The sequence below is a fragment of the Podarcis filfolensis genome (assembly GCF_964270895.1).
Source record: "Podarcis filfolensis genome assembly, chromosome: 9".
Lineage (NCBI taxonomy): Eukaryota > Metazoa > Chordata > Lepidosauria > Squamata > Lacertidae > Podarcis > Podarcis filfolensis.
In genome coordinates, this window is record NC_139610.1 from 30,766,078 (window position 1) to 30,827,025 (window position 60,948).

General features: G+C 40.3%; 1 protein-coding gene and 1 long non-coding RNA gene across 3 annotated transcripts; one reads left to right on the plus strand and one right to left on the minus strand.

Moving 5' to 3' along the window:
* The first annotated feature begins 7,628 nt into the window (after positions 1-7,628).
* VEGFC (vascular endothelial growth factor C) lies at positions 7,629-47,862 on the plus strand. Of its 2 annotated transcripts, none has more exons than XM_083631288.1 (7): positions 7,629-8,582; positions 32,218-32,440; positions 37,425-37,615; positions 39,770-39,921; positions 41,880-41,989; positions 42,236-42,569; positions 47,341-47,862. In XM_083631288.1, exons 1-7 carry the CDS (start codon positions 8,436-8,438, stop codon positions 47,453-47,455), a joined length of 1,272 nt encoding a protein of 423 aa, XP_083487414.1. In that variant the 5' UTR covers positions 7,629-8,435; the 3' UTR covers positions 47,456-47,862. The 2 variants fall into 2 exon arrangements, with proteins under 2 accessions (XP_083487414.1, XP_083487415.1); XM_083631289.1 differs by having other exon boundaries at positions 32,221-32,440.
* Positions 25,385-47,344, minus strand: LOC310770539. Its single transcript, XR_014552248.1, has 3 exons — positions 46,710-47,344; positions 44,244-44,350; positions 25,385-26,482 (listed from the first exon to the last, which is right to left on the minus strand). It is a non-coding gene; the product is annotated as an uncharacterized lncRNA (long non-coding RNA).
* Positions 47,863-60,948: the final 13,086 nt, after the last annotated feature.

The following is a 60,948-nucleotide window of genomic DNA, read 5'->3' on the forward strand; positions in this document are numbered from 1 at the left end:
CTCTTACAAACTTGCCTGGGTTCTGAGATGTTTGGAAGAAGACCTTCTCTTGGTCCCGCCACCCTCACAGCCATGCTAAGTAGGGACACAGGAGAGGGCCTTCTCATTGGCTGCTCCCAGACTTTAGAACTCCCTCACTAGAGAAGTTCAACTGGCTCCCTCCTTGTTGTCCTTCTTGTTCCAGCCGCTTATGGGAACTGGCTGCTTTTAAAGAAAGGGCTGGTGGCGTGCTGTTTTCATTATCATGATCTGCATGTTTTTAATAGATTTCAGATAACTAGGAAATTGGAATCCGTTTGGTATTGCAGAAGATACTTAGGATTTCCAGATGCAAAAGAGTACTATGTTTGCTCAGAGTACATCCGTTGAAATGAGTGAATTTGACTAAGTTAGGTCTATTAATGCTAATGGGTCTACTCTGGGTAAAACTTTGCTGAATACCTCCCATGGTTCCAACATCTATTATAGTTGTGTAGAAAAGGGGGTTTCAACAGATCTTGCTTGCATGACAAGCTATACCTGCTGAATTCCCCTCATCTACATACCTATGAAAAGTGGGAGAGCACTGTCCCCTCTTGCATCAGGCCACCCTAGAACTATATTGGTGAACTGGAGAAAAATATTAAACCCATCCCAATTCTCCATTTTCGCAGTAAGCCTCCTTCTCTGTTTCTGTTAACAACTATGCCCTCTTCTCTCCAAGAAAGTCAAAGGTTAAATATCTTCTTAGATTTTTTTTATTGCTTCTTCATTGTTTTACTACTGCTTTTTAAAAGCTATTAAGCTGATATCAGTAAAATTACAACAGTTTAGTTTAGCACTTCAGGGCAGAGAAAAGGAATCTCATATAAGGTCAAGTTATCAAGCCAACCTGAAAGAAGTAACAGTGTTTTTCATAAACGCAACACTGCATACATCAAACAAAACAGCTCAGGGGCTATGGATTTTTTCCCTCTAGTGTTGAATTCGGCAGTAAGTGGACAGACAAGGAATACATTTATTAAAAAAGAAAAAGAAAAAAACCCATGGTATTTCATTCACAGTTCTGTCTGACCTTGAAATGTGGAGCAAAGTCGTTAAGGTTTTCCTCCCCTCTACTACCCAGTAGGACTACTAAATATAATCTACTATTACCATACATGGTGTAATGAAAAAGCAAAATGTATTTCCATTTTAGGCCACATCCCTTGTCATTTTATGCCTTCTTCATGTAGCTCCATATACCGGTACATCAATAAAAAACACTTTCATATGCCTTCAGTGTTTTCTTACAGCAGTATTTTTTCCCTAATCTCAAGCCCCTTTAAAATTAAGTCTGCTGTAAACAGATGCAGTTCAGCTTTGTATTTTTGAAGGGACTAGAATCTTAAAAGGGACAGTTACTCACAATAACGTGAAATTGACAGGAGCAGCACTGAATTGAAAGACGGAGAACAGTGCTCCACCACATTATATAGAATGCCATGCCCCTTTAATTCATATTCTATACGCTGTTCTCTGCCAAAATTTACACAAACACAAATATTTCTCAGTCCAAACAAACCTCCTAAACAATACCCAGTCCAAGAGTCTGTTCAGCATGCCCAACTTTTGAAGCTGGAGTCAGTGAGGGCCCCACACTCCCCGGCCAGGTGGAGAATGGCCTGCAAGGTCTTCCGAGACTCACAACCACGAGCTTGTACTTAAAGAACCAGTCACACACATATGGCATCCCAGTTTGGTGTGGACTCTACGCTCCAGCATACTTAAGCCTATTGACTATTCCCACTATGCATTTGACATTACAATTTACCTCTAACTGATTTGTTCACATTAAGTGAACAATAAGCTCAAGCATGGAAAAAGGATTTAGGAAATGTTAAATAGGGTCAAATTTTTCTTCTAAGAATCTAAACACTATATTAACCAATATTGACAATAGTCATGTAGGCGATGACATAATCTGCTCAGCCGCTTTGGCACAGACTGTATAAGATTTCATGTTTTCGTTTGCAGAACGGTTAGCTTATTTCCTGCCATTCCTTTTGTATTTCGTCCGTGAACCACAGAACAGGAGTCAGAGTATTAGCTCATTACATTTTTATGAAGCCTAAGGTGTGGGATCATTAGTGATCTGTGCAGACTTGCTTCTTTTAAAAGAATAAATACATCCCTGAAATAAATTAATTCTATAAACTGAGCTTGAATCTTGGTAAGATGGAGGCTCTGGGGATAAGGAGTCCCCAGGTCTAGCACACAGGTCAGTTGCATGTTCTGCATGGAGTTGCACTTTCTCTGAAGCAGTAGGTAGGTACGTAGCTTAGGGTTGCTCCTGCATCCATATTTCTGACTGTAGGCCCAAGTGGCTTCAGTGGCTACAACTGCCTTCTGCTAGCTGGTGTGACAGTTATGGCTGCTCCTGGTTCAGGATAGCATTGGCTTGCCAGGCATTGATAGCCTCCCAGTTGAATGACTGCAATGTGCTCTATATGGAGATTCCCTTCAGTTTGGTTCAGAAGCCGCAGCTAGTGCAGAATGAAACAGCAAGGCTACTGAAAGAATGTACCAACTATGCTGAAAAAGCTGTATTGAAGGCCATGTTTAAGATCTTGCTATTGGCATACAAATCCCTGAACAACTTGGATTCAGGTTACCATCAGGAACACCATAGATTATGTATCCTTGGTGCTAACTTCAGTCCTTGGGAAAGGCACTCTCAGTAGCACTGTATGCTCCCAAAGTTCATCTTATATTTCTAAGTCTAGGGCCTTTAGTGTGGTGGCATCTTCAGTCTGAAATGCATTTCTAATGAACATCAGACATGCAGCTAAATTTTGTCATTTAGGTATCTGCTTAAAACTCATCCGTTCATCCAGACTTTCCCTGAGGGGTGATCCTGCTCTTGCAGAGGAAAATTACTGTTCAATGTTGAATGTTGCTTATCTTTCTGTGAACTACAGAAAAGATAACAGAAAGAAGAACTCCAGTTGTGCACAGGGTTTATTGTTATCATTTATTATTTCAAATTTATTGCCTGCCCTTCCTCCACACTGAAAGTCCAGGGCAGCTCACAATAATAAAAACATTCTTTCATGGACATACATCCTTGTCTTTACATTTCACCTACTGTTACTCCCATTGTCCAGGAGACAATACAGCACTTACCGGTAGTTTTTGATGTGGCTGGTCTCTTTTGAGTGCGGCTGTAGACAAAACTGCAATCAAAACTCCAGTTGTGCTCATGTTTCATTCTATGAATACATGTTCTGGCTTTGGATTCCAGTTTTACTTTCCTTGATAGTCTTGACCCAAAAAGTGAACCAATGTGAAATGAATCTTATGGATAGTGAGAAATGCAAATAAATCTAGATTTCAATACCACCAAACAACATAATATAGTTTATAAAGTGGAAAGGGAATGAGAAAAGTGAAAAATAACTGCTGTAATCTCCTGACCTAAGGTTTGGATTTAGCACAATGCTTAGTAATTAAGCAGATATTCTAAAGGTATTTGTGCTTGATGTCCTGTTTTTCCAATATTAGAAGTGCTAGCGGGGGTGGGGAGTTTCAAGTCAGTAATTTGTATGTTTGAAGAACAGCATGGCAAGAGTTATAAAATGTTATAGGAGATGTGTTGTTATATTGACTTCAAATATTTTCTCTGTGGAATCTGGAGCTATTTATATCACTGTATGGTTCTGATTATACATGACAGAGATTGTACACGTCCTTTCAGTAAAAAGAGGTACACATCAAGCTTTTGTTTTATTGCATTTATCCAGGAGTTCTGATTCTATACTGTAGCACTATGTTAAAAAAAAAAAAAGCAAAAAGCCGGCTTTCAGGAAATTAAACCAACTTTTCAAGAAGCATACTGAAATGTGTGCAATGCTTGCATCTCTAAGGAAAACCCCTTATTTGCAGGCATTTCCATATTGGCAAGTAACAAGGTTTTAGCCTGCTCTGTGATAGAAAAATCAGGATCAGTTGCCTGCAACTCATTACAAACAATGCAAAATTGGATCAGATAGTGTCCTCTTCTGTCCTCAGCTGGCCTAGATATTTCTAATTGCTGAGTGCCTAACACACACAAACCTGTGGAGCCTGCTTATAGTGGTACTGTTGAAGGCCACTCTGAAAAGACATTTTAAAAGCAGAGGTGGGCAACTTGTTTTGTACAAGGTAAGGTATTTTTTATTTTACTTTTTTAAAAAAGGTAAAGGACCCCTGGACGGTTAAGTTCAGTCAAAGGCAACTATGGGGTTGTGGCACTCATCTTATTTTCAGGCTGAGGGAGCCGGTGTTTGTCCACAGACAGCTTTCTGGTATTTTATTGCACTTTTAAATATGTAAACTAAGCCTTGAAAACTCTTTATGTATGTAACTGCAAGTAAGGGATAAAGAGGATAAAAATAATTTAAGCCTTCTTTGTACTTCCCTTTTTGCATAAGGTGCTTTTGAAGGAATGGGGTTCTAATAAGGCTACACTTTGAAATTGTGATGTCAAAAATTGTTAAATTTTTGAGCGATGATGTCTAAAAACACATTTTTAAAAAGTAAAAGATGGAATTCCACCAAGAACTTGCAGCCCACATAAAATTACCTCGGGGGCTATATGTTGCCTGTTTCTGCTTTAAAGTTTTCAAATGGAACCTTTAAAAACCTTGGCTTACCCAGATGATTAGCACTCTGTGTAGTAAACCTCAAGAAGAGTGCTACTTTTCAAAAAGTTACAAAAGAATGTTTCCAAGTGGCAATTTCTTCAGCTAGCAACAATGTAGGAAACTGCCTTAAAGAATAATGATCCGTGTTGGGGCGGAGAAGGTTAAATTTGCCATAGATGTTCATATATTGTGCCATCTGCAGCAGCAGTCAACTTGAGAACACATTAATGCTGGATGTCAGGCATTCTGAATTAACCCAACTTACTCTCAGGATCCCCTATCTAGATTCTGGATCCTGAAAATGGCATGGTGGGTCAAATGGGAATAAGGCCTAATAAGTTTGGCCTGCAGGCTGGAGATTTCCTGCCTGTGATCTAGAAGTACCTTAACAGTATTTCCCACTTAGGGAACAACTTTAGGAAACTTTTAAAATTGTCCCCTAAGGGGCAATACAATCAAAACAGTCAACGAGAATATCCTAGTCATTGTAGTACAATGTAAGCATGCTGTCTTATCTGGATTAGGATATCATTATGAAACTCAAATGAGACTCTAGCATTATTGTGTGTAACAAAAGTAAAATAACACCAACTGCTTCTTCTTTAAGACTTCTATACTTTCAGTAGTTGGTCTCATGTGTTTTGCAGTGGGAAGTCAAGGAGCACAGTACTAATTGAGCCACTAAGGTCGATAAATTTCTTCATATCCCACCCCTGCCCTTCAAGCTCATGTTTCCTTATTTCTTTGCCCATCTGACATATCCTATCATTGATGTATGCTGCTTCTGAAATGGCCTTGTGTTTCAACAACCATTTTCTGTCTTTATGCATTTGTGCAAAATGTGGCCATATCAGGTATGTCTAGACAGCACAGAGGAATGTGCTTGACAGATGTACCTTGTACGAAACACATCAATTAAAAGGCTTGGATTTTAGTAGCAGTACTTAAAGATTCTATTGACAGAACTCTTGAAAATGTTCTATTTAGGACTCACTTGTGCTAAGTGTAGTTATCACAGCATATGCAATGCTTTTTAGAAATGTGCTTATCTGGTTTTAGCAACCACAGAGCCTGTGTATTGCTGAATCCCACTTGCATTCTTAAAATAAGTTTATGCAGACCTTGCAGTGGCCTTGTGAACTATGTTGAGCACAATCATAAACTAATGTACAGTGCAGTTGCCTTTAGAGATAGGCAACATATTTTGTCCTAGCTGTAGTCGCCGAATTATTTTCAAGGGCAGCCCTACGTAGGGTGCATTGCAATGCTCAGCTTGGAGCTAAACAAAACATGAGTGAACAAACCCTTATAATCAATGAAGGTTAGTAGCTTTTATATCAGATCTAATAGTCTGCTTTCCAAATCTTTTGGCTCATAGATAAGGTGAGTTAAGAGTATATAATTATGAAGTTTGAGACATGTTGCCCTGCTAGTGTTTTCCAGCAAATTAAGATGCTTGGTTAAGTACAGCACATAGAATTTTTTCCCCAAGCATTTCAGTAAATTGTGATTTAGGTTGTAATTTTCATGCACAGGAACAAAGCTGTTTCTAGTGTGTGTGTACAGTGCCATGTATTGTAATGAGATGTTTTGAGAGCTTCATCCTTCTGGAGTATTACAGTAAATAACAGATTGATGGTGTTTGTTTGCTTTTTGATTCTACTATAGATTCAAGGCTAATTGCATTGGAGTTCTCCTAGGGACTGAGTGGTCTTCAGCTCCCCCCCCCATAAAATATTTGAGTGGGCCAGGGGCCCCCAAACTTGATGGACATCGCCATTCAAATGGTGTGCGTGCACCGCATTATGTGGGTAGGACTTACCTGACCCCTCTCCAATATTTTATTTAAGTTGGCACCCCTGCCTTTACCTCTTAAGAAAGTCAGACTGGCCTTGTTGTCCTTCAGATGACAGGTGAAATTATTATGCTGGCAGGCTTTTGGGAACGGACTCCTTTCAACGAAAGGGCTCTTAATAGTGTGTTGCGTGCTGTTCTCTTTTTTTTTTTTAACTATACAATTTTTTTTTACCTTTTAATTCCATAAATAGCTCAATTACTTTTTCACAATAACCTTTTATATGTTTTTAGCTCTGCCTGTTTAATCTGTATTTGTTGCCATTTTTGTGAGCCGCCTTGATTGGGGCGGGCGGGGGGGAAGGCGGGATATAAACAAAGAATAGCCCACAAGCAAGACATGAGCTGAATAGCGCTCCGTATTTGTGGTCCCCAGCTAGTGGCAATTCAGAGGTAGCTTAGGCCATGATGCTTAGCAGCCAGTTGCGCCTAGAGATGGAAAAATTTGAAGGACAAGTTTTGATGGGAGACCAAGGAAATACAGTACAGTGGTACCTCGGGTTAAGAACTAAATTCGTTCTGGAGGTCTGTTCTTAACCTGAAACTGTTCTTAACCTGAAGCACCACTTTAGCTAATGGGGCCTCCTGCTGCTGCTGCACCGCTGTGCGATTTCTGTTCAAATCCTGAAGCAAAGTTCTTAAACCAAGGTAATATTTCTGGGTTAGCAGAGTCTGTAACCTGAAGCGTATGTAACCTGAGGTACCACTGTATTTAGGCTTCTCTCTGGACGGTAAGCGGGTAACTGCTGGCGCGTTTTCTCCTATAGGCAGCGCCTTGAGTACCATTCTCCAACCATTTCTCCCACAGGGTGGGTGGAAGGAAAGTATGCATTGAGCCACCTCGGCTCGTCTGCTTATCATTTCTGCAAAAAGCCTTCCACGGCATCATGCGTGGAAGAAGGCACCGCAGACCCCACAGCCAGCCCTGCGCTCACCCGCCGCTCTGCGAAAGCGCGGGAAAGCGAGGCAACAGGTCTGGATTCTCCGGCAGCGCCGCGCGAGGCGCAGTTGCTCGAACGAAGCGCGCGCGCGCCTCCGGCTTTCCGGCAGGCTTTCCCGAGGGGGGCCAGCAGTGCGCGCGCGCGCGCCTCCCCTCTCACATTTCCCCCACGTCTTCTTTCTTGGAAAGGGCTTTTGCGAGGCGAGCGGCTACTTGTGGAAAAATGTAACCGAGGGGGAGGAAGGAGAAGAGCTGAGCAGGCGGTGACGGGCTGTGTGTGTGGAGGAAAAGGAGGGACACACACACACACACACACACACACACACACGTACGTCCCGGGCGCCCTCCGTCCTTTCCTTCCTTCCCTCCCTTTCCTTCCTTCGCCAGCCACTCAGTCTCTCCAAGGTACAGGCAGAGGGCGCTTTAGCCATGCCCGCCCCCTGCGGTTGCTGCTGCTGCTGCTGCCGCTCCAGCTCCGCTCCACGCGCTGAGGAGGCTCCCGCTCCCCGGCCCCTGCTGCTGCTGCCGCTGCCACTGACAGACGCCCGGGGAAGCGGCGAGGAGACGGAGCCGCGCCGCTGCCCCTCACCGCCTTCGTCCCTCCTTGGCATATAGCCCCCGGGGGGGCTGGTGGCTGCAGAGGAAACCTCTTCCCCCCCCTCCCCTTACTACCCTCAACTGGCCCGGGAACTCCTTCGACCTCCTCGCGCTCCTGAGGGAGCCCGCTTCGGATGTCCGGTTTCCTGGTGCCTTTTTTTTAATTATTATTTTAACCTGACCAACTCCGAGTAACTCGTCGGAGAAGGAGCGAGCGAGCGAGCGAGCGAGCGCCTGGGCCGGCGAAGGGGAGGGGGGCTCCTGCGCACCTTTCCTCTCTCCATCCTGGGGAAGTTGCCGCTTCGCTGCTGCCTCGGAGAGAGCCGCCGGGACTGGCTCGGAGCCGCGCGGCGTTGCCCACGCGCTGCCTTCACGGCTCCCGCCTCGCCGCCCTCTGCACAATGCACTTGCTGGGATTCTTCTCTCTGGGTTGCTATCTGGCTGCTGGCGCGGTGGTGCTGCTGGGAGCTCGGGAGCCCGCGACGGCCGCTGCCTATGAATCCGGGCAGGGCTACTATGAAGAGGAGCCCGACGTGGGGGATGCCAAGGTAAGCAGGGGTGGGGGGCGCAAGCCCGGCCCGGCCCCGCCGCAGACCGCCGGGACTTCGCTCAGGCTCCCCGAGCGTCATGTGACCCGAGCGCTTGGTTGGTGCAGATGCAGCGCCCCTCGAGAAGTGCATGCATACCAGCCGCTCATAAAACCAGGGTGCTCGAAACAGAGAGGGAAAGGTGCATTCCCACCTCCCTCCACCCCTCTTCCAATGCAAGGCGGGTGGGAAGCGGTATTTCTGTCCCACCATAGGTATTTTTAGGCTGGTCAGAAATTCTCCAGATTAACATGCAATACACTGTGTGTTTATCACTTGTCTGGGATTGGTTGTTGCATTTAGGCAGAACGCTTAAGGATTCTATGAAAGTTTTGTCTTCTGAAGTTTTAGGCAGCCAATATGGCTATATGGGGGAATTATTGGTTTGTTTTTGTTGTTGCTTTTGTTTTCTTGTGTATTTTGTGTTCTCATTTTGTGTTTTTCTGTTGTGACCTGCCCTGGGAACTTTAGATGAAGGGCAGTATACAAATTTATTAAATAAATAAAACAATAATTATTGCTTCTGGGCTAAGGGTTTGGACACAATGACTTCTGGTCATTCCTGTCTTTGCGGTGAGCTTATAAAGGTGTGATTCCTAGCATGCAGAATTAATTGGCCCCCGAGTATGTGGAGATCCGTAACCCTAGTTGTTTATCCTGTTATCTTTTGCTTGCACAGGGCTCTAAGTACTGTACAGACAGATAAGAACTCAGAGCACCATGGCTTCCCAGGGAAGTCATGTTAGTTTACAAACTAGTCAAAGGACAGGCTTGGTCTGGGGAATGCAGTATTAGTGCCTCCCTACTAGAAGTGGTTCACTGACTGTATGCATTCCTAGCTTCTTTATCAAGGGCAAAGCTGTGGAAAGCAAGGAGGTCTGTGTCCTTGGAGCGAAACGTGTGTGTTCTCGAAACTTTCCAGTGGGATCTGACTAGCTGCTGGCTAAAATCTTTAAAAGCCTTTTGGAAGACTGGTGTGCATGGCAGTGTAACTGCAGCGTAACTCCACAAAGAGAAATAATTGCATTAGAATGTCTTCCTATTTTCTAAAGGTCTGTGGTGGTATTTATGAAAGTCATAATTTCTAAAGAGCAACGTGGTTTCAGGAAATTAACTTGACCTTTGACGGTGCTGCCTGGATAATTCTCGTTTGACAGCATTAACTTTAAACATAGGGCATACATGGTCTTTTCATGTTTGTAGAATACATGAATAACATCAGAAATAGCAAACTCAGAGGTTTTTATAGAAGATATCAGTTACGGATATGTTGTCTACCTCTATCTGCATTATGTGCATTGCAAGGATACCATGTTTTGTAAAGGAAACCTAAAACTGTTTATAAAAGAAAGTTTCTTTGCACATTGCATCTCCCTTTTAATGAGATATTTCCACAACAATCTGGACATTTCAGACTGGTGCTGACAGTTTTAAAATATAACAGCTGATCCCCACACACTGTAGGATAAAAGCTGGCTTGCTGTGTGTCTCCCCCACCCCCAATGTCTAATGTGTGAACACAGAACAAGTCCAATTCGTAATCACTTTAATTTGATTAAAGCTAATATATGCCAAAACCGTAGCAAAACTGAAAGGCAGACATATTTCTCACTTGGTTTTACCTCATGCAAATCAGTTGACAAAGGCTGAACTTGGTTGCTTATTATTATGACGACCTTTAGTTTGCGAGTTATGTTCGGTAATAATAGTTTCCACAGTGTATTGAGCATACACTCACAGGAAACAGTTTGGTGAAAGATGAATGGTGTGGAACAAAGTATGTGCTTTCTGCATTTATTGCATCTTTGAAGTCTTAAACTTCCACCACCACCGCTGTAGATACTCCACCACAGTCTGCTCTGTGTTTTACTGAAGTATCATGACTCTGCGAGAAACCTGGGACAATAAAGCAAAGGAAGTAAAGAGTATGTGAGACTGGAAAGACAATGAACAGTGGATATCGAGGAGGTTATATATTTCTGTTTTGGGGGTGAGCACCTGTGCTCCATGTGTGTATATAGGCATGGAGGGGGAGGGAATTAAACACACATTCCAAGTTTTTATAGGACATTTCCCCCCCTTACCTTTGCTGTCCATGAGCATGAATAATGTCATTGACCTAAGTAGAACTGCTCAAGTAAGAACAATTGGAAGGATTTGGTCCCTGTTGATTCTGCATATTGGTCCCTGTGTGATGAGAGAATGCTAAAAGGAAATTCTTGAAGGAATTAACATACGATTCGATAACTAAACTGTAGGTAAACATTTCAAGGAAAGTACGATTGCGGACCCACATGCATTATTCCCCACCCTGGTGGGTGAAAGGCAAGACCGACAACAGGTGTAAACAAACTGCACAAGACTCCGCCCCCAACCTGCCCATGATTGGGCAGTTTAATTCTGAGGGTGGCCGCCTTTCACACCATCCCTTGCAGCCGACCAGGGTAATTCCCCAACGGCTAGCCACCATGTGAGAGCATTATGCCCCAGGGAGCTGTGGGTGATGGTGGTGGGCTGCAAATGCCCTGGTGGTGGGACCAGGTGAGCAGCCATTATGGTGTCATTTTTTCCCAGTTCAGATAAAAATGAGTACTCTAGAGCCAAGTCTGATTGTTTGAAATTTGTGATTTCCTTAGCTTTTCCTCATTCAAGCCATATTTTTAGTTGAAATAGAACTGAAAATTTTGTAGCCATTTGTGTTAATAGATTCTATATTGTCTATTAGGATTTAAAGTGGTGGTGTTGTGGAAGTTTCAAGTGGACAGCAGCTTTTTTAATACAAAGATGGATAGGTATCATGGACCTGTTTTTCTAGGTGGGTTATGCCATAAACTTATGAAAATAGTATAACATTGGTTGGTTTTTCTAACATTTCGAAGACATGTGGAAGAAAGGTGGCTCCTTATGCATCATAACAGTCATGTCTTCCTATTTAACCTCTAACTTTTGGTAACCTGAGGTGGCACAGGTAGTTCTTATGGGGCTATGGTGGGGGCACAGGTGGAAGAGGAGACACTTAGCTCCTGCTGTTGAGTATCTCAACTGGTGTCAAGCCAACCTGTCGGTTGTTATTCATTTTTTATACTTCCATCCCCTTATACTTCCTTAAGAAAGCACAGAGCAGTTTGACATGAAGCTTCCACTGATGGTTGATCCAGGAAACGATGAGGTCCATGCTTTCCTGGCTTCAACAATGGCATAGCAACAGGTGCTTCCAGACCAATCATTGGGTGTTTTCTTTCTCACCTTAAGTCATTCCATTCCTTTGAAGCAGAATCCCCCTCTAGCTTATTTGCATGGGTGTATAACTCCTATTGGTTTTAGGATAAATTAAAGAAACTTTCATCCAGCTCTGTTCTGTATTAAAAGGAGGGGAAAACTGTAGGTAGTTGTTGATTTTGAGTTCTGTCTTTTCTATTGTCCTGAGTCAATCAATCAATCTCCTTTATTGGCATAATAAGAGTGCGTCATATACATGGATCAGAACACAGCATGGATAGCGAAACATAGTAGGAGGTACTTTAAGATAAAACTGTTCAGATGTCGTGAGATACAAAAGCGGCTCTTAGGACCTATGGTGGTGTAATTTCATGGGTCACTCAAAAAATCTTGCACGTTCTCCACAATGTCATTCCTACAATTTATTTGGGATACCCTGGAAGAGTCAGTGCGATAGATCCCCTCCTTCAATAAGGGGGCCAGATACTTATCATACATTTTTGCATAAAATGGGCAATGAAATAAAATGTGTGTGATGGATTTGACCTGTTTTGTGCCACAAGAGCAGTAGATTTCAGTATATGGGGTTTTCAAGAATCTACCTTGCAAAACTGCAGCAGCAAAACATTAAATCTTGTGAGGGAAGAAGCTCTGCGTCGGTGGGGCTCATAAAGGTGATGTAAAAATGGAGTATCCTGGCCAAACAAGGGTCAAATTCCTAAACCTAATGGGGAAAAGGTTTTATTGGCTGTGCTGCTAAGGGTTTGGAATTCAATCTCTAGAATTCTACGCTTGATTGTCTGGAATGCTTCCAATTGTGGGAGCATAAGCAGTGACTCGAGTGATAGGCCACGGGTTCTGATTTTGTTCTCAATGCGAGCTAACCATGCCACCAGCATATGGAAAATTAAAGAAGACAGATCAGACTTGAAATGTAGGCGGAGCCAGAATTTTATAGTGGTGAGCCACGCTTTGGTTTCCAGAAGCCCTTGGCCAGTTTCCAGACACATGGCTTCATACGGCACACAATTTAGCATTGTCCTGAGTCTTTATGGCTCACTCTGCAGAGAAGGGGATCCATTGTTTGAATAGATGTGTACACATCAAAGGCTGAGAAAGATAACTGGACACGTGGGTCTGCTGGGTGGGGAGCTATGTGAGTCCTGTGTGTTTGTACATACAAGAGTGTGCATAATACGAGTGTGGGGTGGCTACATCCACACCACTGGCATGAGAACCATTGACTAAGGGTGAATGTGGCCTTCGGGCCAAAAACTGTTAGCCACCCCTGGTTTAAAAAGATTATAAAACATATAATCAAACATGTCATTCAACTTGTAATTGTTAAATTACAGTGGGGCTGTTTTTGACCTTGTCCTCTATGCATCTTGCATCTGTTTTTCTTTGGGTTGTTGTTAATTTTATTAGGCTAATATTGCAGTCCAAGACACTTTCTGGGAAATTAGGCGTCTTGAACTCTGTGTGATTTGTTTTTGAGTAAATATGCTCCATATCTGCCATGTGTTTACTAACAGAGTACTCTTAACCCCCTGCTCCCTGCTCCTGGGCAGAGTTGAGGTATGATGGAGGTGTCTTTCCACTGACCTCTAGTGGTGGTAGGGTGGGCTCCAATATTACAGAGCTTCCTGGACTGGAGCTGACACAGCACATATACCAGCTCACCCTGCCTTGGGTAAGTGGCAAGGCTAATGGTATGTCAACTGATCTGCTGCTCTGCTCTCTCCAGCAAGGGTTTAGGAGATCTCTGCCTGTCTTAGGGTAAACTCTTGGGAGAGTGGTAGACCTGATGGCAGGGTATAAATTGGTAGACACATAAATAAGTACCTACATTTATGATCATCTGGCCTTCAAAATCCTAAAAACTTGGAGTTGGAAGGAGGGAACCATCATCTGCTAGGAATATATATATTAGTTCACTTTTAAATTTATTATGTGTGAGTACACCTGTTCACAACTCAGTATGATGGGTTTCATATACAGAAAAGGAAAACCTGGCCAAGTATACGAGGCTTAAAACAAATACTACTCCCAAATACTACTCCTTTCCAACTGATTTGCTTCGCTGATTATAATGGAGGATGGAATTTAGAGTGCTCTGCAGTCTCTTTCTAGAAACTGCTCTATTAGCATGCCCGTGCATGGGCTTACACTTAAGGAAACTTGCTTGTCCATGAAGACACAGATACAAGCCTTGGACCCAACCCCAGTGCAAAAACAACTGTGAGCAAAACAACATGTGAAAGTCACTGATAAGGTTGGAGCAGGACAAGCAATGTCCCTGTAGTATAGCATACCAAGCACTATTTCAATAGTCCTGAAGGTTCTTCCTTGGTGCTCATATTTTGATGTTACTGTAGAGACAGACCATTCTATTAACACTTTAAAAAAAATCTTAATGTTTAATATAATCAGGTAGCTTTTGTTTTACACATCTTAATTTGCAGTAACGGAGTCACATGTGAGCAGGCCAAATCATATGTGATATAACCTGTTCCTTCCCTTACTTTTTTCCACTTATTGTTATAAAGATTGAGAAGTGTTATTATTAGGCTGTTTCTTGATGTAAAGTATAGAAAGTATAATCATTAATAAACTTGTGTGAGAAATAAAGGGAAGAGTAATCCTATGGAGGTCAGGGAGAGGCAGTTCCTAAACCTTTCTGGTCTTGCACTGGTCAAGGCAGAAGGTAGGGTTGGCTTATCTTCAGTGGAAGGGAAAATAACAAGCACCAGCTCCAGGGCCACTGCAGCTTTTCATCCCATGTTGGAGATGCCAGGGAAATGGGGTGGATTTAGATTCTGTGGATCCTCCCTCAGCACTCCTCTTTTCATTGTCTCCTGCCATCAGAGCAACAGTGGTGGAGCTTTCCACCACTGCAAGAAAGAGGCCCATGGCAGTGAAACTCCTCTGTCCAAGAACTCCATTTCTACCAGTGGATGGTGAGGTTCGTAGCTTCAAGTGCACCCTCAGCCGTTCTGTCTGGGAGCTTAAAATAGCTGCCTTGATTAGGCTTGTTTCTGGCATGCGATACAGATAATCTATTTGTTATTTCTGTTAATCTTTGAAAATGCAAACATTGCTGAGCAGACAACCAGTATGGAGGCTCCCAGTTTCAAATGCCAGCAAACTTACATTAAAACTTTATGGGGCAAGTTATGCTCTTAGTTATTTTAAGTATATTCATTGATTCTGTTATAATACAATCCTTCGGAAGCCAAAACGTTTGGGTCCTATGGCCAATGTGAGCAATTATATTATATTACTTTGCTTTGGAATGTTATGAGCGTTTAGAATAACTTCTGTTCAAATGCCTGCAACTATTTGCCCTGCCTGTCCCTGATCCTGTCCCAAGGGCCCACTAACCAACTTAAATTAGTTTCCACCAAGGGCGTCTTGCAGGGGAGATGCATTTTGAGCAATTAGATGCAGTGTTTGCCAAATATCAACCCCACTTTGGGGTGCATGTAGAGATCCTTATGCATTCATATTTCTTATTCACACCATCGGTTTCAATATTATGTTTTATTTTCTTTGGAATGTATAGGTCACCTAGTCAAACGAAGCCCTACACTAGGAATGTGGCACTCCAGGTCTTTCTGCCTGGTGTCTGGGACTCTGCTCAAGTCCCATCCACTCCCTAGTCTGCACCACTCACTAAATATAAAAATATCAGGCTACACTTATCAGAGCAATTGCACATTGCATTAGAGCCCAGGAAATGTGAACTTTTTTCTGTGTTGCCCAGTCCAGACCACACAGTACTTTCCTAAAATCTCATTAATTAATTGTTAACCACCAAGAATTTGGGCTCTGGAATCAGTTGCACGTTTACCTCTTCTCTGTCATTCATGAACCCTTGTGAAACATCCATTATCAGTTTTTGGTTGCAACACCCTAATTGTTCCTCTCACCAACTTATTCTTTATTATTTATTTACAGAGCATACCACTGTACATTGAAGTTACAGAATTAGATAAGAGTTAGATAATTATATAACATAGACAGGTTTCTGCCACAAAACGGTTTACAACATAGAATAAATCCTTTTGTATTTCCTACACAATAACTTATAAAAACATGTACACACACCAGGTTTTACCTAAAATAGCATTTCCAACTTACAACATTTCTAGGTTGCCACATCTTTATTAGCTTACAGAAGTTTGGTACCTAGGGATTTCCCTGTCCATATGCAAAAAACCTGCTGAAACAGTACTTCCTGACTCATACTCTTTTGCCACAGGAGTACCCCCTGGTGGCCATTCAAGACATAATGGCTGCATTTGAGATGCATCTTAGAGCAGGATATGGTTTTGGGAAACACTATTACTAATTGTTACACCTGTGTTTCTTACAGTAGATGTGTGCAGTGCTGATGTCATATATGTTTGCATCTTAAAACTCTCATCTACACATACCTGGGAACAGGATGGTGGACCAGATGGACTCTTGGTCTGATCCAGTGGGGTGGTTCTTACATCCTTAAATTTAGCTGTTGGGAGGGTTTTTGTCATAAGCATTTTTATGTACTATATTTGTGATTCCACCAAAAAAAGAGAAAAAGTATCCTGTAAAAAAGCAGGACACTGCTTAATAACTCCAGACACCTCTGTACACATTTCAGAATGAAATTCCCTCTTGTTTTTTGGCTAAATATTCAACAGATATTTTGGCTTTATTCTTGATTTGTGTCATAGTGTAACTTTTTTACTCGTTTCATCATTCTGGAATGTAGCAGTTACAAGAGAAGTATCTGTTTTGGTTCCAGAGAAGGGGGAGGGCAGAGAGAGAGAGAGAGAGATCCAAAACTGTTTGGATAGTTAGTTTTATTGGATCAACTGTGTTGCTAGATTGCTAGGAACCTCTACTGCATTGCACTGTGTTTCTTTGTCCAAGAAGATATAGCACAGCACAGCACAATGCAGTGGTGTCTGCCAATTCTGGCTTTCTTTCCAACTGTTGGCCAAATGTGTGTGTAACAGAGGGGGGGGGGCGCTGCAAGCACAGCCATGATAGTGCTGTGCAGCATTTATCTTGGCAGAAAGCACAGCAAAGTACTATGGTGGTTGCCAGTTTGGCTTGAAAGGGCAATGTTAGGCTCCCAAAATAGGTATCAGGTGCAGTGGGTCCAATGCAGCTAGCTGGTGGCAATTGGCTAAAGAAGGCGAAATAGTTTAGAGCAATGAAGCTGATATGCCTTAGTAGCAAGGTTGTTCTGTAATATTTCACTTATGCCAGTGTGGATAGTTTGCTAATTGTTGAAATTCAAAGGTATCTCTGTGTTTACAACTGAAAACTATCATAACATAAAGTGGTATCCTTATTAACACAATTTCCATGTGCTATATCATGTCAGCAGTTTTTAATACAATAGGTATTAAATTAATTAAATTAATTAAACTATTAATTAAGATAGCAATTACTGTTACAGTGTTCTCTGTTTTGCTATCCCCTGCCCCATTTTGTGTTGGATATAGTGTAATGGGTGGCGTGTGTTTTTTGCTGTTACAAGACTGCCTAACTTACAACCAACAAGTCAAACACAGCCCATTAGTTGCTGTAGTTGTTACAGAAAGCAACACAGTTGAACTTAATTTATGGCTGAAGCCAATATTAAAGCTACTGTGTGATAATTTAGTCTGCCTCAATTTTCAGAATCATGTCCTCTTGTTCTGCAGCCACTTGTAATATGCATCATTGTTGTTGATGCACAGCTGCAAAGATAACTCCTTGAATAGATTTAAGAAACAGAGCAAGGTATGAATTGGAAATGAATGGTCAAGGGCATAAGAACCCCAACAGGAGTGCATACATCTTTTGTGTTATGATTGGGTTTGTTCAGGGAGGTGCAGTGTTTCTCTAGCCAGCATGGTGTAGTGGTTAAGAGCGGTGGACTCATAATCTGGTGAACCGGGTTCGCTTCCCCACTCCTCCACATGCAGCTGCTGGGTGACCTTGGGCCAGTCACACTTCTCTGAAGTCTCTCGGCCTCACTCACCTCACAGAGTGTTTGTTGTGGGGGAGGAAGGAAAAGGAGATTGTTAGCCACTTTGAGACTCCTTAAAGGGAGTGAAAGGTGGGATATCAAGTCCAAACTCCTCCTCCTCCTCCTATTCTTCTTCTTCTTCACTGCTGTTGCAGACTGAGAATTATTCTCAGAAGTATGCATCTAGTGCTCATGATTACAAAGAAGGTTTGAAAATATAAAAATACTGGATTTGCCTTATACCAAATCAGACCATTGGGCTGTCTAGCTCAGTGTTGGCAGCATCTTTGTAGGATTGTAGACAGTTGTTGTTGTTGTTGTTTTTATACCTACCTAGAATCTACTGAGTCTGGGCTTTTGAGTGCAAAGCAACCAATAGTAATGTGTGTGGTGGAGCCCAAAGCTTCCCTCTTAACATTGGGATCATTTCTAGTTCCACGGATGTGGTTGGGTGCACTGTTGGGAATGCCAGACTGGTGGCAGCATTCATGCTGTTATACTGACATGGTCCCTATCTCCCTGCCACACTGCCCCAGCCCTGTCCAGTTAAGCACTTTAACTTCTTAACTTTGCAGAATGTAAATTTATATATACGCATATACAATGATTTTCATTATTTAGTGGAAATCTCCATGAACTGACCGGCATCTGAAATGTATTCTTCTGCCTGTGCATTAGGATCATCGGCAGAGGCCTTCTTATCTGTCCCAAACTCCTCTTTCGTTGGAGGAAGGGATAGAGCCTTTTATGGATTCTGAGGTAGATCTAGGCTCTAGAGCATCTTGCCCAGAGAGTGTCATCTTGTCCCATCCACGATGACTTTCCACCATAGTATAAAAGCCTTCCCTTTTAAGAAGGCCTTCAGTTGTGTGAGTAGGGGTAGGAGAACCTGTAGCCCTTCAGAGATACTCATTTGTTATTTGTGGTGTTCGCATACCACCTCCTGACATAAAGTTCACTGGGTGGCTTACAATAAATAAGGTTGCTGATTACAGCTTCAATCATCCCTGATGTTTGGCCATGCTGGCTGAGGCTAATGTAGCCCAACAATATCTAGAAAATCACAGCTTTGATAGAATAGCCAGACTTCTTTTGCTTTAACTGTGACTCTCCAGTGTTCTAGTAGTTTATATAATTTCTGTTATTTTATTTCTATTTAGCTGCCTTGGTTTTTTTTTTAAATGAAAGCTGGGATAGAAATGTTTAAATAAATAGTCATTTTTAGCTTTGCTCAAATGGTTAAAAAGAATGTGTGACATTCCAGCCCTTTGTGATTTTTTCTTTACCACATTAATGAAAATTTGATGTGTAAATTAATTGCGCCCCCCCAACTGAGGATACTTTTCCAGTATGGTTCTCTGAGCTGAACAGGTTGCATACACCAACCCAGATGTTCAATATAAATAAAAGTTGCTTTGAAATGTTATGATATTAAGTTCCTTTATATCACATTGTATATGTTTTGTCAGCTGACTGTTTATACTTAGCAGTACTGTGTACTTCTAAAACAACTGAAATATAGCCCAGACAAGCAGTTCCTTGCAGCTTTGATAGACATTTTGCCTTGAACTGGAAGTTCCGAAAACTGCACTGGAAAGTAAAGCCTATATCAGCTTTTCCCAAAGACATTTTTTCCATAACAGCCATTTGTGACTATAGTGCTCCTAAAACTAGAACAGAATTTATAAAACAGGTTTTTATAAATTTTTAACTTTAATTAACTATCCTTTGTCTCAACAGATGTGAAAAATAAGAGGTAGAATTGAACTTAGTACATTAGTTTTGAGAATTTGTTTTTTTTCTTAAGCAATAAGTCTTTGTCAATAAATTATTATCTTAAATTGCTGGAGTGTGGGTAGAATGAGATTTTAGTGATGTATGTACCGGTAAGCTTAGAGCTATGTAGTTCTGACTTTCCCCCTTGCTGTAAACTCACTGGTTGGACCTCATCCTGAATATTGTATCTTGTTATTGACATATTGGATATCATGAACTGAAATTAAAGCAAAAAGGTGGGGGATGTTAATAAGAAAACCTTTCTCACAAGGAGTTTGGTAAGCCAATTCTTCCTTGGGCTGTGTGCTTTACCCAGGGACACAGATCTGTCCTCTCATAAAGACATAGAATCTCTCATTTTTTCACATGCACGAATCTGCATGTGCTTATGCATAAGATATACTTTTTCTATGCGCCCTGCAAAGATTAACATGTGGCATGATTTTGACTTACAGAGGGTAGCTGTAAGTGCTTTTGATTGTGGCTGGCAGACTTCCTTGCTTTGTTGAGAAGCTTTCACCTTTTTTAAGAAACCCATGAATCTTGACACTGTCATTGCACCATTGAAAACCCGCCTCAATAAATATACAGCTAGTTTTACCGTGTAGTACATCATGTTCACAAACTTTGGATAGGGTTGTTCATTCTGAGTTACTTGTGGGTGTTTTAAATATCAGATGCCTCTTACAAGCATATTCAGGGTTTCAAAAAGATAAATATATCATGTCTGTACAGACCAAAAATTCATATTCCACACAAAGGAATTTTAAATGGAGAGAGCTATTCACATTGTAAGAGTTTGTGAACATGAAACCTAAAACTATCTATAATATGTCTCTTGTTTTCTTTCAGCTCCTATAAATAACTGGAGATACAGAAATCCAGTTCAACAGCCTGAAAATAGAGTGAACTAATTATTTCCAGATATGGGATGAAATGTCTGGAATTTTAATGTAGATTTCTGTCATCCTATGGAACTCTGCTTTGTCACAAGGAGGATAAGATACTGACATAGATACCATTTCTTAATGACACTCATTCGTTTTGGCAGTGAATATCTTCTTTCTAATTATTTTTTTAAATAATTATTATGAAAATTGCACTGATTCTGGACATAGCCACCCAAACCTGGCAGAACTATGGACATCTCTCTCTCTCTTTTTTTTAGAAAAGGGAGAAGAAAAATTGTCCCACCATTAGGTGTTCCAGAGGGAGCCTCTTTAGCTACCCATTAGTTTCCCCATTGGGAAATGCATTGCAGGAAGTGTGGCAGCCAGTGAGGCTACAGAGATCTATGCAAGGGGTGTTTGGGTGGGGGCATGTTGTTATTGTTAAAAGAAGAACACACCCCTCACCTACCTTTCATCATCAATAAAAGGTAATGCCATACCAAATCCATGCATCTCTGAGAATTTCTCTCATTCTTTCTCCCACTCCACCCCCACCTTTCTAAAGAGATAGAAAAACAGCCTATTCTTTTACTAAGGGTAGATGGAGAAGAGTTTCCAAAAATCAGAAAAAAGCAACCCACTCTTTTGTTATTTAGTACCTCTGCTTTAAGAGCTCAATGCTTTCTCCTATCTAAAAATGATCCCCTCAGACATTCTGTAGAGATTTATTCTATTGCTTCTCCCTGTTCTTCTACAACATTGTTTAGGAATCTTTTCTTTGTCCTTTAATGGAAGGAAGGTTAGAAGTCTATATGAAAAATTCCATTCTCATTTAGTTATGGTGAAAATAATAACAGTCTAGCATTCTATTTGATCTCTGAATTGCAAATTTTGGAAAAATATTCACAAATGGAGTACACAGGAACATCAGATATAATCATGGGACTGTATCAAACATCAAGCACTTTCTAAGAAGTGCGTAAGTGATTTTTATTGCATGTTTTAAAAACATTTTAAAATGATCCTTTTGTTTTCATATTTCATGTTGTTCTCAGAAATTTTTAAACAACTAAGGTTGTTTAAGGTATTGATTATCCTGTTAAAACCCTTTAGCCAAATTACCATTTTAATCTCTCCATCTCAGTTAAGCCTCACCAAAACTATAAGCAAGGACTTTGCCAGAAGTCTTTTCCCCAAACCCTTTACTGACTTATTGAAGTGCAGGTGGGTCTTCCTGTACTACCCTAGAGATCCTGTCTGTTCAACCTAAGCCAAATGATTCAGCCATACTCAACAAGTCTTCAGCCACCAAGCCAATCCATCTGCCTCTCGGGTCTTCCTTTTTCTTTAACAAACCTCTTCCTTTGATGTTGTCTTCTGGCCAACTCCACAAACGCCAAGCACCAACAACCCTAACTCTCCCTCTGCTGACCAGCACTCAGCTGTTACATACACTTATTCTGGCTCTTCTACTCCAGTCCCAGCCAATCATGCTATCCAACTGAAAATTCTAAACCTGCACCCATCAATCAAAATATGCATACACCAGTCCTTCCGCACAGCTGTCAGTTAAGGCCCCAGGCAACAGTTAAACAAACTTTTACCAGACAAGACATAAAACTTCCCATATCAAATACATTGCAATGCACATTGCAATAGTGTTTTCAGTTTTGGGAGGGGTTAGGGCCCAATCAGTTCTGAGTACAGGTACAAGTCCTCTGCATGGGGATCCACATAAGTTTCTCTTTCTCTCTTCTCCTGCATATCAACCCATGTCATTGCAGGGAATGAAATGTCTATGAACACCAATGTCCATCTAACTGTCTCTCTCTGTACTCTACAAGTTACTTCTGCTCTGGAACACAAATAATTTGCATGGCAGAGAGGTGAGGGGCTTCCATTCCTAGAAGCATTCTCTTACATACATTGGTCAATGGACAGCCCAGGCAACAGGATTCTATTGAGTCCTAGGGGAATCCTCTATATACAGGTATTGCATAGCCTCTTAATATCTATACATACAAATATACATATTTATACATAATTATAATTGATCAAAGCATTTCATATTCATTATCACAGTAAACTTGCAACACTCTTGTAAAATAGCTTAATTTTTTCTTTCTTATAAAGTAGAGCCAGTGAGACATGCTGAAGCACAACCAGAAAGTTCACGGTAGACCTGAGATTGACACTAGAAGCTTCCATCTCATAGCACAGGCCCCTAAGCACTCACCAGCTCTCATTCAATGATGCACTGGATGCTTCTGCCACAATTCCTGAATAGTGCAACTCGTACAGCACATTGGCAACAAATATTCACACAATAGTGTATTGATCCATTGCTGAAACCCGATGCTTGCAATTTCAGTTCAAGAAATTGTCTCTTCAGAGACATAATTATGAACTTTTGCATCAAAATTAATTCTTTGTATATAGTGGGATAATTTATATTTACTTTGTATTTAATTGAACACCTAGAAGTGTATTGTGTTGATTCTGATAAGATTCCATTTGGATTATTATCAGTTAGCACTAGTAGACGCATCCATGGCACGAGACAACTGAAGAAGCCCAGAAAACTGTGCTCAGGGAGTGTGCCATCCACCAACCCCAACAAATTGGTCCCACCGGGGGCGAAACAGCAGCCTCTCAACTGCATGGACTGCTAGGGCGAAACGGGGATAGAACGCTGGCACCCTGTCTTCTTTATTACTTCATATGCTGCTTCATCAGCACCTCACAGCTACCGGGAACAACGTTGAACTTACCCTTTTCTTGAACCTTCTTGAACTTATTTAAAAAACAAGAAAAAACGAAAAACAGGCAATAATTTGTAAGAACCTAGTAATATCTGAAATTGCAAGTTCACTTTATTTTAGGCAGTTTGTAAGTTTTCATGGCATTTATTGTCTCTTTCTCACATATTTGATAAATGGTGTAAAATTATTTTGGAACAATTGTGTAAATATTTGTTGCCAACGTGCTGTATGAGTTGCACTGTATGATTAACTGCACAGGTTGCACTTTCTAAAAATTCCTGAATAAGCTAAGCACAAAGAGAACAAGTGCTATGTTACATTTACTATAGACATCATTTTTGCGGCACCCATAATCTATTTTGGCATTTCATAACAGCCATGGTTGCTAGAATTCCTGGACTCATTATGTATCCCAAGCAAATGTCAGGAGGCAGGTGGCATAAATCTAATATACTAGTTGACTCAAATCTGTTTTCATGGTAATAGAGACTTCCTTTCTTCTTTGTCAAAATATTTTGAGTAATGGCTATATCTGATTGTTGTGGAAAGAAAGGAAAATATTGGTGCATTGCAGTTTTGATGTTATAAACCATTAAAGAAATATATTTTGATCTTCAAAATGTTACATTCTGGCTAACTACTAAGTTGCATTTTTAAAATACATTTGTGTCCATATGTATTTCATTTCCCCTCTCCCTTGCATTTATTTATTTTATCTATCAAAAAACACTAAATCTAATCCCTTTGGGGTTTACTATTGACATGATAATTAATTGCTCCGTTTTCAAGTTCACTTTCATTTTTTTTTGAGAGGGGTACATTGCATCTATGCAAAATATTTTCATCAAAATAAACTCAATAAGGGAAATTAGAACAGGTTTGTGGAAGTGACATTCACAGCAACAAGAAGTCTTAGTCATATGGAAATACAATAGAAATGTATGTAGTTTAGCAAATAAATTAGATATTATTTAATATTAGTTTGCATGTAATATTAAACTATGGCTTAGCATACATGCAAGGTTTTCCAAACTTATGTGCTCCCCCCCCCTTCCTCTGGTAATGCTGCAAGGAGATAGGAAGCTTTTGCTTCTATCTTCAACTAACTGCAGTTACTCTTTGTGTCTGAAGCCAGATAAACTCTGATTTGTCTTAACTATAGTTCAAGGCATCATTCACCAACCTGGTGCGCTCCAGCTATGCTGGATGGGAGCTGTAGTCCCAAATATCTGAAGGACATCAGGCTGGTGAAGGTTTAGGGAAGGAAGGAAGCCAACTTCAAACCATAATTCATGATTGACTTGTTTCCTTAAATCATGGTTAGCTAAACTGTGGCCCTCCAGGTGCTGCTAGATTGCAACTTCCATCACACGAGGCCATTAGCCATGATGGCTGTGGCTAACGAGACAGCATCTGGAATGCCACAGGTTCACAACCTCTGCCCTAAACTGTAGTGAACACTCATCACTCTCTCAGTTAACACTCTCAGTTTGCACAATAAACAACAAAAGCAAAAACTTAAATATCCTTCCCTCATCTGTGCTGGAGTAGGAAAGCCTACAAGGTTTACTCAGCTCATTCCTATAGTGTCAAATGGTGGTTTAGCATTATGTTCAAAAGTTACCCTGTTATATTTACAGAATACATAAAATACACAGTCTTGTACAAGGAGGTCTTACAATTGGCGTAAGATGAATAAAACAGAGAGTGCATTCAGACAGAAAAGGAAAGCTTGAATGCAAATGTTTCTATAGTTCAGAGAGTTAAGAATGAACCGTAAGCTCAAGTGATTCATATCTGTTTCTGCTTCTTCTCAACTTCACACACATGAAGGTGTATTCAACCTATATCTTGGTTGGAACTCCCTCACTCTGGGTCCCTCAGTGCTCTTTCCAGCCTCTTTTAATGACATATTTATTTACTCAAGCCTTTGGAGGAAGTTGAAACGTCAGAGTATATTGTCTTTTGAGTTTCTGAGGTAAGACTCTCTGGATTAGCTTAATTTAACTTAATTCCCGCCCCCCCCCCAAAAAAATATAGGCAGCTTATATTATCTGAAGATATTGAAGTGGTTTGCAATCATAAAAATATAAGTACATTAAAACTATGTCAAATGATTTACATAAGAAAAACCACAAACACAGCAGCAATATCCCTATACATAAAAACAATATCAAGTAAGTTCAGAGAGCATTACAAGGCCCGCGGGTGGCACTGTGGTCTAAACCACTGAGATTTTTGGACTTGCTAATCAGAAGGTTGGTGGTTCACATCTGCGTGATGGGGTGAGCTTCCATTGCTCTGTCCCAGCTTCTGCCAACCTAGCAGTTTGAAAGCACACCAGTGCAAGTAGATAAATAGGCACTGCTGCAGCGGGAAGATAAACTGTGTTTCCGCACGCTCTGGCTTCCATTGCAACAGAAACGGTTTAGTCATGCTGGCCACACAACCCGAAAAGCTGTCTGCAGACAAACGCTGGCTCCCTTGGCCTGAAGCAAGATGAGCGCCACAACCCCATAGTTGCCTTTGACTGGACTTAACTGTCCAGGGGCCCTTTACCTTTAACCTTTTACAAGGCAGTATGAAATTACAATCAATCACATTATTCATACAATTACTCATCCAATCTTACTATCCATCTCACACAACCAGTACAGTCATTCACTACCTCAGATACTACCTATTCACACATAAACCATTCATACTCAACAGGATTACAACCCACATACAAAGGATGTTTTTCTTCCCATCTCTAAAGCACTAATGGGCTCATGCCCCATACCCACCGGGCCATCTAATACTCCCCTCCTATCTCTCACTTGAGAGCGGCCCAGTTCTGTACCAGAGCAGAATTTCACCTGGGGGGTATCAAACTACTTGCATCCATTCAGTTCCAAGTACATAAGCACAACATGGTACTGCACAACCATTTGTTTATTTAGCAGTGCAATGAGCGAATTGGCCTGCTCCATCTTATGGTCCATTGAATACCTGCCAGTTAGCTCAGTTGGTTGGAGTGTGGTGCTTGTGATGCCAAGGTCGCAGGCTCGATCCCTGTACGGGCCAGCTAAATATTCCTGCATTGCAGGGGATTGGACTAGATAATCCTCAGGGCACCTTTCAGCTCTGTGATTCTATGATATCTTGTTGGCCAGCATCTCATGCTCTGGCTGCTCATCCTTGGCTGAGACCTGCAGGACAACATCCCTTTTGGGAGGTGGGAGGGAGGGAGAATGAAAAAAAGCAAATTTGAATCAGGAGGCCAGCTGGATCTTCTTCCACTAACAAACCAACCTCACCCTCTCTAATCCTTACTGCGAGTAACATGATGCTAATCCAGATACAGAATATTTAATATTATGCTAATATGTTGACATCTTAAGATTCTTTGTTGTATTATTTGGGTATGTTTTATTGTTGCTTTCATACTTTACAAGGTCATGTGATCTTCAGAAATAGGGTGGTTAAAAAGAAAGTACAAGTAGTACTAGTAATAATATTAATCAATTAATTATGTATGATAGCCTGCTGTTACATCCAAACTGGCAAATGACACTTTGAACAAATCAGGGCCAAACAGTTTGGATTGGGTTTAGAAGAACAGGTGAAGACAAAAAAAAAACAGGAAGCATACAAGACCAAATTCTGTCCTGTGAACTGCCCTGAGACCCGTGGGTTTAAGGTGGCATACATAATTAATTAATTAATTAATTAATAAAGACCAAATGCAATGCAGTGCTTATTGTCAGCATACCAGTATCAGATTTCCAGTTAATAAGTGATCCTGGATTTTTTTTTCTTGAAATGCACATTAAAGGAAGATTAGGATTAAAAGATGTCCTTATATGGCCATACTCTCCGTTCCAGTTACTTCTTGTAGATATGCCTATTTCAAAAGACACATCACAAGAATATGAGTGCATTTAGAAAAAATAATGTGCAAACAAAGTTTGCAGGAGAAAGCCTGGAGGCAAATGTAGCTTAAAAAATAAATAAATCCCTGGCATTTATTTATTTATGCCATATTTATTATAAATAAATAAATGCACCTTACTTTTTTCTGTGTTCAGAATGATCTTAAGTAAAAAATCACCATAAAACTTTCAAGAAATGCTGAAAAGATCCAGGAGTGACACTTCCTTTTTGAGTAGCTTTCTATCCAAGGCTGGATCCAGATGGTACCTTTCTATGCTGGTCTCACATGGTATCTGGGGGTATTCCGGCCTTACACAGTTTTGCTTATACTGTACATTCAATGGCAAGAAACGTAACCCCTGCATAAGATGTGAGCTACCTGTATATCATCTGATTATAATAATTATATTCTACAGTTTGCCGGATATGCTTTCAGCTATAAAGTAGGGATATTACATATCTGTACAGAGAGGGGAATATATGATGTGACTATGCAGGTAGAATGGGATGCTGTACTTCTGATTTAGGTCTACTAGGTTGAAGATATTAGCATATCTCATTTCTCTATTATTTTCTTATTTTGGGTGTGCAAGTAAACATGGTGTTCAATTAAAAGTTTTCCACAAACTCTTTCTTTGGTTTGTATGATGGGCAGAGCTTTAAATTATGGAAAATTGAAGAAATTTTTTAAATGAATTCAGCTGTTTCATAAATCATTTTGGTTATTACATGCAGGAAGCACAGTGACCACTTAATATATTCAATGTGAGAACTTATTAACATCTGGAATTGGACTTTTTAGCCATTGTAAATTAACAACTGACACCCAGTGACCTTTTATAATATTTCTAGTGTCTGCCTGGAAGTTTCTCTCTGTGTAAAATGTTAGAAATACTCATGGAAATATTTCATCTTAACTTGCTTCTTGAACTTTTTTACATGTTACACAAGAACCATATTTAACTGTTCTCAACGTAAGACCAGACTATTCTGTTTATATACTGGATTTGATAAATCATGCAGCTTATAGCATATTTAAGTGGAACACTTAAACAGAATTAGTTCTTGACTGAAACTTTGCACACACCCATAATACTTATAACCCTGAATTACAAAGAAAGATATGTTGTTTGAAATATCAAAATGTTGGACTAGACAGTCATGAAATAAAAATAAAACATATTAAAATATTTCAGTTTTACCTTTTGCATGTTCCTTTACAGTGAAAATACTGGTAATCTGAACTGAAATAAATAGTAAAATAAAACTGAATTTCTCACATTTTTTCTTCAGAAAACATTTTTCTTTGAACACTGAAAGGTAAGATTGCAAATAGAGTGCCAATTTTTAATACTGAAATGCTATTATTAAATAGCTACCTGTTAATGGAATGTAAATAGAAACATTGCCTAGCTTATGTTTCAATGTGCAGGATATGTAGCACTTTCCATTACAGGACAGTGCTGTTGGAGAGGAAGGTTTAGAAGAGAGATTCTTACTCTCTTGTAGCAAAATGGCAATTTCTCCAACGCAGATTATACAGTAGACCACTCTCCATCCATTGGCAGTAAGATAAAGAAAAGGTTCCAAATGACTTAAAAGGAAAGAACTTGATTTCCATACAAAAAGTATTATATAATATTTGGGTTAGCAATGATGTAGGCAGTAAAATCTCATTTAGAGAAATTTTATTCACTTGGTTTTCCTTCAGCTGGAAGCCATGGCTGCATGCCTCCTTGTGCAGATGGTGTGGCGATTACAAATGCCTATGTTAAAACCAGTTTTCTCCTTCATCTAATAGCCTTTGTATCATCAGAGGTATTTTACAGTGAATGTATATATAAACAGCAGTCTCAATATTTGCAGCAGATGGTACATTTACAAGAAGAAAGAAAAGCCAATAACACTCGTGATCCACATTTCAGAACTGACTTGTGAAATACTTGGTTTTGCTTGTGGGAGTCTTTGATACTAATTTGTGTGGGAGGGGCAGATCCATTCTAAATGGCTTGTGGATTGCAAGTTAAAATGTCATTGAAATGGCAAAAATATTTTTTCACTGTGCCATTCCTGATTATTTTATAAGGTGACCTGCAGGCTTGTGAAGCCCACCATGTTTCCGCAGACATAGGGCCTTCTACAGAAAAAGACAAATCCAATAAAATGTCTTCCTTTTTATGTTTATGCTTGGCTTATCACTACCTTTACATTCCTTCTTACTTTTTGAGATGTTATTTATGCACTGAATTATTGGGAGTTAATTTATGTTGTCATTATTGACTATTCTTTTCACTATTTTTGAACTGAGCCATTTGTTGGCTTGGCAATCCTTGGTGTAGGTTTTTTGTTCATGGCCTACTATGCTTAAATTTGAAATATTTGTTAGAACAAGGCAACATGACAAAGTAGGTGGTCTTCCAATTAATATTTCTGTTCAGATCTGTAAACTGTACAAGGATTGTTTAACAGTTCTGAATCCATGCCTTATGACATTATTCCATTTGTTTTGGAATAAAGTTCAGCATTTGCATTGGAACTTATTGCATGTTACTCATGGACTAAGGCGGGGGTGGATTTTCTCCAGAATTGCTCTTTATATTTGCTTACTTCACATACTTTGATCGTCTCTTGTTAAACATTTGGGCTATAGTTTACTTCTGTTTAGTCAAAAGTTCTAGTTATTACCATTCAGACACATGCCAGAGAAAGAACGTTGCTTATTAATTCATAGCATTTTATAAACAGTGGTAAGAAGTGAGATGAGCAACATTCATTTGAGTTGTGGGCCATTAAATTATCACAAATTAAAATGTTATATAGTAAATAAGGATAATATCATAATGAAAATATAATACAACTATGTGAAAGATAATATTTTAATTGATGAAGAACAGATGCTTCCCTTTTATTAACACAAGCTACTATTTAAAGGTTTAAACAGCACTTGCATTCTGCCTTCTGTCAAGTAACTGATAGCCTTCCATCTCACCACTGCAAGGCACTTTACCTCCCAAGTATGTGTCTCTGTAGGCAAGGAGAAGACCAGGCATATAGCTTGAGTTTTGAATTGTAACTGGGGAATAATATGTGGCAGAACATTTTCCACAGAAAACATTCCATTTCTAAAAATGCATTGTTACATAAAATTGTTAATAACATAATGATTGGATAAAATGGTTGTCAAAATTTTGCAGTTTCAAAATTGGGGTGGCATTGGAAGTTCAGAGCCAGCAGTGCAGTACTGCTCTCTTTCAGGACATGGATTACAGGTTCTCTCTTTGTCTGTGACTAAGCCAGCAACCAAGCCTGCTTCTCAGGACTTCCTTTTCTTCTCCAATGCCCTTCTTCTATCATTGTTGTCTTCTTCTGGTGGACTCCACAAACACCAAGCACCAACAGCTATAATTCTGTCTCTGCTAACCAGCAGCCAACCATATAAACACATATTTTGGCCCCTCTTAATACATTTCCATTAACCAATTTGTCCTGCATACAAGTAAATGAACACAAAGGTTTATAGACTTCACTTTTCCATTAAAAGCCTCTCACAACAAATCCTTGAAAATGAAATGTGCTGACAACTATGATCACTATAAATCCATTAAGTTGTATTATTGCATGTCACACCATCAATTATGAGTTGCAGGCTCAGCCAAGTATTAAGTACTTTGACCTTTATAATTAATAATGGGCACCAGGGATGACTTAAAGAAAAAAGCCATGGTGTGAAAGTATAAACTACGTTTAGTTTGTACTGCTAGATTGAGCAGATGCTTGAGCATTTATTTCATTAAGCAACTCAGGATTTATTTATTTTTACAGTTGCTGGGGGGTTTTTTGGTAACAATATATACAATGTATATACTTTCCCCAATTATTCATGCAAAATAAACTTACTTGCACCTGAAGTAGCTTAAATCTAATTCTAAGCTCATCAGCCAACAAGGCTATTATATTATGACAAGATAGAATAAAGGAGAATTTCATATGTGACTGAAATTCCTTTAGGGTGAAGGCATTAAATATTTGAGACCATTACCTTGAAAAAAGTATTTTTTTCCATGTTAATTGCATGACATACTGCAAATTCAAAAAGACTGCTTCAGCATAATCCAGAAGGTGTATTGTAAATGTGTACTCTTAAAAACTATTATTTAATATATATTTATACAGTGGTATCTCTGGTTAGTCATTCCGGAGGACCGTTCTTAACCTGAAACCGTTCTTAACCTGAGGTACCACTTTAGCTAATGGGGCCTCCCGCTGCCGCCGGCATGCGATTTCTGTTCTCATCTTGGGGCAAAGTTCTTAACCTGAGGTACTACTTCTGGGCTAGAGGAGTCTGTAACCCGAAGTGTTTGTAACCCGAAGTACCACTGTATTAAAAGTATACAATGATATAGTTATACAAAATGGAATAATGAAATTCAGAAAAGATCATTCACCTGCTTTTATTTCTTCCTCCCCTTGCTGCCTTTTTCACTGCATTTCCTCTCTCTCTCTCTCTCTCTCTGGTTCTTAGTTAATTTTTAAATGTTTCTTTTCATCAGATTAAAGTGCACTGTTTTTAAGCTAAATCATTGCCATAGTGGGACACAAAATCAATGTTTGAAGGCTCTATAAGTTTAGCTGGCATTACCTGCCTTGTTTCTAAATCAGCGTGCATAGAATTGCAGCCTAAGTGATATTGAATGAAGAATCAGTGTTTGTAGTTTATTCACGTTTGCCTAAAACTAGATTTGGTGTTAGTGTTCATTTGTAAGTGTCCCCAATGGCAGTTTGTTTGGACCAATAATGGCAATATACTGGGCTAACAAAGCCAATATATTGTTTCCTCCTTGTACTTTCATAACAGCCTTAACAAAACTAAGAAGGTAGGAAGATAGTTAGACAGACTTAAATGCATTTTTGATAATGAAGTCTCTATAGGGGAAGAGACTTCCTTACTTGCTGTTGATCATATTAATATATATATATATATAAACATTTGTATAATGTGGAAAGTAATTATTTTTGCTCTTTTTTAGCAGACTCATGCAAGTAAAGAGTTGGAGGAGCAGTTGCGGTCTGTATCCAGTGTGGATGAACTCATGACAGTACTTTATCCAGAATACTGGAAAATGTTCAAATGTCAGTTGAGAAAAGGGAGCTGGCAACACAATAGGGAACAGTCCAGCTTCGATGCAAGATCAGAGGATTCAAATCCAGTAAAATTTGCTGCGGCACATTACAATCCCGAGATCTTGAAAAGTAAGTGTTGAAAATTTAATGTCCACCAGATACTGTAAATCAGTTTTTTAAAATTTAAATGCTGAAAACAAAACTGCTAAAATGTTATGTTGAAGCATAATTCAGCATAGTCAGAACCTCAAACCCTCACTAATAACAAGAAATTCCATAACTGTTTGCAGCTTTTTGAGCTACCATATTTTCCTGTGTATAAAATGCCCACATGTATAAGGCAACCCCCCCTTTTTAACCCAAAATCATGAAATCAGTATTTTAAACATCAAACAGAACAACTTTGATATTTTATTAAATATTCAAAGCACTGGTACCAGCATAGCAACCCCCAGTAGTGGGGGTCTGTGCATGCATGTGTTGGCAGCAGTGGAGCATGCCCCACCAACACCCGAGATCATCCAGAATTGTTCAGCTTTTTGGGGGAGGAAAAAACCTCCCTGTGCATTCACCATCCATATATAAGAAAAACCCATTTTTGACTTTTCTTTTTGCAAAAAGCATTGTCTTATACACAGAAAAATATGGTACATAGTGAAAAATAGGTGAGGTGTGCAGGTTTTTTCCAAGACCAAGATCAGCAACCTAGGCATGGCAGACAGAGTGAAATCTAATCTAGGAAAAAGAGGGCAGACCAAATGTGAAGTACACTGCTCACCTGGCAGTTTGTCTGACAAATTATTCAGACCAAAGAAGCAGGAAGTATTATCTGCTGATATCTAGGAGTCATTTGATTCACATGATTTGACAGGTGTACCTCCTGATGCAGTCTCTGGATGTAACAACTTAATAGAGCAATCCTAGCTCCCTGCTGCCACTGCCATGTGTGTTCTTGGTGGTAGCAGTTAAAGGGAATAGGGCAGTCAGATAGGGCCCTATTCATGCTCCAGTTGCAGGCTGGCACAGCAATTGGGCCCACTGGCAGGGATACTACCAGCAGTTTCGTGGACAGAAGTGGGAGGTTGCACTTGTAGGAGGCCAGCTGATGCAGCACAACCACCCACCCACCTAGTCCAACATTAAGGGGTTAAAACTGCAGCCTTCATTTTGCGTCCCAGTCCTAGACTAGGAGGAGGATTTATCATCCCATTCCAGTTTGGATAGCTAGCTTTAGACTTGTGGGAAGTTACAACAAGGAAGCCTTTATCTGGAAATAGGTCTGGATCTATAGTACTTTCATTCCAGCCCTGTTTTTTTGTAGTCTCTGTGCAGGCACATATATGGGTTCTGCAGCTGAGCAAAGCACCATTTGGAAACTTTCTAGAGCTCATGGCCAGATGCTGGTGTCATGCCCACCCCCACCCATTCATCAGAAGCTGTTTTCTAATCATGCATGCCTTATGTGCCTTCCCACTCATTTCTCTTTTGCCTACCACAAAGGCAACAAAATGGAAAATTTTCTCAGGAAATTGCTCTTCATTGAATTCTGTTACGTCCTTCCTTTCACCCTATTTTAGTAAAAAAAAAAAAAAACTTCCTTTGTGCTTTTGCTTTCTAACTTTTTTTAAAAATAATCACTAGCTACATTTATATTTGGTAGTATTGCCCTTGCATTTTGTCCCCATGCACCTATGGTGCAGCTGATCTCTCTTAAGAAGTGCTGAAATTGTGGGAGGAAGATTCCCACCTCTGATAGCAAGCTGTTTAAAGCAGGATAATAAGTGCTATCTGATCAGTTTAGGAAGCTAAACAGTTGATTCCTGTTCATTGCCAAAACTGCACTAAGCAAGCTCATAGGAATTGCTGTTCTTATCTATGTGGAATGAGCTTTGCAGACCACAAAAAGTATGGTACCCAAGACTTCCTACATAGAGACAATATATCTGTCCCCAGTCTCAGTTTATCCACTGTCCCTACTAACCTTCTGACCCAGGTGTCAGTTCATCAGTCTCTGCTTAGCAATAGACTTAAGGACAAAGACTGAAAAGGAAAGAATTGAGCCCATAGAATTGGTTTCATCCAAAAAAGGTTTCCCGTTCATGAATCAAAGGGAAAGCAGCATTACAATTATACTACTATCATCCTAAACCACTTGCCTCAACACAAGTAGCAAGCCCTGCACCACTTCCAAGTTTGACCTTGCTGAAACTCCTACCGACCTGCTGACTGCTCTTGTTCAGAACATCTCATCTTGAACCCTAACTCTGGACCCTGAGACTACAGCTTCAAGCTTCAATATCAGTGCCACTTCCTGCAACAGTATCCTGTTTTATTCCTTCAGTTCTAAAAACTTCCAGTACTGGTGGTATTGGCTTCAACATCATCATTCCCTATTCCCTATTAATATTGGAATCAATTTTGGAAAAAGACAAGGCTGACACAAACTTGTTCAAGTCCTTGAACCTTTGATATCTGCTTCAGTCGCTAAGGTTATCCCCTGATGGACCTTTTCACCATCTCTAAATACCATTAATTCTGCAGCAGAGCAGATCAAGATCCCCACCACTGAAAGAACCTCTCTATATATCTTCCTGCGCTTTTCCATCATTCCAAGAGTGCTACATATGGTGTCACTCAATGGAACAAACTGCATCCCCATTGACCTTAGTGCACCAAAATGCACTAATGATGAGCCTAACAGCCTGAATATACAGCTTCCTTAGGGATCTCTAAAATGATATTCTTCCATGAGACAATCCTATACAATGAAATAGATTCAATTCTTATTACTTTTGCAAACTCCACTAATCATACTTCAGATTATCTGCTCAACCTGCTGTTCAGGTTTTAGCTATTCTTAACATCTGGGTTCTTCATTACACCATCCTATAGAAGTAATGTTAAGTGTTTGGTCATTCATTTGTTACATTTTCCTTTAAAGGTCTTAACAGTTTACAATTCCCAGTATCAGTGTCCAGTCCTGGAGTTTCCTTCAGTTCTTACTCTGCTGGTGTGAGCTTCCCTGAATTCATTTCAGCTTCAGGATGTGTTCTTCTTCAGAATCTTTTTTGGTGAACACATGTTGGCAAGGACACTTGGTGAACAATGTGCTCTGCATTTTTATTCAACTTATTTGAATGGCGACAGAGAAAGTTTGTGGTTTGTCCTCCTTTAGATTGTTTCACATTTTCTTCTCCAAAGGGACTTGATGGTTCCAGTCTTGTGGATTCATTGTTCCAGTCTTGTCTGTACATAGATGATTGGAGGGGTTTTAGTTTTCTATCTGGACAGAACAGTTGCTTTTTACAACAACATAAGCATTTTTTTTCTTGCTATGAGAATCTGAAAAGGGCCTTTTGTTTTTCTTCCCAATAGCGTTCATTTCCCCAGATGCTGCTACCTTTTTTCTAGGGTATTTCATTACATTAAAACGGATGGCGCCTTGTACGCCTCCTTCTGGCATCTCTTGCAGCCAAGCTGGTCCCAAGCATATTGTTCTGCTTTCCTTTGGACTATATCAGCGAGGCCGAGAGAGGGCTCTTGTCGTCTGGGCAGCCCAGGATATCCATCCACAATGCCCAGGCTTGCGCCCCAGGTAGGTCACGTCAGTGCTGCTATTGCAGCAGTTTGACTTCATCCCCAGAAGTCCACTCCATTGTCTCTTGAGACAGATGGATGCCAACAATATTACCAGAACTCTGCAAAGTGGCTATATTGTTCTACCTTTCCACTTTAATAAAGCATTATGTGTTGGAAGTGAAAATAACCTCTCACTCAATCTTTGGGAGAGCTCTTCTGGACAACCCCCCCCCCCCAATAATAACACCAGCGCTTCCTTCCATGTATGTTGGCTGCTAGTCTTCCATATGTGTAGCTGCACAGAGTCTATGAAGAAGAAAAACACGTTGCTTACCTGTAACTGATGTTCTTCAAGTGATCATCTGTGAAGTCACAATCCACCCTCCTTTCCCACTGCAGGTGCCTCCTTTCTTTTGGTGGGATATTCTCACAACAATCATGAAGAAACTGAATAGAAGTGCACGTACTGCCCCTTCAGGCATATGTAAAAGAGATATATCTCCCTTTTGAGGGTTAGGGGCATGAGCATCAGCTCTCAGGCCTGAGTTCTAGAAAGTTCCAGGATGGTGCTCTGCACAGACACAGATCCCCTTTTTGTGACTACATATATGACCACTCAAACAACATCTGTTAAAGGTAAGCAACATCAGTTTTCTTCTCTTCTGTAGATTTTTTCCAGCTAGGTTTTCTCACAGCTATTGGAACCTTGCTAAGGAACCATTCAATAATCATTTATAAGTGCTAGAAACCTACGAGCAAATGGTTGGTTATTTCAAGCCAGTAGGTGATTCCTCAGCTCTAATGCTCCAATGCATATCTACCTCTGTTCTCTGCCATTCCATCTGTCAGATTTTCTTTCCTTCTCAGAATCCTTCTTTTTGGCCTTCCCTTAATTTATGTGACTTGCCTTCTGATACTCTTTCATTGGTCTCTAGCTGCCATACCTTTCTCTTCTTTATTGCTCCTGTTTCTTCTTCCTATTCTTCCCTAAATCCACCTGCAAGCCCCACCCCCTGCTTGCTCTGCCCTTCTTTAGATCCCCAGTGCCTTTTCTAGAGACTATTCTAGCCTGCTCCACAAAGCATTTGCACCAGTGGCTCAAGTGTACCTAAGGACCTATCCCCACTTACATTTTGTCCTGCTGTTTCCAGGTACAGGTCCATGCTTTAAAGCTTCATCTCAAAGCGCTCTTCTTTCGCCCTGGAGTTTTCCCCACTTTTAAAGCTGAAGCACAACAAATGACAATCCAGGTTTTCCACAATTCAGCTTTAAAGAGCGGGTTTGCACAGGGAAAGCTCTGGAGGTTAGTGTGGATAAGCCCTGGTAATAAGACTACTGTTAGAGAACTAGCATTAAAGAACTCTGATATTTTGGTTGTCATTGCTGCAGTTGTGTTTGCTTTTTACAGAACTCAGTTTCTATATAAACATGGTTCATTTAATAAGCAAGTTTTAACTACTTTCAGGGGAATCTGATTTTGAACTATTAAGAAAACCTGTGTTATAACTTATGAGCTTTCCCTGTAACTTGGCAGGTATTGATAATGAGTGGAGAAAAACTCAATGCATGCCACGTGAGGTATGTGTAGATGTGGGGAAAGAGTATGGAGCAACAACAAACACCTTCTTTAAACCTCCATGTGTGTCCATCTACAGATGTGGAGGTTGCTGCAATAGTGAAGGGCTGCAGTGCATGAATATCAGCACAAGCTTCATCAGTAAAACGGTAGGTTGTTATCTCAGCTACATTCTGGGTTTGTTTTAAGCTCTCAGTGTCTGCATGTGATTGAAATATGCACTGAAATTTGGATCTGCTTTAAAAGGAATACATTGCTCTGTTGTTTACATTGTAAAATATAATATGAATGCATTTGTTGTAGAACTATAAGAATCCCAACATTCTGTCCCAATCTCCCAGCACTATATCATTATTTGGGGACCTAATTTTATTATTAGTTAATACAGTGGTACCTCAGGTTAAGAACTTAATTTGTCCCAGATGTCTGTTCTTAACCTGAAACTGTTCTTAACCTGAAGCACCACTTTAGCTAATGGGGCCTCCTGCTGCCGCTGAGCCGCCGGATTACGATTTCTGTTCTCATCCTGAAGCAAAATTCTTAACCCGAGGTACTATTTCTGGGTTAGCGGAGTCTGTAACCTGAAGCGTATGTAACCTGAAGCGTATGTAACCCGAGGTACCACTGTACCAGCACACAAGCCATAAGCAGGGTCACACTGAGTAGCCCCTTCCTCTGGCAACCATGTGACCAAGCAAACACTTAAAGGAAAGGTAAAGCCTTCAAACATACATTTCTGTATGTTTTCATTTTGTGCACAGTTTCACAGCATGGTCCCACATGTTAGTATTAATTGTGAAAAGAATGTCCAAATATGGCCAATAATGTGACATTCTTTACATCATTCACCTTGTACGGCTGGTTTTTTTGTAATTAGGCAGTTAATTGCTGTTTTCTTTGGGACTCGGATAATGGTGGCCGCTTTCAAACATGATGGAACACAAGCAGTTTGCAGAGGGATGTTAAAGTGTCCTGTTCATAGTAATTCACTAGGCTGGGCTCATACATTTAATTTCTCCCATATAGGTGAATGCCTGCTATTAGTTCTTAGGCATGGAGATGATCTATTTCCTGAACACATAGTAGTTAAAGTTAATGGGGCTACATTAGTATATTCCTCACTTTTATAAGCAACTCCATGCACAAATTATTCTGCCACCTTTATTAAGGAACTTACCCCTCTCATCCATACCACAAAAGAATTAACAACAACAAACAATAATTTTATTATTTATACCCCATGTATCTGTCTGGGTTTCCCCAGGCACTCTGGGTGGCCTACAGCATGTATAAAAACATAATAAAACATTGAACATTAAAAACCTCACAATACAGGGCTGCCTTCAGATATCTTCTAAAAGTTGTGTAGTCCTTGACATCTGAAGGGAGGGCATTCCACAGGGAGGGAGCCACTACCGAGAAGGCCCTCTGCCTGGTTCCCTGTAATTTTGCTTCTCACAGTGAGGGAACCAGCAGAAGACCCTTGGAGGAGGACCTCAGTGCCTGGGCTGAGTGATGGGGGTGGAGATGCTACTTCAGGAATACTGGGCCAAGGCCATTTAGGGCTTTAAAGGTCAGCACCAACACTTCGAATTGTGCTCAGAAACGTACTAGGAGCCAGTGAAAATTCTTTAGGACCAGTGTTGTACAGTCCCGGCAGCCATTCCCAGTCACCAGTCTAGCTGCCGCATTCTGGATAAGTTGTAGTTTCTGGGTCACCTTCAAAGGTAGCCCCATGTAGAGTGCATTGCAGTAGTCCAAGCAGGAGATAACCAGGGCATGCACCACTCTGGCGAGACAGTCCACATGCAGGTAGGGTCTCAGCCTGCGTACCAGATGGAGCTGGTAAACAGCTGCCCTGGACACAGAATTGACCTGGGCCTCCATGAACAGCTATGACTCCCAGGCTGCACACCTGGTCCTTCAGGGGGACAGTTACCCCATTCAGGACCAGGGAGTCCCCCATACCCACCCACCAACTGTCCCCAAAGAACAGTATTTCTGTCTTGTCAGGATTCAACCTCAATCTGTTAGCTGCCATCTATCCTCCAACCACCTCCAGACATTCGCTGGTTCCGATTTAAAAGAGATATAGATTTATTTATTGTATTTATTAACTGCTCTTTCTCCCAAAGGAGCCCAGAGCATCAAACACATCCACAGGTTTATTTAAGCATTCTGAAACAGTTCAAGTAATTAAAACATTTTAAGAACATTATAAGCAGCATGCTAACACATTGCTCTCATTTTTGCTTGTAATAAAAACTTTTATTTCTGTTTTTTCCCCTTTTATTTTTGTGTAGTTATTTGAAATAACTGTGCCACTGTCTCATGGTCCCAAACCTGTAACAATCAGTTTCGCGAATCATACATCCTGCCGATGCATGTCCAAACTTGATGTCTACAGACAAGTTCATTCAATCATTAGAAGGTCCTTGTCAGTTACACAAACACAGTAAGTATTAGATTTGCACATTTCTTACTCTGTTTTGAAAACTCTAGCATACAAGGCAGGTTACTGGTGACAAATATTTAAACAAGTGTATTATAAAGTTATACAAAATTTTAGGAAAAAGTTATTTAGTTGATTTAAAAAAAATCAGAAGACAAGGTTATGCCATCATTAGCTTTATGCAAAAATTTATGCAGATTCATGTATCAGAGTGTGAACCTAACATCAAAAAGTGTGGCTTATCAGTTTGAGTCATGAAAGGACTGCAACACTTCAGATATTTAGTCAAGCTAGTTTTTAAATTAAATAAACAATTGTTTTGATATTAAGAAGTATTTTCAACCTAAATTATGAATAGTCTTCCACAACCGTTTGCCAGAGTATTGAATACTGAATAAGAATCATAGAATGTGGCGGTAGCAACAATACAACATATTTTAGTTATTGTGAATTGCATGTAAATTCAAAGTGTTATAAATCAATTTGAAGTCCGAGGTGTGCTCTTTCAGACTGTGCTTGCTTAATTCTTTTAATTGTTATTTCAAAACATACTGAGTTGTATACAGAAGAATGGGAAAAAACACACAAAAATCATAAAACAGTTTGTGGGGAATTTTCCAGAGGAGACATTTTGTATACGTTAGAGCTCAGTACCCTGAGTGTTTTAATGTATGCAAATTGAGTTTAAACCACAGACTTACTGGATTAATTGATGCAATAGGCATTTCCCAATGTTCCACTATGGCCCTCTGAACTTTGAAGGGGTTTTTAGGATGTGGCATGTATTGGGTGGAAATGGAATGGGAGTGAACAATGCCACTTCACTTTACAACAAATGTATGCTGTAATAGGCAATACTAATTCTGTAAATCCCGATTCATACTAGTAGCCATTGATAGCTCTTACCTTTTCTGAATTTGTCCAGTACCCCGTTAACCATTCAAGCTGATGTTCATATCTATTTCTTGTAGAGTTCAACTATGCACTGTGAGAAGTACCATATTTTTCACTCTATAAGATGCACTTTTCCCCTCCTAAAAAGTAAGGGGAAATGTGTGGCGCCTTATGGAGTGAATACAGGCGGGAGGCTCTGGCTCAGGGCTCCCTTTGAAGAGCCGCGTGGAGTGTGTGTGCAGCTCTTGGGGGCTTTTCCCCGAGGAGGCCGCACACACACATTCAACATGCTCTTTAAAGGGAGCGTAGCTCTTAGGGGAGCCTTAGCCGCGGGCTGCCTCTCCCGGGCAGGGGATGAAGGCTCCCCTTGCCCAGGAGAGGCTGCGCACGGCCAAGCAAGAAGCCAGGACAGTGAGCGGGATCAATCCCGATGGCTGTCCTGGCTTCTGGCTTAGCCGCACACAGCCTCCGCAGGGCACGGGGAGCCTTCATCCCGCTGCCCTGCGGAGGCTTCATGTGGCTATCCCTTGCTTTTGCAGGAGGTGGGGGAAGGGACAGAGCGTGTGGCTCTGTCCCTTCCCCCAACCCCCAGAAAAGCCCCCAAGAGCAGCGCTCCCTTTAAAGAGTGCACTGCTCTTGCGGGAGGTGGGGGGGAAGCCAGTAGGCTTGTTTTCGCCGAAGCCAGGAGGGCTCTCCTGGCTTCAGGGATAGCCCCACAAAGCCTCCTGAGCAAAGATGGAGGAGCGCTCCCTGTTAGCTCAGGATGCTTTGCATTGCTTTCTTATTTCTTGTATTCCTCCCCTAAGAACTAGGTGCGTTTTATGGTCCGGTGCATCTAATAGAGCGAAAAATATGATACTTCCTTTTGTCTGTCCTAAATCTCCCACTCTTCAGCTTAATTAGATGACCATGGGTTCTGCTATTATGAGGAAGGAAGAAAAATCTCTATCCAAAATGAATGGAATCAAATATATCTTAGGTTGCATTTGTCCGCATCTGTGACCCATGCACAAAAACTCTTGTCTTGCATTTTCAGTGTACTAAATAATGCAATATTTTATCCTTAGGTGTCATGTGGCAAACAAAACTTGCCCCAAAAATCATATCTGGAATAATCAGATTTGCAGATGTCTGGCTCAGCATGACTTCAGTTTTTCTTCTTACCTTGGGGATACTGGTAAGCAAATATGCTATAGAAGTTGTATTCCTTTAACGTGGCAATATTCAAGCAAAATAAAAATTATATGCACATAAACTTTTTAAAATTAAGAACTCTCTAATCCTTTATAACTGGCTGTTCACTCCACATTACAAATTCAGTGATTTAGACGTGGGTATGAAAAATGTGAAACTAGCAGATATGTTTCACTTTTTGCAATGCCTGAAGCAAAATTTATTTTCCTAATGTTTGCTGTGTTTATAGACACTGCTGAAGGATACCATGATATCTGTGGACCTAATAAGGAGCTTGATGAAGAAACCTGCCAGTGTGTCTGTAAAGGCGGAGTGAGGCCTTCCAGCTGTGGACCTCACAAAGAACTGGATAGAACATCATGCCAGTGTACATGTAAGAATAAACTGCTGCCTAGCTCATGTGGACCCAACAAGGATTTTGATGAAGAAAAGTGCCAATGTGTATGTAAAAGAACATGTCCTAAACATCAGCCACTAAATTCTGCAAAGTGTATTTGTGAATGTGTAGAATCTCCAAACAAGTGCTTCTTGAAAGGAAAAAGATTTAATCACCAGACATGCAGGTAACTAAAACAACTGAAATACTTTGTGTTGTAACTTCTATTAAATCACATGTTATTTTTGTCCTGCTAAAAGACTTTGGTTACAGTTTCTCAAATTTTCTAATAATCATGCTACATATTTGATCTCTAGCAGTTGTCGATTGCTTATCAGAGTTAAACAGAGGGCAAAGTACTTTACTAGTCTGGAGATAAAACATGTCACTTGTCATACAGAATGGACTATCTGAACAGAAAGTGTGTTTGACACTAGTCATGTATGCTTACACTGCCCATGTAATCCATCTTTGAGAATATTACCGTATTTGTCGCTCCATAAGACACACTTTTTTCCTCTTTAAAACTAAGGGGAAATGTCTGTGCGTCTTATGGAGCGAATGTGTGGTCCCTGGAGCTAAATTGCTGGAGTGTGGCACGCTCCTCAGCTGCTCTTTGGGGCTGGCGGGGGAAACCCCGGGTGCCGGCAGAGCAACCAGGGCTTCCCCCGCCAGCCCCGACAAGCTCTGGGAGCAGCGGGCGGGCTGCGTGCAGCCTGTCCGCTGCTTCCTGAGCTGCTCTTTGGGGCTGGGGGAGGAAAACCCGGGCATCCCCCTCAAGCCCTGGGAGCAGCGGGCAGGCTGCACGCAGATGCCCCGCACTCCTGAGCAGCTCTGTGGTAGCCCACGAAGCCTCCACAGGGCAGCGGGGAGCCTTCATCCTGCTGCCCTGTGGAGGCTTCGTGCAGCTATCCTTGGCTTTTGCGGGGGGGAGGGACAGAGCGCGTGGCTCTGTCCCTTCTCCCACCTCCCAGAAAAGCCCCCAAGAGCCACACTCCCTTTCAAGAGCGCGCGGCTCTTGCGGGAGGTTGGGGAAAAGCCAGGAAGGCAAGAGGGATCGGTGAGCACCGATCCAGCTTGCTCTCCTGGCTTCAGGAGTAGCTCCGCAAAGCCTCCTGAGCAAAGAGGGAGGAGCGCTCCCTCTTTCCTCAGGAGGCTTTGCGTTGCTTTCTTATTTCTTGTTCTCCTCCCCTAAAACCTAGGTGCGTCTTATGGTTCGGTGCGTCTAATAGAGCGAAAAATACGGTATACAACTGTATCATTGATGATACAGATGTTTGCAAAAGCAGAGCTCTCACCAGTGCTGTTCCCTCCACTAAATAATCTCATTTTCTTCAGCACATACCAGATTGCATTGATTTCAGATATTATCCCTAAAAAAATTATGGAAGTCACCTAATAGTTGTTATTTACAGTGTCATCTAGGACCTGGAGAAAAGCGTATTATTAAGATTATACAGCAAGTTTTAAGCTTTTTCAAGGGGAAACACCATATGGTCTCCAGCTCTGACAATCATCAGAGACAATGTACAGTCTACAGGCCATATCCAGCCCAGCAAGGTTATTCTCCTTAAGCCAATTAAAGACTTGCTAGAAAAATGATATTATTGGAAGACCTACCACAATATGGTTATGAGGATTAATTTAATAGGAAGAAACTTCAGGAGTAAATTCATAGTTGAATAATTAATCCATTATGGATTATTTCCCATTATAATCTAATTTTAAATATGTTCTCTAGGATTATGTGTGCACCAGGTAGTTTTGTTTCCAGTAGGTGTTGTGTAACTTGAGATTTAGAATTGTGTATTATATACAAATGAGTTGAAGAAGTGTGACAAGTTATTTTAAAAAAGCTCACCACAAGATGGAACAGGTCGGCCCAGGATGTTTCTTCCTCATTCTTTGCAGATTTCCTCATAGCTGTGCTAATTTGTTGCAAGAATTGGCTCCAGTGTAACTATAATCCTGTTACAAACATATAATACAGTATCAAATTAGTTTTTATAGAATACAATCTCCTGTTTCAAACACAACCTTTTGAACACACATTTCTCTGCGTGTGCCATCCTTAGCTGTATTTGAAACTCCTAATAAATATACTAGCAAAATTGCATCCTAGTAGATTTCAAATCCAACTTACATCCTGTTCCTGTCCTTAAAACCCATTTGGCACTGTTCAGATGTAGGTTCACACACACACTGTGGTTAAATGAATGCACTGTAAGAACTTATTCCTCTTTAACTTCTGTATGATTCATGCAGAGAAGAGCCACAACACTGTAACTCCAGCACAGTTTGTTCATATGATGAGCATTATCTAGCATTTTTCTTCCCAGTAGTTATCTGCCTACTATGTATATTACTTTTACTATAGAAAGCAGAGCCAAGAGCAACCTAGAATAAGCCATACAACTGAATGTGATTCTACTGTGAGGAAAACAGCATGATATGTAGTCCATTGTACAAAAAAGTATGGCACATCTCCCTGAATAACCTCTGCAAAAGTAGCTAAGGCTGTTTGCATATTCTCCCAAAGAGGGATATGCTCACATGGGATTTTCATAGAATGCCTGAACCCCAATAATGTCTCTTGTTTATTAGGAAGGGAACTGTTGGTGCTGCCATTACTCTGCTTCTGCCACTGCTGTTTTGGACATTGAAACAGGATGCAACAGATTCTCCCATTTAAATGTTGATAAATTTCCACATTTTGCAAAACAATTTCCCTAATGCAGTTCTCTATTTTGCTTTCACTACATGAATATTTCCCTACATACTTAAAAGTCACCACCTCAAAAACAGACAGGGGTCCGGAACTGAATACCGAATATTGGCACTAGAGAGTAATGTGCATGTATAATCAACACAAGGCTGAAGGAAGGAAGTGGCTCAGGGTGTCAAGGGGGAAGAGAATTAGACTTAGAGGGCAGGTGCCTTGAGATGTATGTCCTCAGCACTGTTCCCCACCCCATACAAACACACAGTAAGGATACTTCTGCGACTGAAAACAGATGGGCACTTGCCTGGAAAAGAAATACAGCAAGGTGGGCTGGGTTTACCTTGAAGAGCATGTGCTCCATGAGTACAATAGTAATAATTTTATTATTTATACCCCACCCATCTGGCTCAGTTTCCCCAGCCACTTTGGGCAGTTTACAGCATATAAAAAGTTGTAAAAACATAAGACATTAAAAATTTTCCAATATAGGGCTGCTGCCTTCAGATGTCTTCTAAAAGTCACATTTTCAGAGCAAACCCAACCAGGGCAGTTCCAGCTCAATAAATGGGGGTTGTCCCCAGAGCTGGGTCCATGGAGGTAGGTGTACCAATCTACTTTTAAAAATCCAGATACAGCAGCACTTTTCTGGGTTCAAGTTAGATTGGAGCAGGGAAAGGCATGTAGGGACAGAGACGAAAGAGAGTGTCCTCCCTCTGTCCAGGAAGTCTCTCCCCGCCCCCCCCCCCGTGGATTTTGTTGTGCAGACATCTAATATTTTATTTGTAAACTGAAATGCATAAGCTATTAATCAGGAGGAATGTTAATTGAGATCATTAAACTATCTTTTATAAAAACAGAGACAATTTTTAAAACAAATTTAAAATATAGCTGTGTTGAAACTTGAAACGTATACTTTTCGCTCTTGATTTGCTGCCAGTGTTTGAAATAGCAAAAGACTAGTGCTTTGTCTACATTACACACCAGAGGCTATTTGGCACTATCAGTGTGAGGTTATGTTAGGTCAACCTGTTTTAAAAACAACCATAAGGAATTATCATGCTATGACAAACTTGTTTATAGCCTTTGTCCTGCAATCCCTGTAGAAACAAATTATCCACTGATGCAAAATATTTATATTCTAAGCATGAAGTGTTGGTTAGTAAAGTACTTTTTTACTTCCCTGACTGAAGTGCTATAAATTACTGATGTCTTTCCATCCCGTTTTCAATTCATAATGTTATACATATAAGCCTCTGAACCTGCACATTGCTTCCACTGATGTTACAGGAACTCTACATGAGCAAAACAGGCTTGAGTAATTTTAAAATTAGACTATTTCAGAGAGAAATTCTTGGCTTTTTTTAAAGAAAGAAAATAACTCTGATCTGTAAGATAGAATCTGTAAGATAGAATCTGTAAGATAGAATTACGAATTGTTCAGACTAGAAGATATTGCAATTAGAAGCTCAGCACCAGAAAAGTTAGTAGTTGTGTAAATAGCTAGAACGTTTTCAAATATTTGAAAGTTGTTACATAGTTATAGTCACTTGATAATGAGTAATTATTAGCACTGTGCACAGAAGAAGTATTTGCTTCAGAACCCACCTCAGCGAGTCAGATATGCGATTGCCTCATCTTGATGGTTCATATTGACATCACACTTCACCTTGGATCCAAGGCATCATTAACAACACTAGAACAACAACAACAGAACAGTTCACAATTCAGTTACAACAAGTGACAATAAAATAAATATTCATCCTGCATGAAAATCCAGAAAGGACCAGGGCAAACCCCCATGTCTTCCATTGGTGCCAGAAAATTGGCAGTTGAGGGGGCAGAACAGTAGCTGAGTTTTATGTTCTATTCCTATTCCGAAAGCAACATGACTAAGTAAAAAGAGAGCCCTGGTAAATCCATTCCGTCATAGGATGCTAGAAACTATCATTCACAGAACTACACCCACCTCTTCCTTGCTCCTCTCTGTGAGGTGTTTTCCATTTATGGAGAGCTTACATGAGAGAGAGAAGCAGCTGTAGGCGGGGCACTTATTAAGACTTATAACTGTATCCACAGTATCCAGTTCTGTTTGCCAGCCACTTGAATCCACGCACCTTACAGAGAATCCTTGCATAGATTAATTGCTTTTTTCCAAGAGCACATTGTAGATTTCAGAATAGGCAGAATAATTTCTCATGTCAGTTTTACAACTGTTTCCCCCCCCAACTTCTTTCAGCTGCTACAGACCACCGTGTACAGTTCGAACGAAACGCTGTGAACCTGGATTTTATTACAGTGAAGAAGTTTGCCGTTGTGTGCCAACATATTGGAAAAGACCACTTATTAATTAGTGAAGAAGATACCATCTGACAAATTGGTGTACATTTTTCCTGTGTTTTTTTTTAAAAAAAGACTGCTAACATTTTGGATTTACTGTGCAAAAGAGACATCATAGGACTATTGGACACAGACTCATTTGTGCTCTTAAGACGTGTGGAAAGCAAATGTAGAAAACAAAACCTGGGATTTTCTTCATTATAAAGAACTCAATAAGAACTTGATTTTTTTTTCTAATGACCAAACAGCCTACATTTTCTTCCTTGTGATTTTTTAAAAAGATAATAACTATATAATTTATTTCCATTAAAAATATTGTACTGCATTCTTGTTTATAGCAGTAACAATTGTTAAATCTCACTGTGATCAATATTTTTATATTATGCAAAATATGTTTTAAATAAAATGAAATTGTATTATATGCTGCTGACCATGTTCACTGTACTATCTCATTAATTAATATCTATAGCTGCAATTGGGGAAGATGAATGGCAACTTTAAGTATTCTACTGGAATCCAGATAAAATGAAGACTGCTAGAGGCAGCAATACATAATTATTATAACACTGAACATGTAAAAAGTTATATTTTGAGCAATGAAACTTCAGAGTTTGACCTTATGCTATTTAGAGTCTATTTACCAGTCTAAGAGCAAACTTGGTTGTCCTTTGCCAATCAGTGAAATACTGATTGCCAAATACAGAGACAGAATTTGACACACTCAAAGGACTCTCCAAGTATGCAGGAAAATGTTACTTATTTAAAAAGAGACCGTGCCTCCCCATAAAAAAAACACCTTCCCAATAGGGGTTGCACATGTGCAAAATCCTCCCATAGGAACAGAATATTTGAAACAGCTCAGTGCCCTATTGGTGATGGGGGGAAGTGGGACTAGAGTGCTAGAGTAACAGAACAGTCTGCACACAAACACACTTCAACAGGACAAAACCCTATTCTCCCAAACTGTAAGAAGAAGATGCTTAACATGTTTTCTCTCTCTACTGCTCAGCCTTGCCTACAACACTATAATCCAAAGATTCAGGCTAGCTGTACAGCTTGCTGCACACCCACCATTGACCCGATATGGCATGGAAAGGAGGTCTAACCTCCCTCAATGCCATTTGGACTAACAGAACAGTTTGTTGCCCTACTACTATAGCATGCAAGTTTGAGGCTGGCGATACAGCATTAGCAGGGTTTGTAAACCACTCCCCTTTTAAGTTGGAGGCCATCCCCTTGGCTCTACTTCTCTCCCTAGAAGTATTGCCCCCAAGAATCTTTGGGTAGATTTTGCACTCTGAACATCTATATATCTAATGCTGCCATGGTGCATCTTTTAACACAAAAACCTTAAGAGTGTCATATGAAACAGACAATTCAGTAGTCAATTATGTATGCAAAACATCTTCCAAAGGAAACGTTCATGCATCTGATTACATAATGTAACATAATCACCTGATCCACAGATTCCTTGTAGGCAAAAAGCATTGCCAGTAACTTCCATTAAGGATGCAACTCCACAAACTCAAAGGGGCCTGCATATGAAGTTTGTAAGCCCCTACTTGGCTGGAAATCCATTTGCACATTGCACAGTGGGCTCTGGATCAGAGTGAATTATTTATACTTGTGTCCTCAGTACACTTTGGTGGCACAGCTCTGCTGAGGTAATTGTACAAGCCTACTTGTACAAGAAATGGGCTGCAAACTTTCATAACTTTATGAAAGCAGTGCTTGCGTTCTCTTCTGAATTTTTTTCGGATTTTAGTTTCTCTGTTTCCTGTGTCTGAAAGAGCTGCATCATTGCATTACTAATCCAATATTAGTTCAAAGAGGACTTTCAGACACTGTAGAAATCCCTGTGTATATACAGTTTACTCTTGCTCAGTCTTTCTGTTCCTATCTGCTATACCATTCACACACAAAAGTATTTGAAATACTGTGTGCAACCTTTTGATAATGCATTTGTGCATCATCATGAACACAGGAATGTGCATATTTCTATTTTGTTTGTAGTGTTCCTTACAACAGGAATGTCTATAAATAAGTAGTGCTGTTTTTAAAAAAATCATTGAGAACATCCAAGAACTTAAGATTTTGGCACCAAATGCCATTACAAAATCTGTAAGCTTTTGACAGCAAAAGTACTTCTTCAACAGCTGTCGCCGGAAGGAAGAATGTAGTTCTGGAACGCCAGTTGTGGATAGTCAACACACCATCTGTGACCCTTGCTTTATATACCTGCACCCTGATCCAGTTCTACTTGTTGATAAATATATATAATTCACTTACTATATTTTTTATATGAACCTTCTTCCCAAAGGAGGAACTGCTATATTAGCAAATACAGATATTTGCTAATGTTGTAATTAGGGGTGCAGATTTGTTTCACTTGTTGAAATAGACCCATGGTTTTTAATTGTTGCAGATACGGGCTCATGCAGACAATCAAATTCTAAAAAAATAAAACTGCTGTTTCAGAACATGGTAGTAAGGTTTTTTAAAAAAGGTAAAGGTAAAGGACTCCTGGACAGTTAAGTCCAGTCAAAGGCAACTATGGGGTGTGGCGCTCATCTCGCTTTTCAGGCCGAGGGAACCGGTGTTGGTCCAGACAGCTTTCCAGGTCATGCAGCCAGACTAAACTACTTCTAGTGCACAGAGGACCGTGACGAGTGCAGAGAGCACGGAAATGGTGTTTACCTTCCTGCCACAGTGGTACCTATTTACTTGCACTGGTATGCTTTTGAACTACTGGGTTGGCAGAAGCTGGGACAGAGCAGTGGGAGTTCACCCTGTCATGCAGATTTGAACTGCCAACCTTTCGATTGGCAAGCCCAAGAGGCTCAGTCGTTTGGACCACAGTGCCACCTGTGTCCCTAACATGGCAGTATCCAATCATGTCCATCCATAGATGGAATGGGAGGTGACAATTTTGGATTAACCTCCCATACACTTGCAGTTCCCTGTGTCTCCCTAAATCTTCTGCAAAGGTTTGGAAGACTTAAAGCAGATTCAGAGGTGAGGGAGAACTGCTGAAAAACACCCCTCTCATCAATAAGGCTGGTGGATTATTTCTGTCAGCAGACAGACACCACAGGATACCATCCACTATTGCTTTGCATGGATTACTTGGAGACAAACATGTATAAACACTGTAAACAAGTAGAAGCAATACATACATTTACCAGTTCTAAAATTAAGTCAAAATTCTTCACATAAAATTAGAAGAAAGGTGAAGCTGAACAGTCAACCTACAGGAAAACAAATAAAACTGGGGAAATCCACTTATCTCTAGTTTGTCTTGGGGAAAAAATATTGCTATATATATCAACTATCTTTGTTTTGTATGGCATGCAACCTTTGTATCAGTAGCTTGTGTATGTTAGAACCAGATCTCCAAATAAACAATCACTGAAATTTCCTTCTGCATTCTTTTACCCATTGGTTGTTGTTACACAAGTTTTTTAGGTACTAAGCAGAAAAGTTTAAATAGGCCATTGAGAGCTATTAACATTGGAACAGGGAATGTCGGCTATTTGAACCATTCAAACAAATATATTTCTCTTCCATTCTCTTTATTTCTTAACACTGCCCGTTTAGATTAAGAATCTGCCTAACGTCACATAATTAAGTGAAAGACCTAAACTCCCTCCCATGTCAGTGTAAATCACTGAAAACAATGTTATGCTTGTACTCTAGGGACTCTTAACTACAAATTGTGCTGAACATGTTTCAAAGTTGTTGTGTAATAAAAAATATGGGTCCAATACTATTAATCCTGTTTTAACAAAAGAAAATTAATAAAGGTTTTCAGCTGACAGTACACTGAAAAGGGGAGGGAAATGATATTAAGGCCAACATCTTGCATTTCGAAAAGGATTTACAAAACTGAGCATTGTTCCTTTTACTCTTCCAATAACCTCTAGAATTTATATACTGTCATCTTTTCAAACCCAGGAACCACCTCTAACCCAAGCCAACAGCATAGGACTTCAGGATTTTCAAAAACCATATACAGTGTCCCATTCCTTCTTTCTGTTCATCCTCTCTCTCTTTCTCCGCATAAAAATATAGAGGTGATGAAATGCTTTGCCCTGGACTAGTAGGATGATCCCACTTAGCAGCTTCATGTAGATGTTAAACAGCACAGGGGATAAAACTGAACCTTGAGGAAAGTCACATCAAAGCCTCCATGGAACCTAAGAGCACTCCCCAGGCATCACCTTCTGGAAACAACCATCCAAGTAGGACCAGAACCACCACAAAGTGATACCAACTACCCCTAACAGCTACTCCAGAAAAATACCAATTGTATTGAAAGCTACTGAGACACCAATGAGAATTAACAGGGACACATCTCCAGCCAGGGCATCATACAGGGCAACCAAAGCAGTTTCCATGCCAAAACCCTGATTGAAACAGGTCTAGAAAGTAAGTTTCCTCCAAGAAATCTTCTGCAAGCAAAGCAGTTCCTCTACCACTTGGTTATAGTCCTTCTCTTGTCCACAGCCTGATCATCTCACCTAAACTACTTCAATCTTCACTTCCCTGGCTTTCTCAAATTGGCCTTATCATGTTTATTCAGCACTCAACTCCAAAATCATTCACCTCTCTAACTTCTCTAGGTGGTGCCCCACCTTAAATTCCCATACTGTCTTCCTTTCCACTCCTGGATCAGTACAAATTCTTTATCCTTAACTTCAAAGACCACAAGGCCTTGCTACCCCTTTCTTTCTGCTCTTTTATCCTGTGTCAAACTTCAGAATGCAGAGATAGATGATGATGATAGATAGATAGATAGATAGATAGATGGTAGATGATAGATAGATAGATAGATAGATAGATAGATAGATAGATAGATAGACAGATATAGATAAGATAGCTTTAACATACCATGCACACTGACAGTATTATATTGAGAGAGAGAGAAACATGGGCACAGCTTATAAGGCCACTTCATGGAACAGCACCCTGCATACACAGCCCAAAATGTTATTGTGTTTCTATTACAAAAACAAAACATTTTTCTAACATGGAGGGAAATTTAATATGCAAAATAGTACATTGGTTTTCTGGGCTTGATCATCTTCTGTTTCCGTTAGAGTTAGCGGTCAACATAACAAAGGCACATCTTGCCAGCGTTAACCACACATTCATATAAAAGACACCACAGTCTTACCCATACTTGGAGATAGGAAATGACTGTGGTGTCTCAGATATTGCTTTGTGGGAACTACTGGCAAATCGTGATTTCTTACAACTACGCTCTCACATGGATGCTTTGATCGGGTGCTAAGGATTAAATTAGACATTGTTTGGTCCTGCTCCAGGACTGCTCACTTGCTAAGCCAGTTTAAAATAGACTTTAAAAAGAAAAGTTACATGCAGGATTTCTGATAATGGAAGTTATGGAAAGCTCAGTGCACACTGTCATGTCGAAACCCATTCACAAACTTCACACACATTTTCTGGTATTAGTGGAAGACACAAAAATGCAGCCATTCAGAGAGTCTTGAAAAAATCCAGATGTTTCCATTTTTACCACTGTCATTGGAATACATACATACTTCTGAAGCATCTCATTCACTGAATTCTGCTTCAGTATGTCCCTTCTTTGAGAAGTAACAAGCTAGCACTTGGTTTCCAAAGAAACCATACATGTATTCTCATATACTCAGTGAAATATGTGATACCCTGAAACAGTGCAGGTCATTACGTGGATTGTCGAATTGTGTTCCAGAAACATTGCTATAAAAAGGGCCAAGTGTCAAACAGTCCTAAACATCCTTTCCAGGTCTCTTTTGCTGTTTTGCATGCTAGGTTTTTGACATTAATTCAACTATTGCTACACTTCAAAACTCTGAAAGGATAGAGCTGGTTACTGTCATGTACAAACTGAAAGGGAAAACTCCGTGATTCTTGGAAAGAAGTCAAAACGATATTTTAAATGTTCTAGTTGAAGACAAAGCCTTCTTTGTTTTATATTGTGATTCTTCAGAAATAAATTCAACTCCAGAAACAATATTTCATTTGTATGTGGTTGATAAGCACAACTATCACACGTATAAAATTTACTTATTCATCAAGTTATTTTAGCCCTGCACTGGAATATTTTCAATATCAATATGATATTAATAGGATCAATCTCATTTGGTGGCAAAAGTGTTTTATGAAAGGTGTCCTTTGATTTCTGTTAACAACCATATTCTCCTTCCTATCCTGGCTCTCAGCTTTTAAAAATGTGAGGCTGCATTTCAGCCCATAATTAAAAGGTAATAAATGACTTGCAAAAACTATTGGCTTTGGCTAATTAAGAGACAAATACACTGAAGGATCCAGGAACAAAAGTCACAAGGAAGTCCTTGGTAGTTAGGCAAATTAAGCACTGCCTCCACCCTTTTACTCACCAGGGCAGATTCTTGATGAGCATCTGAATCCCAGATATGGGAATAATAATTGAGGGTTGGGGTTTTCAATCACTTCTGCTAAGGCTGTACAATGAGCAAAAAAAGACTGTAATGTGCTCTGGGGGTCTGCAGATATCTGGGCTGCTCTGCTCATTGCTTCTATGCATGACAATCAAAGAAGACATTCCTAAAATAGTTTATTCCATTATTTTGCCCTTCCATGGGAACACAGGAAGTTGCCTTACTCCCGGGCAAACAATTGGTCCATTAAACACAGTACTATCAATTCTACACTGACGACATTGACTGGCAGCAGTTATTCAGGAGCATTTCCTGCCCTAACCAGATGCCCTAGATTGCAGCTGGGACTTTCTGCATGGAAAATGCATGCCCTGCAACAGAGCTATGAGCCTTTCCATGCTTGGTGCAACAGAATATAGTCAGGTACTAAAGAAACATGGTGTACTTACTTCTAGAACATGGATATGAAAAATGTTTTTTGTTTTATTTTTACAAATACATCTAAAGCCTTTGGCTAATAGAATAAACAATACCATTGAAGCAATCTTATGCAGCTTCATAACAAATACTGACTGCACCACAACACTGAAATTCAAATCGTCAGTTTCCCAAAATCTTGACATCCTGAAGATTAAGACTGTTTACAACAGAAGTGTAAATTTCTTCAAGTTTGTATTGTTCAAAAGCACAAAACAGCATTTTCACTTCACAACAAAGATAGGTTGAGAGCTAGTGGTTGCCCAGTACCACCCAATATGCTTCATTGTGTCTATAAAGGTTTTTAATCTGTGTTTCCCATATTCGAACCCAACAATCTGATTGTTAAACCATACAGCAATGGAACGGTACAGAACAACTCTGAACATTGTTAAATACATGCATGCATGTGTGCGCACGCACACATGCGCACACACACACTTAAAGCTGCTAATATGTTTTGGAAGAATTGGCTCATATCAACAAGCAAATGCATTTTCTGTGACTCTTTCAACAGTGCATATGTTTGTACAATCAATTACATTTTGCAGGCAGCACTCAAGAATTCTTCTGCCACTAGTCTCTCTCAAGCAGGGACACTTTCTGGCAAGTCTTCTAATTGTTTTGGCCTAATGCAGCTATAAATTTCAATCTAGCAGTCTTGCTATTTACTTTACTAGACCTTACGTACTCAGAGCTAAATGTCACAATATTAATTTCAGCTTTTTGTAGCAAGTAAATAATGTACAGGGATTATTTTTTAACCCTTGCATATTTCTACACCATAATAACTGCAGAAAAAAAAACACTGATTCTTAAGCAGCCAACCAGCACTATAGACAAAATAGACAAGCTCAGGCTACCTTGGAATCATTTTTAAAAGGGCTACTGTGTCTATACAAGTTTTGTAAATCTTCTGAGCTCAACAAAGCCAGAGAGTAGTGACTGTAATAATTAACATCCTTGTTCAGTATTACAGTATCAGATTGGTACTAAATGAACCAGTTAGACAAAAGCTGTATGTTATATATACAATTTTCTCAGTTTTTTTAAAAATTTCAAATGCAGCCTTGAAAAGCTACAAACAGAGAAGGGTGCCCTACTTAACCATTATCCTGTTGGCTGCTGTCTCACTTAAAATCCTTCCAAGACGTTTTCTATTTAAATCCATGGTCTCCCAAAGTTGTTTCCAGTTTGTAAAATATAATGAGGGCAGAAATTGAACGCAACAGTGTGTAGCATCTATTGACGGCCTTACTTCACTACATCATTGTTATCTAGCACAAGTGGCCTCTGCAGTCATCTTCGAGAAAATAATAATGTGGAAATGTGGTTGTCGTTGGTAGATGCTAGGGTTGGGCAGATTAATCAATTTCCAATTTCTGCCATGTATTGATTCATAAGTCCATTTTTCCCCATTTTCCCATTAATCTATGTTTCAGTGGCATGAAAATTCACACTAAAATTGTGTTTGATTTAATTATATATGTTATCTATATATCTATACGCATATTTTAAATGCATTTCAGTACATTTTTTTTGAGATGAGAACTGTATTGCAAAATTCAGAGAAGTGTGGAATCCAATCCAATGAACACATTAAACCAGAGAGTGTAGATCAGGTCAGTTCATATCCAGTGTTAGAAACTGAGATATGAAAGCTAGGAGCTAGATGGCACTTTAAACCTAGGTTAGGGGCGCAACAACAGAACGTCTAGGTGCACTTTTTTATAACAAGAATACAAAGCTGAACTACAAATGAATGAACCACAGCTAAAATCCTATGTTCATTTTTCACCTGGTCTAGTCCTCATCTGAAGACTTCAAAAAACAAAGCCATGCTTCCCCTGCTTTCCTCCCTAATATTCTTAAGAGGATCCCTTCTGCAGTCTTCATAGAGTAGCTGAAAGTGGGGAGGCAGAAAAAGGTCCTCCTTTCCCTCCACCTGGCAGACAAGTCCTGGATTATCGCTACACCCCCTTTCCTTGATATAAATATATCTTTCTGGCACCACAATTAACACTTATTAAAGGCCTATACAACTGATGGCAGAGACACCCACCTTGAGTGTCCAGTTTACAAACCTAAGACTTAAGGGTCCTTCAGTGATCCCACTCCAAAATTTGTTTTGATTTTAAGCATCTCTGTGAGAGCCTGAAGTAGATAACACTTTAATATGCACTACTTAAACCATCATAACTAACTGGCTAGCATATTTCAAATTAAAAGCACATCATACATTAAAAGTACATTAAACAAGGCAATCAAAACCTAAACAAAACATTTTGGGTTTCAAAGAAAAGAAAAGTTTTCAGGTCCTCAATCCACACACATTTTACTTGGGAGGAGGCCCCATTAAACTTGCTTGGGATTTACTTCTGAGTAACAGTGGCAATTTTAATCTGAAATCTTAGGTGCAGTACTGCACCCAGAGCTCAGAAACAGCTTGAGTTTATAAAGTTCCCTGTTGCAAAAGATGCCTAGAACAATGGGAGTTTTGAATCAGAATCTGTTCATATCAGAATTGACATTTTCCTGGAGCATCCATAGTAGTTATTGTGTGTCTGTGTTTTCATTCTCTTTCCAATGCAAGTATCATTTTCAGCTTTGAAGTGCCAAACACCTCTCGGCAGATACCTATGGCATGGTCTGTATCTGGAATTTCTTCAAACAGCTTTCTTGTGTCAGCTGCTCCATGTAACTTTCCCTTCTGTGTGCAGAGAATTTCTATCCCTTCAATATCTAGTAGTATTGTGGGAATGACAGGCAACTGGGCAACCTAGATAGTGAGCAACTCTTGATTTTATGGCTACAAGTGTGGAGCAACAGCCATAGTGAGGCTGCTTCAGGAAGCCATGATTATATGACCACAACATATAGACTGGCTGTATAATAAACAGCTATTCAATGGGATGCCTAAGAGGGCTGAAATATCATTTAAGCCAGCTGTTGTGCACAGCAGAGCAATAACCCAAAAGGAACCTCTATTATAGTTGAATTTCTGAAAACACCTTGTTTACTATTGATTTAGAATTTGCCTTAGTTTAAACAGCAGCAGAGTGCAACCACTTGTGACCATATTTCCAACTTTTCAGAATTTTGTAATAATGGCAGCCTGCAGAGCATGAAGAACAGAATCACAAACATACAGAGTATTGTTGTGAGAGTTAGCAATGCAGGACAGAGAAACCTGCACGACTACTTCTGCATGTAAGGTAAAGGTAAAGGGACCCCTGACCATTAAGTCTAGTCATGGCCGACTCTGGGGGTGCGGCGCTCATCTCGCTTTTTTGGCCAAGGGAGCCAGCGTACAGCTTCCGGGTCATGTGGCCAGCATGACTAAGCCACTTCTGGCAAACCAGAGCAGCACACGGAAACGCCGTTTACCTTCCCGCTGGAGTGGTGCCTATTTATCTACTTGCACTGGTGTGCTTTTGAACTGCTAGGTTGGGCAGGAGCTGGGACCGAACAATGGGAGCTCACCCCGTCGCAGGAATTTGAACCGCCAACCTTCTGATTGGCAAGTCCTAGGCTCTGTGGCAGAGACATCACCTTGCCAACAAAGATCCGTATAGTTAAAGCCATGGTTTTCCCAGTAGTGATGTATGGAAGTGAGAGCTGGACCATAAAGAAGGCTGATCGCTGAAGAATTGATGCTTTTGAATTATGGTGCTGGAGAAGGCTCTTGAGAGTCCCATGGACTGCAAGAAGATTACACCTATCCATTCTTAAGGAAATCAGCCCTGAGTGCTCACTGGAAGGACAGATCCTGAAGCTGAGGCTCCAGTACTTTGGCCACCGCATGAGAAGAGAAGACTCCCTGGAAAAGACCCTGATGCTGGGAAGGATGGGGGGCACAAGGAGAAGGGGACGACAGAGGACGAGATGGTTGGACAGTGTTCTCGAAGCTACAAACATGAGTCTGACCAAACTGCGGGAGGCAGTGGAAGACAGGTGTGCGTGGTGTGCTCTGGTCCATGGGGTCACGAAGAGTCGGACACGACTAAACAACTAAACAACAACAACAGGCTCTGTGGTTTAACTCACAGTGCCACCTGCGTCCCTAAGGTACAGGGTGATTTATACCAGGTTAGTCTGTGAAGTTTGAGAAGTCCTGAATAGGACTGTTATTAAATTTGGTTAGTTTATTTATATTGTTTTATACAATATTGCCTAGACTGATTTTTATTGTTTATTTATCTTTTGTTATTATGAATTGACAAGGGATATTTTTTGAAGAAGCCATAATAGTTGTCATTAATAGCCTTCATTTGTTCACACATTAGCCCAAAGGAGTAATGAATCCTAGACGGAACATATGCCTATCAATGTTTGATTTTTATTCCACCTCAGCCTTCTTGCGATCACAATGCTTGGCCATACCTCCATTGTTCTACCAAATTGCGTTTGCTGAATTTTCTGTGTGAAAATGGCACAAGGAATCTGATTACTGAATCTTCTGACCATTTTGGTCATTTTGAGAAAGCCCTTGGAATCCCCAGAGAGTTCCAAAGAACAATCAAGCTTTGCAACAAGGAAGTAAAAAAGGAAGTGCCAACCCAGTGGAAATTTATTTATTACATGTTTGAAGACTGCTGAAATAACAAAGCATCTAGCTCTAGAGGCAAACAGAGCATACACCAAAGAAGTGGAAAACCTAACTTTAAGATTGGAAGCTTTATTCAAGTAAGTGTTTAAAATGCTTGCTTTTTCTCAAGTCCCCCATTAAAATAAAGAGGAAGAAAAGTGCAACATGCTAATATGAATCACATTTATTATCTATGAGTAAGTCTCCTTGACTCTCTGCCTATCAGGAAATTTATTCAATGTCATTATGCAGGTCAAAGGTCCTTCAAACTTTCTAACCCATTCGTCATGATTCTGAGTTGTTGGAAAACCAGAATCCCTAATACAAAGTGTTAATGGGGTTGTCATACGTCCGGAATTTCCCGGACATACCCAGGATTAGGCAGTTGGAAAAAGTGCCTGGGCAGAAATCACTTAAATGTCCATGGAAATGCGGACGCATGGGAACCCATGTCGGCAGTGTAGATTTTCGCTGATTTCCTCAAAAATAGATACCAAAACTTTTTCAACTTTTTGAAATACGGCAACCCTAGTTAAAATAAGAATTTCAACTGTTTGGAATGTAGGTAAGGTATTGCTACCAGTCTTGCAAATAATCCCACAAAAGTTACAAACCTGCTAAATAAATAAATAAGTAGCTAGCCAGCCTCCTGGGGTCTGCCAGAGGAGGGGGGGAGAGAGTGCTCCATCCCTACTGTGTGTGCAAGATTCCCACCTCTGGCAGCTCACTTCATTTCCATTCTGGGTGCAGAGGAAGGACCAAGCATTTTTGTCAGCTTCAGTGGCTATTGGACATGCCTGAAAAATACAGAACAGCTAGCTGCAGATTTAATGGCTGACTGCAAAGCTATGCAGCAGTTTTGAAGTTCTACACCAAGCTGCATTTCCTTTGATCCGTAAGGATTTCATGAACTCTAGACCTGAGAAATGGAAGTAGTTCAGGTTTAATTCAGTTTGTCTGACTGTTCAGGAGACTTCAGTCTTAAGAAGAAAGGCATCAAAGTGTGGATGATGAGCTTTCCTTTTTTGTGCTTCCAGTATAGTTTGCTACATAAAAACTAGAGCATCTCTCCAATGTGCACCTGAATATGCCACAGACGTACAGCTCACATATTTCTACATAATATTGCACCTTTATATGTTCCAACAGACGAGAGAACAAAAAGCAAAACCAGCCAAAGCTCTCTCACACTTCCTCTGTTCTACGTAAGATTCAATGCCTTTCTATAGTTTCTAATATGTTTAGTATCTTTTTAAAAAAAAGAATATATGAAAACAATCCCTCTTCCTGATCAAAGTTGTTGGTGTTTAGGCATGTTGGGTGCCTCAAACATCACTAACAAATATCTGCCTACAGATAGGTAGCCGTGTTGGTCTGCCATAGTCAAAACAAAAAATTTTTTCCTTCCAGTAGCACCTTAAAGACCAACTAAGTTAGTTCTTGGTATGAGCTTTCGTGTGCATGCACACTTGGTATCTGAAGAAGTGTGCATGCACACGAAAGCTCATACCAAGAACTAACTTAGTTGGTCTTTAAGGTGCTACTGGAAGGGAAAAAAAGTTTTTGTTTTAAATATCTGCCTGTCAGCTAAACTGAGTATTTCCACACTCTCTGAATGCCAGCTTTATCCCATTCTGTCCCACACCACCACATATCACCAAAGTTCATTACACTCCCTATGATACCTTTCACTCACATAAAGCTGTGAGTGAAATCTAATAGAAAGAACAGAGTGCACGCTATGATCATGTGCCCATGTATAAACACAGCTGCTAGAGAACTCAATATGACAAAGAGGTCTGTGATAAGGAAGCTGCTAAAGGATACAGAGGATGATAAAATGTTTTACTTCAGCGGGAACGTTTCCTTCACATGCCAAATCGATCAGGTGGGATGATCAAGGAAAGCCCCAGCTGAAGTGGGAAAAGGACAATGCCCTGATGGAGTTATTGTGCAGGTGGGGGTATTCATCCCTGGCAAACAGCTTTTGGCCTCCCACTTGCCTCCAAGTTGTAAA

Excerpts from the sequence above, each read along its gene's own strand:
- VEGFC (XM_083631288.1), top strand. The coding sequence starts at position 8,436 with ATGCACTTGCTGGGATTCTTCTCTCTGGGTTGCTATCTGGCTGCTGGC. Across the intron at positions 37,616-39,769 it reads CAAGCTTCATCAGTAAAACG|TTATTTGAAATAACTGTGCC; the intron begins GTAGGTTGTTAT and ends ATTTTTGTGTAG. Across the intron at positions 39,922-41,879 it reads TTGTCAGTTACACAAACACA|GTGTCATGTGGCAAACAAAA; the intron begins GTAAGTATTAGA and ends TTTTATCCTTAG.